At 50.7% G+C, this 70,855-nt stretch overlaps 3 protein-coding genes across 3 annotated transcripts in view; 1 reads left to right on the plus strand and 2 right to left on the minus strand.

Moving 5' to 3' along the window:
• The first annotated feature begins 1,107 nt into the window (after positions 1–1,107).
• LOC115081150 (toll-like receptor 13) lies at positions 1,108–3,996 on the plus strand. Its single transcript, XM_029585656.1, is given in 3 exon segments — positions 1,108–2,096; positions 2,098–3,585; positions 3,587–3,996. Coding segments are annotated over 3 exon segments (2,703 nt in total). The 5' UTR covers positions 1,108–1,226; the 3' UTR covers positions 3,932–3,996.
• A 20,919-nt stretch (positions 3,997–24,915) lies between these two features.
• On the minus strand, positions 24,916–56,392 carry CYTH2 (cytohesin 2). Its single transcript, XM_029585463.1, has 12 exons — positions 56,134–56,392; positions 43,726–43,873; positions 37,459–37,525; positions 37,008–37,126; positions 36,292–36,372; positions 32,231–32,343; positions 31,904–32,052; positions 31,501–31,613; positions 30,384–30,462; positions 28,889–28,960; positions 26,551–26,705; positions 24,916–25,495 (listed from the first exon to the last, which is right to left on the minus strand). The coding sequence occupies exons 1-11, from the start codon at positions 56,150–56,152 to the stop codon at positions 26,604–26,606; spliced, it is 1,062 nt and encodes a 353-aa protein (XP_029441323.1). The 5' UTR covers positions 56,153–56,392; the 3' UTR covers positions 24,916–25,495; positions 26,551–26,603.
• A 12,743-nt stretch (positions 56,393–69,135) lies between these two features.
• The window catches only part of KCNJ14 (potassium voltage-gated channel subfamily J member 14), a 7,069-nt gene continuing 5,349 nt past the window's right edge, over positions 69,136–70,855 (minus strand). The window contains exons 2-3 of the mRNA XM_029585511.1: positions 70,192–70,855; positions 69,136–69,718 (exon numbers count right to left, since the gene is read on the minus strand). The exon at positions 70,192–70,855 is cut by the window's right edge and continues 202 nt beyond it. Of these exons, the coding sequence (XP_029441371.1) occupies positions 69,218–69,718; positions 70,192–70,855 (1,165 nt within the window). The 3' untranslated portion in view covers positions 69,136–69,217. The remainder of the gene's footprint in view (positions 69,719–70,191) is intronic.

The raw sequence follows: 70,855 nt of genomic DNA on the forward strand, positions 1-70,855 counted from the left end.
CTTCCCAGATATTCCTCCCGGTGCTCTCGCTCATCTCTTTGGCCCTTACTTTGATTCAGGCACCTGCTTTGAAAACAATCATCAGTCTCCATGTCCTCTACACAACGCTATACTGCTCATTCTGTAGCTCTCTTTAGATTAGTCCACTGTTCTTCACCTTTATCACTTCCCATCCATAGAAATGAAACATAGAAATGAGGGCAGAAGAAGACCAAACGGCCCATCCAGTCTGCCCAGCAAGCTTTCGCACTTTTTTTTTCCCCTCTCATACTTATCTGTTACTCTTGGCCCTTAGTAACCTTTTGGTTCTATTTCCCTTCCACCCCCACCATTAATGTAGAGAGCAGTGTTGGACCTGCATCTAAGTGAAATAGCTTAATTAATTAGGGGTATTAACCACCGCAATAAGCAAGCTACACCCATGCTTATCTGTTTATCCAGACTATGCAATTCAGTCCTTGTTGGTTTCTTTCACACTCGGTGTTTTTTGAAATCCAGGACTTTGAGCTTTGTGTGACTCATCTACACCTTGGCTGTTACATCACAGCATGCAGTCCCCAGTGATTGCTAGGGATCAGGTGGGTGCCTGCTGGGCTATTAGAGAGGCTTTGTATAGGTAGGTGCTGTAGCCCGCTGGAGAGTTTAGGTGCTGCAGGTAAGGGAATGAGATGGAATTACCTCCCCTGTGCTGTTACCTAGCTGTGCACTTCCCGAGTGAAGGGACAGGGTCCAGGAGTCCAGAGGCGCGTCCCGGCCTGTAAGCGCTGGTTTTGTGCCGAGCAGACACAACGGATCCCCTTCTCCCCCCCCCCAGGGAGGCTTCATAATTTCGAGGGACAGTCTGGATCAGTTGCCATCCTGCCATGGGAAATGGAATAGATGCTTTTTTTTTTTTTTCCAATTTCACAAGATTGTCACCTTTCCCGGCGCTGGCTCTGGTTCTGGTTCGCTGCACTTGACGCCCTGGGCCAGATAAGCTCATCCTCCCGAGCTCTGCTGCTGCTTCAGGCAAGGCGCAAAAAAAAAAAACCAGACAAAACTGCAAACTAAATGTGTCTTTAGAAATCTCTTGTGCTTAACAGCATCTACGTCTTCTCTCTTTGCAGTCACCTGACCCCCCAGGAACAAGGCTCAGCAGGTTCCAGAAATTGCGCTTCCTGACATCTCTTCCCTAATCATGGATTGAATCTTGATTGGAGCTTCGGACTGAGAGGGCAGAGGACGGCATGAAGTGGTCCCACATCAGGTGCTACCTTGTCGCCCCCTGGGCTCTCCTAGTGACTCTCTGGGCCCCGCTTCTGGATGCCTATGGCTTCTCCAAGTGCCTGCTCGCTGACAAGAATCCGGATTATGCCGACTGCGCAGGACATGGGGTTGCCAACTTGACGACAGCCATCTGGAACCTCCCAAATGGGACCCGGTGGTTGAACGCGTCCCAGAACAGGGTGGCCTCTCTGGAAGCTGGGGTCTTTACCCACCTGCCAGATCTGCAGGAGCTGAAGCTCAGTAACAACTGGATCGAGAGTCTGACAGGTGGGGCATTCAGAGGCCTGGGAAACCTGAGCTTCCTGGACCTCAGCTTTAACCGCCTTTCGTCTCTGGCCCCATCTGCCTTTGTGGAGCTGAGCAGCCTACGTGTCCTGGATGTCAGCAACAACAAAATTGTCTACTTGCTGGCAGGGCCCTGGAGAACGTTTCTGTGGCTCAGGAAGATTGACCTTTCCTACAACGGCCTCTCAGATTTTGGAGTGGTGGCCCAGGCCTTCCGGGACTTGCCATCGCTCAGTGAGCTGGATCTGAGCTCCAACAGGATCTCCCACCTGTGTCCTGCAGAGCATCCAGTCTCCCTTCAGGCCCTTCAGAGCCTGAATCTGCGTGGTAATGTCCTCTCTGTGCTGGACTTGACCCATTGCTCCCTGCCTGGCCTACGGACTTTGAACCTCACCAGGAATAACATGTCAGAGGTGAATGTTACTTCCTTCCTGAGCACCCCCAGCCTGATGGACATAGCCTTTGATGAAAACTCGCTGAACATCTCCCAGCTACTTGGGAGCCCTCTCCCCAACCTCACCGCACTCCACTGGTCCAGCATGAGGCCCTGCCCTGCACAAGGATGCTTCTGTGGCCTGCCAACTTTTTCAGACTTTGCCCAGGCTGACGTTGCTGGACATCAAGCACTCCAAGTTCTCCGGCTCTGGCCTGGAAGCCATTGGCAATTGCACCAACCTGACCACCCTCTACCTCTCCACTAGCCCTCTGCAAAGGTTGACACAGAATGAATTTTGGTCCTTCAGATCCCTCCAGACCCTCTTTCTGAACAAGTGCAAACTGAAGGAGGTATACAACAGTACTTGGAGCAGGCTACGGTCCCTCCAGACCTTGGTCCTGGAAAGAAACAAGCTCTCCTACCTGAAGAATGACCTTTTCCGGCCCTTGAGAAGCCTACGCTATCTTGACCTCTCAAAGAACTATCTGACCTTCTTCAACCAGGATGCATTCCGTGGCCAGAGCAACCTACGTTATCTGCTGCTCAGGGGCTGCAAGATCGTCACTCTGAATAGGGACAGTTTTACATACATCAAGCACCTCCAGCTCCTGGACATACAGGACAATAGCTTGTCCTTCATCAAGACCAACACATTTCAAAAGCTAAAGCAACTGAAGACGCTCCTGCTGTCTGGGAACAGGATCTTGACCATCCAGAAGCATGGGTTCAAGGGTCTTTCGTCCCTCCGCCACCTCGCTCTCGCCAGAAATTGCATCTATAAATTAACCAATGACACATTCAGATATTTGAAATTACTTATGTTGCTGGACTTGAGCGGGAACCAGCTGATGACTCATAACAAGTTCCAGGCTCCCACCCCTTTCCTCCACCTCCAGTCCCTGAATGAGTTGGATATGAGCTCTCAGACACAGATGAATCCCATGAGTGCCCCCAGCAGACTATTTGAGGGTCTGGAGAACCTCAGCATGCTTCGCTTGAGTGACAATCCCAGCATATTCTTCTACAATCTCTCCTTGGATCCCCTCATCAACCTCTCAGAGCTGGACATGTCCAACATCTATCCCGTGAGAAAGAGTGCGCTGCATTTCATGCCAAAGATGTTCAAGGGTCTTCGCCAGCTCAGACGTCTCAAGCTGGACAGCAGCGAGGTGAAAGATCTCCTGGAAGACACTTTTGTTCACTTGACCTCCTTGGAGAGCCTGTCCCTGAGATACAATGAACTCAGGAACATCAGCAGGAAACTGGTGGAGAACTTGACCTCCCTGGTTTATTTTGACATCTACATGAACCCTCTACTCTGCTCCTGTGAAAACTATTGGTTCCAGAACTGGTCCACCTCTAGCCTTCAGGTCCAGATCCCCTTGCTACGAGCCTACAACTGTTTTGGCCAAGGGGTGACAGACATCAACTTTACGGAACTGGACATGACCTTCTGTGCCTTTGACATAGGCATGGTCCTCTTCATCAGCACATTCCTTGTCACCTCATTAACCCTGATAGCCTCGCTGCTGGCCGCTAAGCTGAGGTGGACTTTGAGATATGGCTACTACATGTTTAGAGCCTGGTGGTGGGGGAAACCTCAGCGAGGACAACAAGACCTATCAGTATGATGCCTTTGTGTCCTGCTGCTCAGGGGACGAGAGCTGGGTGGTGGAGAAGCTCCTGCCCCACCTGGAAAGGCAGAGCTCGCATAGGTACAGGCTCTGCTTCAGCCACAGGGATTTTGTACCTGGGCATTTCTACATCGACAGTGTCCAGAAGGCTATTGCCAACAGCCGCAAGACCCTGTGCGTGGTCAGCAGGATGTACCTGGAGAGCGAATGGTGCCAGATGGAGGTGGAGCTAGCCAGCTCCAGGATCTTCTACGAGCAGAACGATGTCCTCATCGTAGTCTTCCTGGAAGAAGTCCCGAACTATAGGTGAGCTTAATTGAGAGGCAGGAAGTGAAGGTGACCGTCTGACCTCTGTCTTTATGGACTTGCGTAACCCTGTGTTTGCGGGGAACGATGGCTCTCTCAGGCGGCCGCAGCCCCTCGACCAGGTCTCTTGTAGGCTGTGCCTGATGTCATTGCAGTTTAGCTGACTCGGGTTGCTGCTGTCTCCTGCCCTGAGCTCTTAGGTTCACATTTTAGCTATCTCAGGGTAGGGTCTGTGTTGGTGATCAGCACAGCAGCAACCCTGCTCTCTGCGCTGCATCACAGCGCGAGTCCCTTAGGAGGAGAAGTTCTCAAAAGCTATTTTAAGGCAAACTTCCCCCTCATATTTAATCATCTCTGGGGTAGAAATAAACAATTGGCAGCTTAAAAGATGTTTTGTTTCTCTGTTTAAGGAGAACCGCACGAAGGGTGGGAAAGGTAAAGCGGAAATGCTGAACGAATGCTTTTTCGCTCAGTATTCGCTGAAGAAGGCCCTGCTGATCACTGGGAGTGAGGTAGAAAGGAGAGGGTTTGCGGCAGAACTGGAAGTGGAGAAAACCTCGGGCCTGGGCAGGCTACGGCCTGGGATGCTAACAGGAGTCAGAGAGGGCCTGGCAGCTCCCCTGCATGACTTGCTCAAGAAATCTTTGGAGCCAGGTGTGCTCCCGCTGGACCAGCGAAGGGCGGAGAAGAGGTCCCCTCTTCCTGAAATTGGTACCCGAGAGGGCGGCTGCAGAGCCTTCGGCTCGGCGGTGGGGAAATGAACGGGGGCTCTGCTGAGGAAAGGAGAGTGAAGCCCATCTACAATCTGGGGGGGGGCTGCAGGGTCTGAGGCAGCACGAGGTATGGGGGGGGGGGGGGAGAGCCAAGTGGCTGATGGAGAGCAATGGTTGGTGGGTAAAGGGGGGAAGGAATGTGGAGGAATGGGGGGAAAGGAAGAATTATAGGGGTGAGGGAATGGTGTGGAGATGGTGGAAGAGGAGAAAAAGGTGTGGTGGTGGCCTGGAACATGGAGGTGAGAGAGCCGAATGATATGAGAAACTCTGGCGTGAGATGAGAAGAGAAATGAGAACGGAGGGAAGGACAGTACTGGAGGTGGAGGGAAAGGACTTATGGTGGAGAGGAGGAGGAGATAGGAGAGATGAGGGATGGCTGGGAGGGGGAGAGGACAGAGGATGGAGCAGAGGGAGAGGACTAGGGATGAGGGAGAGACAGAGAGAGGATCCTGGATTTGAAGGGGGGGGGGGGTAGGAATCCAGAGGAGAAGGACAACCGGAAAGAATGAGGAGGCCAGTGGTTGTACCGAGGTGGGGGGAGGGGAATGCCCCGGGCATAGGGCCATAGGGGGGTGATGGCGGCAGACATGGAGGCCCATGCGGCCCGCCATTGGATCTCATCCCACCGGCGGCTAAGCAGGGAACTACTCCTGTGCTGTGTGCCGGACGCACACAGCAGGAGCATCAGCGGGGGCCGTGGTGGAGCTGTCCCACCGTGGCCTGAAGAAAAAGGTTACGTGCAAACCTGCAGCTGCTCCTCCTTCTTCCTGCCTGCGTGAAGAGGAGGCCCAGAGGTGAGAGAGAGGCTGAGGGCCTGTAGAGAGTGTGTGTGTGCGTGTATGAGTGAGTTGAGAGACTGTGCGTAGGAGTGAGGACCTGAATGTTTGGAGAGACAGCATGTGAGAGCCTCTGTGTGTGTGTGAGAGAGACAGCATGTGACAGTGAGAGCCTGTGCTTGAGCAAGACAGTATGTGGGAGTGAGAGAGAGCCTGTGTGTGTGAGAGTCAGACAGCATGTGCCAGTGAGAGACTGTGTGTATGAATGAATGAATGTATGAGAGAGAGCATGTGACAGTGAGAGCCTGTGTGTATGAATGAATGTATGAAAGAGAGCATGTGAGAGTGATAGCCTGTGTGTATGAATGATTGTATGAGAGAGAACATGTGACAGTGAGAGCCTGTGCTTGAGCAAGAGAGCATGTGGGAGTGAGAGAGAGAGCCTGTGTGTGTGAGACTCAGACAGCGTGTGCCAGTGAGAGACTGTGTGTATGAATGATTGTATGAGAGAGAGCATGTGACAGTGAGAGCCTGTCCTTGAGCAAGACAGCATGTGGGAGTGAGACAGAGCCTGTGTGTGTGAGTGTGACAGTGTGTATGTATGTATGAGATAGAGCATGTGAGAGTGAGAGCTGTGGAGTGTGAGACAGCATGTGGGAATGAGAGCCTGTGTGTGTATGTGTGAGAGAGACAGCAAGTGAAAATAGAGTCTGAGTGTGTGAGAGAGAGAAAGCATGTGAGAATGAGAACTTGACTATGTGTTTGTTTGAGGGAAAAAGACAGATGGAGAGAAAAGAAATAGAAAAAAAGACCCTGTAAAAGGAATTGGAAAAAAAAAACCAAAAAAACCAAGAAAGGGAAGGTGGAAAAAAAAGCCTGTGGCCAACTGATTAGAAAATTAAGATCAGACAGCAAAGGTTAAAAAAAAAATGTTTAGTGATTGGCACATGTAATCTTTGGGAATGTGCAAGAGTAGCACTTTCTCTATGCGGATCTCACAATGTACGAGATCAGCATGGAGGAACTGGAAACCCACGGGGCCTGCACAGAGGAGGCAGCAGAATGGGCTTCAGTGCCAATAGCAGCAATCAGCGCTTCCCCAATAGCCACGCGGCAGCAGTAACAGCAGCAGCAGAGGAATGAGAGAGGCTCTGAGGTTGCTGGCAAAAGAAAGAGAGGTGTTCTGCCTTTAGTGTGTGCATGTGTATGAATGGGGAGTCTGCCTGGGGGTGCATGTGGTGTGAATGCATGGGTGCCTGCCTGAGGGTGTGTCTGTGTATGAGAATGAAATGGGTGTCTTCCTGGGGTCTGACTGTGTGAGAATAGGTGCCTCTGGTGTGTGTGGTGTGTGGTGTGTGTAAGAATTAATTGGTGCCTGCCTGGGGGTCTTTTGTATGTGTGAGATATGAATATGTGGCATGCCTAGGGGGGTGGAGAGGGAGCAGTGTGAGAAGGAATGAGCGCCTGCCCGGGCTCTATGTGTGTGTGTGTGTGTGTGAGCCTGCCTGGGGTCCATGTGTGTGTGTGTGTGAGAATTGACTGGGAGCCTGCCTGGGGGTCTGTTTATGTGTGAGAATGAATATGTGCATGCCTAGGGGGGTGGAGAGGGAGCAGTGTGAGAAGGAATGAGAGCCTGCCCGGGCTCTATGTGTGTGTGTGTGTGTGTGAGCCTGCCTGGGGTCCATGTGTGTGTGTGTGTGAGAATGACTGGGAGCCTGCCTGGGGGTCTGTTTATGTGTGAGAATGAATATGTGCATGCCTGGGGGGTGGGGAGGGAGCGGTGTGAGAATGACTGGGAGCCTGCCTGGGGGTCTGTGTGTGTGAGAGAGAGAGGGGAACAAGGACTTGATATGTGAACCTGGAACAGAAGTTGGGGGCTTCCTTTCTACCGCAGGTGGAAAGCACTGCATGTGTAGTAGGAAACGCTCAAACCTCTCCTAGGATAGTTCTCCTGCTCTGCAAACAAAGTGTTTCCCTTCAGCCACTTTCTCTGTGTTTCTCTGTCCTGGCATTTTTCTGAACAAGATTGCATCTGCACCACTCTGTGCCCTTTCCTGCTTCACACACCCCATCCCGTCTTCCCCTCAGGCTCTCGGCCCCTACCACCGGCTGCGGAAACTCATGCGAAAGAACACCTACCTGAGCTGGCCCGAGGACCCCACCGGGCAGCCTCTCTTCTGGGAGAAGCTGAGGAACGTGCTGGACGTGGCGCAAAGCAACGAAGACACTGTACAGCTCTGCATCACTGGCTCCTGATGCGCCCCGCAGACAGATCATTGGTCTCAAAGCGCAGGGAGGGTGTGTGTGTGTGTGTGTGTGTGGTGTGACAGGGTGAGAGTGTGCGTCTGGGCTTATGAAGCTTGCACCGGCCGCTGCCCGTGCCGGACCTGTGCTGAAGCCTCAGTAAAATTATTCAGCACCCACAAAGCCTGCGCGTTTGCAGTGGTCGCCTTCCCTGTGCGGTAGCCGGACTCTCGTTCAGTTCTGTGGCCGCAGCCAAGTCCTGCGCTTGCTTAGAGAGTTTTGAACGCCGCAGCTCGCTTCGTTTCTGCCACTGGCAAGCTGCGTCTCTTGAGGGGCCTCCGTCCGACATGAATATCATGGCACCGGGGTCCGCTTGCTGGTGCATCCAGATCGGAGGTGGCTGCACACTGTTGGGGGGCCTAAAAAGCCACCATCTCCCCCCTCCCCTCTATCAGCATTGTTAAGGGTGAGGTTTCCTTCTCAATGGTTGACCTTGATGGCCCATGAGGCACCTGGCTTTGTGCCCCCTCCCTCTACTGAGTTAAATGCTGAAGCCTTTCATCTCCCTGGTCTTCCCCTTTTATCTTGCCTGGGAGATCAGAAGAGGAATGAATCTCTAATGGGCCGATACAGTAAAAATCGCGGGAGAGCTGGGGCGAGCGCCCGCTCTCCTGTGCGCGCAATGCAGTAAGTAATTTATTTAAATGAGTGTCCTGCGGTAAAAGAGGCGCTAGGGACACTAGCGCGTCCCTAGCGCCTCTTTTCGGACAGGAGCGGCGGCTGTCAGCGGGTTTGACAGCCGACGCTCAATTTTGCCGGCGTCGGTTCTCAGCCCGCTGACAGCCACGGGTTCAGAAACCGGACGCCGGCAAATTGAGCGTCGGGTTTCACCCTCGAGCCGCGGGCCTATTTCACTTTTTTTTTTTTTTTTTACTCTTCGGGACCTCCGACTTACTATCCGCCATGATATTAAGTCGGAGGGTGCACAGAAAAGCAGTTTTTACTGCTTTTCTGTGCACTTTCCCGGTGCCGGAGAAATTAGCGCCTGCCTTTGGGCAGGCGCTAATTTCTGAAAGTAAAATGTGCGGCTTGGCTGCACATTTTACTTACTGAATCGTGCGGGAATAACTAATAGGGCCATCAACAGGCATTTTCATGTTGTGGGCGCTATTAGGTTTGGGGGGGGGGGGGGGGGTTTGGATGCGCGTTTTCGACGCACTATTACCCCTTACTTAATAAGGGGTAAAGCTAGCGCGTCCAATCGCGGGTTAACAGTGCGCTCCGCCGGGAGCGCACTGTACTGTATCGGCCTGATAAGTGACTACGGATATTAGGTACCAGCTGGGCAGCGGGTGGGAGGGAGGACAGAGTGCTGACTGATGGGGCTTTGGGTGGCATTGCATCAGAAGGGGATTCGAAAGGGCCTTGGGTTAGGGTGGGAGGGCAGATGGACCCTCTCTGCCGCCAGGATATGGTTTCCTCCATCCCTTTGATCCTGCTCCTCCTCATCCTGGTTGCCCACGGGCGTCTTTACTCACTAAATTTGCCTGGACCCCCCCCATCCCGCTGGACTTGGATGCCATCTGCTAGATACCAGGGCAAGCGCCATGATGGGCACAGCGGGGCACGGGGTGGGCGTACAGGAGGCGGCGCAGGCGAGCATCCTGCGGCTGAGGGAGTTGGTGGCGCGTCAGATTATCCTGCAGCAGCGGGAGAGAGCATCTGGGAACTGACAGGCAAACTCTCCCACTGGGAGGAGAGCCAGAGGCAAGAAAGGGACTCTGACCAAGACCACAGGCACGATGGGGACTGGGAGGATGAGGAAGGACTTGGAGGCAAATCCTGCAGAATGGGGCTCACAGTGCCAAGACCCCGGGTAAGACTGGCCCCAGGGTGCTGCCTGTGTCTCTCCCGACTTCTCTCCGTCTCAGTTTACTGCACAGAAGCACTTCCCATTACAGCAGGACAGCACTGGAAGACAAAGCTCACCGTTCTGTCCCTGGCCCATGCCCGGGTGACGACAGGCCAGGCTGCACTCAGTCCCTTGCTACTTTCTCATGGCTGAGGTGTGAGGGCACAGAACCGGGCAGGAAAGTTGAAGGCCCAGCCCCTCACAGAATAAGAGACTCAAGACACAGGGCCCTCGGTAAAACTACAAGTAGGTCGGCCACCCACACGGGGACCAGGTTTCCTGACGGGGGTTGCTGGCTGACCTTTGACAAGCTGCAATGTTAATTTGCATGCCCCAGATTCTCTGCTGCCTGCTTCAGGGCCAGTACTACTACTCATTCTATAGCACTGAATTTATTGAGAATCCCTGCTACGTAGAGCTTATAATCTGGGCTCTCCTGCTCCCACTCCAAGATCTTCTTGATTTATTACAGAACATATGGTGAGAGTCTCCCTGCCTCTCCCCCTGCAGTCTCCCATGAGAAAATCAGCACATGCCACCCCTTGCATGGTAGGAGAAGGGAGTGGGGCCCGCTGCGGGGACCTGGGAGTGCGAGCGCCAGCTTGCGGACCCCCGTGCGCCATCGCTCCCGTGACCGCGCCACTGGCTAGGGAAAGCTTGGGCTGGCGCCGTGGCAGGGTCCCGCCATCAGGAAAGTGAAAATGGTGGAGGGAACCCGGGAAGGAAGCAGGGAACCTGAGAGAGGGGGGGGGCGGCTGCTGGCCAAGGAATGATGGGGGGGGGGGGGGGGGGGTAGAGAGAGAAATGAGGGAGCTGATGCTGCTAAGGAGTGGTGGGAGTGGAGACAGAAGGGGCTGGGTATGACTGGGGGGGGGAGCGGAGAGAGATGTTGCAGCTGCTGCCACCACCACAGGGAGAGCTGTATCAGAGTTGCTATTGGAAAGCTGATTTTTTTTTTTGGGGGGGGGATTGTAATTCTAATATATCTGCTCCAATAGTAAAGTCAATTGCAAACAGCACTAATGAGCATGCTGGAAGCTAATGTGGTTTCCAGCTTAAGCTTATACTCATCAAGGATGGAAAAGTGTGATAAACAGGTTCCTTAAGCTCTTGCTATTTGCAGAGTCAACGTTAACAGCTTCAGATCTCCAATAGATGGGGGACGGCCCCACTTCCAGTAAGGTTATTCGCTGTTTAAAGCCAAGACCATTGCTGGAGTATTGTCATGTGGTTGTTACACTGCACCTATAAACATCCAGGTAGCGGTTTGGAGGTAGGCGGGATGGTCCGTAATTCATGATGAATCCCAGACTCTCAGAAGCAAACTGCCACTCACGAGCCCTCCCGTTGCGGGACCCTTGGAGTTTGTGTCCATGAGACAAGTCCTCTTGGACAGAGAAATGAATGCTCCATGCCTTCTGAGGTGCGCATGTAAAGTGGTAGCAGGGGTACGGCTGATAGGTCAAAAAAGAAGGATTTTGTATTGGAAGTGACGCTCCCCCCTAAGAAAACCCAGGACGTGTCTTTAATGTAGACGAATCGGAATGTGCTCTAGACCAGTGGTTCGCAACCTTTTTTCTACTGAGACCACACCTGACGATATAAAGCTACATGCATGACACACTAAAACACTTGAGCAGTATGGGGCTAAATGCTTAACATACTACTCTGCAGCCACAGGAAACCCGGCTCCCTTTCTCCCAGGTCCCTAAACAATGGAAGCAGAGGAGATTTACCCCTACAACTCGCCACAGAAAAAGAATTCTGATTCTGGTGCTATCTCAGTAACAGAAAACACAAAACTCCCTTACCACAAGGCGCATTGTAAACATAACAAAAGCTGAGAAAAGAAAAAAATACCACGCAGCACACGCGTAGCAAACCTGCCATCTCCTAGCAATACTAGCGCCAAGTACTCAGGCAGCAATAGTGCACCATCAGTGCATGTCCTATTGAGAATGCAACAAAGATTGATAGCGGATCCCTATCTACCAGGAAACATCTCACTTAACTCACACATAGAGATCCAGCCTTCACCAAATCCCGAACAGAAGGCCACGAATCACAAATGGGGGGACAAAAAACTGGAATGGAAACCTCAAAAAGTCCATTCTGCATGCAGTGCAAACCTGAAGAACTAGAAACAGAAATACATTTCCTCCTCCACTAATCAAAGTACAAAGAGAGAAGAACTGCGCCTTCCCAGACTGACATATTATGGCTCTAGCACCCCCGTCACTCCCCCTCCGTGTCTCCATCATACCGTCACTTCTCCCAGTTACTCCTTTTATTCATCTCACACTCACCTCCTTGCCCTAGCATTCCCGACCCCCCCCTCTCTCCCCTGCTTGACTCTCCCTACGTCCTGTTCCTTCATCCCATCCCCCTCCCGGCCCACGCTATCCTGACCCTTGTTTCCCCACTCCTCCCACCTCTATCTGCGCAGATTCCTCAGCTTCCTCCCCCCCCCCTGCACTTCACAGGGTGCAGAGATCAGCAGGAGCAGCAGCATCCCTCCCAGACTCAGCAGGGGCAGATAAAGTTTGGGTCCCATCAGGCCCAGACTCAGCAGGGAGCTGGCACTGTCTTGCTCTGATCTGGGTAAGGAGGAACAGCCTCTCCAGTGGGCCAGAAGAAAGAGAAGGAAGTGAGAGGAGCCTCCATCAGGCCCAATGTAAGAGAACGTCAACCAACTCCCACCCGGGCTGATAAGGAGACCGCAGCCTCCTGCTGGCCCTGCACAACCTCCCAGGACCTCGCGACACCCCTGTTGAGAACCATTTGTCTAGAGAATCTTTTCTGCTGAATACAGCAGAGATTTCCACTATCAAGCCCTCGTGGGCCTGCTAGACCCACCTCCTTGGAGGTCTGTTTGAAATCTTTATCTATACCTCTCTTTTCTATGCAAAGACCCACGAGTCCAACATTATCTGGGCCCACTGGGCCCTTCCTTGAGACTGCAGTCTCTGTAGGGAGACAAAAGAAAGATTTTAGGCTGCATATTCAAGTCTGCTGTTTGGCTTGTGATCCCATGGCTTTGCTTTTCATTGCTGGTTTTGTTGATTGAAAAGGCGCTGTATAGCACCTCTGTTGGTGATAAAATCATCCTCCTACATAGGACGCTGAAACTAGCTTCCCAGGCTGCTGTTGCTCCTTTGTGTGGCAGTTCGGAAGGTTTACAATGGTCCTCTATTATAAGGTCCACTTTCTCCTTGACCTTAGTCCCCTGACAGATTGTCCACCCAAGCAGGGATCATAGTCAAGCTATCATGCCCATCTTCTTGGAGCCTCAGGGCTTTCCTGTGCTCCCATGCTGCCTTGATGACCGATACTGGATGTTGTTTGGACAAGGTGTTGCAGCATTACTTGAACCTCAGCGAGTAGGGTAAGGAATTCATGCGTTTCTTTCATGTCTGAGAGAAGCTCTGAAACCTCCTGGAGTTTCTCCTATGTCTTATTTATTATACAAACTTGAGTTCCCCTTACCTATCCAACAATCCCAGGGCAGGTTACAATAAAAACACAATTCATCAATATAAAGAAACACCCCCCCCCCTCATTTCCAACCCTTTTCAATGACTCACCAACTCCTATAGCCCCCTTTCTCCCAACCAACCATTCCCCCACCATAATCAACGCCCATTCTTTATCTCTCCTCCCCCACAGACCATACTCAGCCATCAACCCTACCCTCTCACTGCTCTGATCCTTATATAAACACTTGCTGGAATAACCATGTTTTAACATTTTTGGGGGGTGAAGGCCAGATAGTTTCATCTCTAACCAAGTCACCGGAGAACCCGCATTCCACAGCAGTGAGCGTAACAAGAAAATGCTGTTTTTCTGGGTCCAAATGGGGAATCAATATGTTTTTAGCCCAACTATGATGTCTGGTACCCCGCTTCTGCGGGTGATAACCACTCCTCGGTTATGACTCAGAGGGTAAACAAGTACTGTTTTGCTCTATATACAGCTACTGGATTTTTCCATTAAGTAATTTTGTCTGGTTAAGTGTTTCAAACCGCTTATAAAGTATTATAAAAACCTGTGCAACTCTCCCAGTGTGAATACACTCAACTTGTGAAAGTACTAAGACTCATAAAACTTATCTTGCTTGACGTTCGCTGGCTGCTGTGGATTATAAAACTGTTTTAGTCAGAGCATATCTCTTTCAAAGTTGAAACTCATTGCCCGCCCTGAGAGTTGTTGCAGCGGCTTTGCTCCTTTAATGGCCACCTGTACTGTCGGATTCATCATGGAAGCTTGGGTTTAATTATAATTTTCTTGGTACCAACCAAATGTGCCACAGGAAATGCAGGCACCATCAACGGAGCTTGCCGCGAAGACCACCATGTGATCTCTGTGGCTCACAGGAAGATAATAACCAAGCTAAATAAAACATAGTTTTAACACAACGGAGATATTTTCAAATGAATGCCAAGATCTCAGAGTGAACGCTCTATTAGACTGGGAGCCAATATAGTGCCTGAAAATAATAGAGGGGGGGGGGGGGTGTCACATGATCTCCATTCCAGATTAGTGAATAAAATAGTGCAGCATTAATAGATGATAGGAAGATGTATGTGATGACACCATGCTGCAATGGAATCATTGCTTGAGAAAGGAAGCCAGCAGCTGCTGGTCCTTGCTTAGCGGAAATGAAGCACAGTTTTTCGTATTTCTTTGTCCTTTTCAAGATGGCATACACCACCCTCTACTTTGAGATAGCAGAGTATAGTTGAACCCCATTATAGATGTGACCGTATGCTCTGCAGCCACCTTCTTTGATCCTGGTTGGGGTCTGGTCCAGGTTGCAGAATTGCTACAGTGAATATGCATGAGATGGAGCTGGGTAGGAAGAGAGTCTTGCATGCATGCCAATCTGGCTCATGCATATTCATTATGGAAATCCTGACTACTCGACCAGTTACGCATTGCTCCAAACGAGGATTGGTAAATACTTCCTTTTAGCCTAACTCACTTTCTCTCCTAATTTCGGGTCATAATTCTAGACTTGGGCTAAGAGAACCACCCTGCAGATGTGACGTTCATCAGACTGCATGGCACCTGCCTGCAAGCCGTAGGATTTAATATTAGCTTCCCTTTCATAAACGGCAGTGGATGGTGGTGAGAGGGGGAAGATATGCACTGCTGCCTTGTGGCCGAGCAGCTGGTGAGTTTTTCAGGTTTCTCCACTGCTTTCATAACGTAACGCACGCATGGGCAGGGAGACCAAAACCCTCAAAAGGTGCCGATGGATTCAGCTCCGCTGGCCAAACAGGCCACACCAGGTTAGAAACAGCACACTCCAGGCCCTGTTTTCCAGTGGGGATGCGAATGACTTGTGTCATGCACGGGGGGGGGGGGGGAGATCCCATGTGGCCCCCGTGCTACAGCTCAGCACCGCTCCACATAGAGAACGACCACCAATTCTCTGCTCACCCAGGAGGGTGCGGGCAGAAGAGAGCCTCAGCACCCAGAGTACAAACAACAGCCTGCTCGTCTCTTCCATGTCAGTTCATATTTATTAAGTCAAAGTACGCATGTTTATTTTAAATAATACCTTTAGAAAAAAAAACAAAACAGATAATTATAATAATGCAATCTGACGACACAATTTTGAAATCAGCACATACACACACACCTGCCGTCCTCTCCAAGCCGGGTGGGGGGAAGGGAGGGGACACTCTTCCCCACCCCCCTTTTGGCACAGGTGGGTCCCATCTTCAGTGGAAACTCCTCAGCTCTTAGGAGGCAAGTGGTAAGTTGAAAGACTGGACCAATTTTGGACTTGGCGTTGTAAATAGACAGTTTCTTCTACTCTAACAAAACCTTGGCTATTGCCTTCTTTTGCTGTATTAATAAATGCTACAAAAAACCCCCCCAAAAAAAAACTGCCTTACAAGCAAGCTTCCAACCCCACTCAGGCCCAGAAAGAGAATGCTATGTAAACAACATTTGTAAAACTTTTCAAACCAGGACACTGTTTAGCACTTTTGTTACATATGCAACTGTTTTGCCATTCAGTGTATTGCTGTCTTTAATTTGAGCACTGGGCACCTCTTTATTAAGGACATGGTTTTCTGGCAACCATGCTCAGCTCTCTGTTAAAGGGCACCTGTGCATTCTATAAAACATTTGGTCCACCAGCGCTGGTCTCTCTGCACAGGTTCCAGCCAGTTTTAAAAGGGGGCTGGTGGTGGTTCTCATTAAGAGCTTGGGACCATTCTTTCTGCTGAGAGAGGAGGGAAAAAAAGGTGGGGTGTAGTGCAGAGAGCTGTGAAGGGGCAGGAGAGCTGCTGGGAAGAGTTAAAAGTCTGGTCTCGCCGTTCTTCATTATGAGCGTGCCGGGGGGGGGGGGGGGGGGGGGGGAGACTTATCTCCCCGTGCCTCAGTTTACCAGCATTGATTAAAACATATTATAGTATAAAGAAAAAGTCGAGATCCCTGCTCAGAAGGCAATCTTGCCGAGCTATGCTATCGTAATGACAATGACTGGGGCTGAGTTTATGTACCTATCCACCTTCGGGACGCCCACTGCTTCTGAGCAAAAAAGCCTCTTCAAAGGGGTGGCTGGTGGCTCTCGTGATACCCAACCAAGAAACAACTCCGGTCCAACCCGGCCAGCAGCAACCTGCTTACCTGGTCCGGGTGTTCTCCATGGACCGCAGTACATACCGCCACCCAACTGAGTGCTGGCACCTGAAGGCACCGAGTTGGGGACTGCTCTAGCTCAAATGCTTGAACATGCATGGACCTTCTGCATGAACGCTGCCCCCACCCTGCCTCACTTCAATACCAAGCTGAAGTGAACTGTCTGGGGAGGAGGGTGGGTCTGTGTGGCTGCATGTCCTGCTGTCCACAGAGAACACCCGTTACAGGTAGGCAAAACTCTGCTTTCGCTGTGGAGAATACAGCCACTCAAACTGGGACTCCCAGCTGAAAGGCTATAGGTGAAGTATTGGTGTCCGTTTTAGCCATACAGTGAGTACTCGACGGAAAGGGGGGGGTGGCTCTAATTGGCAGACTTATTTTCCAGGTCATTGACAGAAAGGGAAAGGAGGCTCCAATTGGGTCAGAGTTCCCTAAGCAACCAGAGCCGCTGTGCCACGGCGAGACGTGTGCAGATGTTCAGCGGCCTGCCCGCTGGACGAGACGAGCGAGGGGAATCTTGGCAACAAACGGATCAACGGCTGTGGAAGCGAGAGCACTAGAAGCTGACAACGTGGGCCAGTAATAACGGCACACAAGAACAGGCGGTGGGGAAAACTGGGTTTCCTCGAGAGGTGGTGTTGTGACATTGACAGAGCAACTCAAATGAAGTGCGATGGGACTGGAAACCTTGCCAGCGGGATACGGATTCGACAGTGCTAGTGTGAAGGCATTGCAGTTGGGTTTTTCAGACCAATAGCATGAACCTGATATGAATTAGAATAGAGTTTTCTCTTTCCTTTTGTTGGAAAGTGATAAGCGCGCCAGCTCTCAGGGCCATCACACACTCTTCTGAAAGCCATAGGCCCCCAGAGATGTCATTCTCCTTTCTAAAGTAAATGGAATATGAAAACATTGATTTGACTGAAACAATAAACTACCTTCGACAGCGCAAGGCATGACGAGCCTGGTTCAAACAAGGCTCTATGCGGCTGAGGTTAAAACACTGTAACAACAAGAAGGTGACCGAAATGGGAGTCCCGCATGGGTAATGCAGGAGAACTGTGCAAAGAAAGACCTGGGCGGACAGTGAATATGTTAATAATGCGTGTAATTCACATGCCCTTTGGTGAAGGGAAACAATCTCAGGAAGCTGCACCCTGAAGCGCCCATGGTTCGACAAGCCACAGAACTAAGCTCTAGAGCTGGTTGCCAGAGAAGGAGAGATTGTTCGTGCAGTGGGGTACAAAAAAGGTTTGGAACAAGTCATAAACCATCTGAAAGTGGATGCAGGGGGGGAAATCCCCTTCGCAGCCTGGGATAAGCAGCATGGAATCCATGTATCTCTTGGGATCTTGCCAGGTCCTTGCGACCTGGATTGGCCACTGTTGGGAACAGCCCTACTGCGCTGGATGCACCACTGATCTGACCCCAGCATGGCAATTTTTATGCGTGTACACATGAAGAATGCTGTTGAAAAGTTTAGCTGCTCAGCAGCTCCACTGAGGAAAATCAGGCCTTAAGTCTTTGCACGCTTAGAAGATTGGTTAATTTGGAGCAAAGCACATGAAGAAGCAAGGTAAAATACAGGAAAAAAAATGGCAAAGGAGGGGGCTGAAGCCTCGGCATTATTTGAAAAGCACTCTGATGGACTGCAGTTGAGCTCGGCATTGACATGTGTCTGAGCCAGTTCTCTACACTTGGCTACGATTCCTTTTCCAGCACTGAACACGATACTCAGGCGTTTGGAACATAAGAACATGCCATACCGAGTCAGACCAAGGGTCCATCAAGCCCAGCATCCTGTTTCCAACAGTGGCCAATCCAGGCCACAAGAACCTGGAAAATACCCAAAAACTAAGTCTATCCCATGCTACTGATGCATGTAAAATGCCAACATCAGCGTTGCCCCTTGCATGCAATCCACTGCAGGTGAAGATTTTATCCAATCTGAAACGAAAAGCTAAAAAAAGAAATAAAGCTAATTTTCACGGCAATGTGGAGGAAAGCACCAATGACCCAATTGCTCGCAGATAAAAACGAACTGAGGCAGGGCACGCGGCGGAGTTTGTGGGAGAAGGTTCCGCATGTGTTCCAGAATTTGAGCTAGGTGAGAGAAGTACCCGATTTGGCGCCATTGGATGATGTCACCCAGTTATGCGGCTGTATTGTGCGGCTTGTCCACAGAGAATGATTCTTGCCACAAGATTCCACAGAAATGATTCACTAAAATTGCCTCTTAGTATCTCTCTCTTATTCTGCTACATCTTTTATTGTGCAGGCAGAGCCCACCCACCCAGAAGCTATGAAGCTTCTGTGCTTGTTGCATTCATAATGGAGAAAAATACTTACCTGATAATTTGTTTTCCTTAGTGTAGACAGATGGACTTGGGACCAGTGGGTTAAGCTCCCCTGCCAGCAGATGGGAGATGGAGCAAGCTGACATCACAGTATATGCAACCCTTGCAGTGACCACAGGCTGCCAGTATTCTCTTCAAAAGCAACTGTGGTTAGACTAGTAAAAAACTTGTTAAAAACAGTCAACCATAACTGTACTCATTGAACTCAGTAGGAACCCCAAGCTAGGGACTGGATGAACACTTACCAGTAATCCTTTGGGATCCGTAATCTCCACAGGAGAACTATTGATACAATCATTTGGCAGTCGAGGGCGGGAAGCTGAGTCCATCTGTCTACACTAGGAAAACAAAATAATAAGGTAAGTAATTTCTCCATTTCCTGGCGTGTAGACACATGGACTCAGGACCAGTGGGATGTACCAAAGCTACTCCCTAACAGGGCGGGAGGCTGCCCACAGTCCAGTCCACACCACACGTGCAAAGGTTGCGTCTTCCCAAGCTTGCACATCCAGATAATAAAACCTGAAAAGGTGTGTAAGGAGGATCACGTCGCAGCTCAGCAAATGTCGATGGGAGACAGCAACCCAACCTACGCCCATGACACTGCCTGAACTCTAGTGGAATGAGCCCTAACCTGAGTAGGCAATGGCTTTTTAGCATCCACATATGTGGCTGTGACCAGCTCCTTAATCCAGTGAGCTATCATAGCCTGCAAAGTTGGTTCACCCTACTACCTTCCACCATGAAGGACAAACAGACGATCCGACTTTCGGAAAGGTTCAGAAACTTCCAGATACTGCACGACAAGTCTCTTGCTATCCAAGGAACGCAGGAGGCGATACTCCTCCGCATCCCTTACCTTATCCAGAGATGGCAAAGAAATGGACTGATTCAAATGAAAACTCCAAAACCATCTTAGGCAAAAAGAATAGAACAGTATGCAACTTCAACATTCCTAGAGTCACCCAAAGGAATGGCTACCGGCAAGAGAAGGCCTGCAACTTGAAAATGTGATACGCAGAACATATAGCCACCAGGAACACTATCTTCAGGGTCAATAACCGCAAGGAAAGGCCACACAGCAGTCGAAACGTAGGTTAAGACTCTACAAAGGAACCGGCAACCGCAAGGGAGGCCGAAGGTGCTTCACTCCCTTCAAGAAAAAGGCTACATCAGGATGGGATGATAAAGAGACAACCACTTAACCGTGCCTCTGAAACATGTAGAGCCACAACCTGAACCTTCAAGGAATTCAGGGTCAATCCTTTATTCAACCCATCCTGCAAAAAATCCAGAATAAGCGGGATCTTAACCGACCGAGGAAGAACACTGTGCTCCTCGCACCAGGCCTCAAACAATCTCCAAATCCACACATATGCTAGAGAAGTGGAGAACTTCTGAGTGTGGAGTAAGGTAGCAATCACTCTGCCGAAGAATATCCATGCTTCAAAAGACGAGCCCTCTCAAGGGCCAAACCATAAGACAGAACACCGGCCCCTGCTGCAACAGATCCATGTGCGGCAGAAGACGAAGGGGATCCTCCACCAGGAGTCTCCACAAATCTGCATACCACGGACACCTGGGCCAATCCGGAGCCATCAGGAATACTAGCCCCCTGTAGATTTTGATTCTGCAAATGACCCTGTCCAGCAAGGGCCACAGAGGAAAGGCATAAAGCAACTCGTCTTCCAGCCAGACCTGTACGAGAGCACTGATGCCCAGGGACCATGGACCTCTCCTGCGACTGAAGAATCAAGGAACCTTTGCATTGTGAGAAGTCGCCAGCAGGTCTAGGGACCGAAGGCCCCAGCGATCCATTATCAGCTTAAATGCCTCGGCGGACAACACCCATTCTCTGAGGTCCAGACTCTCCCTGCTGAGAAAGTCTGCTCATACATTGTCTTTTCCTGTGATGTGAGAGGCCGAGATCATCTGAAGATGCCCTTCCGTCCATTCCATAAGTTGGTCTATTTCCTGCGATACTTGCTGGCTTTGTTTCCTCCCTGACTTTTGATATAAGCCACCGTCAATGCGTTGTCTGACATCACATGGACTGCGTTGACCCAGTAGTCTGTAGCTGAACTGCAAGCACGCCAAACTGACTGCCCTGGCTTCCAGGTGACTGATGTTCCAGACAGCCTCTTTGGTCGTCTGTTCCTGACAGTGAACTCCCCAACCCTGGAGACTTGCATCTGTTGTGAGCACCAACCAGTTCAGGGAGGACAAGGAAACTCCCTTTCTCAGACGAGCCTCCTGCAACCACCACTGGAGGCGAGAGTAGATATCCATCAGCAAGTGGAGCAGAACAGATAGTCCTGAGACTGCGGGTTCCAATGAGACAGCAGTGAGTTCTGAAGAGGATGCATATGTGCCTCGCCCACAACACCATTTCCAGGGTTGCTGCCATCAAACCAAGCACCTGTAGACAGCTCCACGCCGTTGGGCAGATAGTGTTCACCAACTGACGCACCTGAGACATCAACTTTTGGATCTGTGTGTGTGGTAGAAAAACCTTGCCCAGCCTTGTGTCAAAGTGAACTCCCAGATACTCCAATGACTGAGAAGGCCGGAGACTGCTCTTGGCCATGTTCACCACCAAACCACGCTCCTGAAACAAAGGAATTACCTTGTTGGTCACCAGATTGCTCTCTGCCAAAGACTTGGATGGAATCAGCCAGCTGTCCAAGTATGGGTGTAACAGGATCCCATCGTTTCTCAACGCCGCCGCCACAACCACCATAACCATGGAAAATGTTCTGGGGGCAGTGGCCAGACCAAAGGGCAGCGCCAAAAAACTGATAATGGCAACCCAACACCGCAAAGTGTAGAAAACGGTGCTCCAAACAGATGGGAATATGAAGGTAAGCCTTGGACAGATCCAGGGAGGTCAGAAACTCCAATTATACGGCCATTATCACAGATTGTAAGGTTTCCATGCAAAAATGAGTCACCCACAGATGACTATTGACACTCTTGAAGTCCAGGATGGGATGAAAACAAACCTTCCTTCTTGGGCATAACAAAATAAATGGAATAGTGCCACGTATTTTCCTGAGACGTAGGCACAGGAACCACAGCCCTCAGCCGGAAGAGCCTCAGAAGTGTAGACTCCACTGCCTGCTTCTTCTGTGGGGAGTGGCAAGGGGACACCATGAACACAGTCCCGAGGAATGCTGTGAAATTCCAGTGCATAGCCTTCCTGTATCACTTCCAAGACCCATTGATCCGATGTGATCTCGACCCACCTCTGATAAAAAAAAAAAAAAAAATTAAATTAAATTAAAAATAAAAAAAAAGAGAGAGATAGGGGATGCCTATCTCCTCCTTCCGAAGGTGGGTCAGAAAACTTTCATTGGGAAGCTCGGGACGGTCCGCCACCCGAGCCTGTTCCTCTCTTGGATTGTCGGGGGACGAAAGGACTGAGGACCTACCAAAAAGCTGAGTCCTCTGAAAGGTCGGGCTGCTGTAGGGATGAAAATGCTTGGAACCCCTGAGATGACCCCTCATAGAAAAGGGGCGCTGCAATTGCTTATTATCCTCTGGTAAACAGGGAACTGGAGATTCGCCCCACTTATTGGCCAGCTTTTCCAACTTGCTCCGAAACAAGAGTGAGCCTTACAAAAATGCCCTTTAAAGATTAGCCTTGGACGCTGAGTCAGCTGACCAATTCTGCAACCATAGCTGACGTCTGGCTGCTACTACTGAAGCCACTCCTCTGGCCGAGGTACGGACCAAATCACAGCCTGCGTCTGTCAAAAAGGCAGCAGCGGGTCCCATAATTGCTCTGGAATTCACCCCCAAACATCCACCTCCTGAGAGAGAAGCAGACAAGAACGTACCACAAGAGCGCAAAAGGAAGCAATCTGCAAGGTCATCGCCACTGCGTCAAAGGCCTGCTTATGGATATATTCAATCCGCCTATCATGCACATCCTTTAAGGCAGCTTCTCCCTCCATGGGGATAGTCGTCCGTTTAGATATGGCGCAGACAAACGAGTCCACTTTGGGAAAATGCAAACGCCCTCTCTCAGCTGGATCCAGAGGGTATAGGCGTCCCATTCAAGATCAATCATTTCTTCAATGGCGTCCATAACAGGAAAAAAGCAAGAGGCTTTTTTGCAAGGAGACCAAAATGGGATTCTTCCTCAGCTTTGACATAGAATCCACCCCAGGCACTCCCAACATCTTCAATGTTTGGGAAATCAGGGTCAGTAGTTCACCTCTATGAAAGAGCCGTAACATGGTGAAATACGGCTCCAAACCAGGAGGAATTTCCCCATCTTCTAAGGAATCAGGATCCGCCTCATCATCTGTGCCATCCAGATCCCTACCAGGAATACCTGTGGCGAACTGAGATATTCCATGGTGCTTAGCCGTAGGATTGGAAGAGGGAAGGGCCACCGGCTGAGGGTCCGACCTGACTGGAGTGGGTAAAGTGGAGGGCTGCGCCTGAACAAAGGCTTGTAAACCTTGGGGGAAAAAAAAAAAAACTCCACCCAAACAAAAGCAGCCAGATCCAGCCCAAGCCCAGAAGGTACTGGAGTGGGCCCAACTGACCTGCCCCCTCCTGAGGAGGAGCCAATCAAGGGAGTACCAAGATCTGGCGCACTTCCAGCCAAAACCGTAACCAGCCCATCATCAGAATGAGAGGATCCAGGTTTAGCAAAAAACCGAGGAAGACAACTCTATCTGAGCATCCAAAGAGTGCTGACACATGTCGGAAGACAGGTCAGGCTGAGAAGCCCTATTATGCCAGGCAACACAAAGAGAAAGGCGCTTAGGCTTTGTTTACCGGCGCCATGAGCGGCGGTAACTGTGCATTCAAATGGCCTGCGCTTAAAAAAGTTGCCCGCCCAAATTATGGGCGCCCCCAGCATAAATGTGGCAAGGCGCACGCACTATTAGTGCGCCCCGCTGGAGCGTCTCACCATGCTCAAAAAGGTTATGCGTGCAAAAGTCGCGCCTAACACGGTGCGCACACCGACGTCCTGTAGAGGGCAGTAAAGCATGCACCAGAGCGCGCAAAAACGCCGTGGCGTACCACATGGTGCGCAGAAAAAAAAAGCCTACCGTGGGGGGCCTAGCCCACCTGGGCCGCTCAACCCGCCAGGCTGCCCAGTTCCCCTAACCCCATGGAGACCGAAGAAAGTTAGGGGGTTTTTTTTGGGGCCTGTCTCTGTAGGTAAAACTTCTTCTCTTTTCTTTTTTTTTTAAAAACCTACCTGAGCTCAGCGCTTACCGGCTGAGCACAGAGACGATCTCCGGCTGCGGGGGTGAGGCCATCTGCCGTCACCTCTGCGTTCGGCCTTCTGCACCCGCTGCCTTCTCAGCTGCACAAGCAGCTAAGTCCACGCTGGGAACCGGCTACCGGACCAAGGCCCACCTCTGGAGGGATCTCGGAAATCACCTCAGGAATTCTCAACTGGGGGAGGGACCTTTAGGTATCACCACAGGAGAGCGGGGCTTTCGATTCGCAATATAAAATTCTTTCAGAATCACAGCAATCCCCACAGGGAGATGCAAGGCCACCATATGCTGGAGACGAGGGAATACTGGCAGGTTGATGTCACTGCAGGGTTATGTATACTGTGATGTCAGCTTGCTCAGTCTCCATCTGCTGGCAGGGGAGCATAACCCACTGGGTCCTGGGTCCATCTGTTTACACGCTAGGAAATGGTGCGTTAAGTGTCAGATTTGGACCGCTGGCTGCTCTGCCACTTTCCTACATACAACTAAGTTTCCTGTCCTGCAGAAAGGATATTTCACGGTATAGAAAAGAGCTATGCAAGGGTGGGGGGGTCTCCCTATGAATGTCTCTGTGGCTTCACTCCCCCTTCCCGGTAATAGGAGCAGCTGATGTGTGGCTCACAGAGGGTGTAGGGAAGGGAATGTGGAAATAAACCTGCCGGGTAATGCCTCTGCATGCGTGCTTGCTTGGGAACTCCCAGCCGATGGCCCGGGCTCAGCTTTTTCTTACGCTCCTCTCGGACTGCCAGGCCCATGTTTTGCTTTTCTCTCCACTTGGCAGAAAACATTGAGACCATTTTTTTCCTCTTCCTCCAGGTAAGCCGAGGCAGGCAGGAGCCTCGACGAATGTCCTTGCCCTGGACTCTTGGGACAAGGTAAGCAAGCAGGTTCGCCTCTCCAGACAGTGCATCGCTGTCCAGAATGAACCACGGCTTGGGGTGTATTGGGGGGGGGGGGGGGGGGGGGGGTAGTATTTCTCTAGGACGAAATTGCACAAAAACCTTAAAAAAAAAAAAAAATAATAATAGTAATTCTAAAAATACCCCCCTTTCACAAACTGAACAGATATTGAAACTGAACGTGGAGCTGGAGCCCAGCAAACAGGAGCTGAAGCCAATGGGTCAGGCCAAGAGGTGTCCAGCAGAATGGGGAAGACACTGTGTTGGTAGTGAGCGAGTGTGGGTCAGTAAGGCTCGGGGGGTAGATACAGTTACTAAACAGTAGCCTGATAAATATATATATTTATCTCTAGGAATCTACCAGGTCTGTGCAGAGCAGGAGAAAGGCCATGCTCTCTCTCCAAGGCCTGCTGGTCACATGGCCTCCTTTGACTGGTAGGCTCTGTTCAGGGATCACTGGGGGGGGGGGGTAAAAGGTGTCTGAGGAGCCCGATGAGGTGAGGCTGGTGCCCCCTACCTCTCCACACACAAACTCCCCATGGAAGTTCGGTCCCGGTTTCCTGTGCCTGGTGCCCACTGGCACAGTGAACGCTCACGCCTGCTCCTGCTGCTGCTGCTGCTGCTGCTGCTCCAGCTTCTTCTTCACAGATATCCTCTTCTTTCGAGCGGCCAGCATCTCGTAGAAGGGGTCCACGCTCACAGCTGCCCTGCAGTGGGGGGGGGGGGGGGGGGGGGGGGAGAGAGAAAATCAGAGCCAAACTGTGCCCGATGGACTTATGGAGCCAACCCTTCCTCAGGCTGGGGTCAGGGGATGCAGTGTGTAAAGGAGATGGGCCTCTTCCTCTGGCCATAGGACACTCAGTCCTTTAAAACCCACTTATATAAGCTCTCCTTAATAACCACAGGCCTTAAAAATGTTTCTGATCGGCTAAATAGGTCGTTCTTTTTCAAAATATTTGTGAAGCCGCCCATTGCCGGGACGGCTAGTTTCGCCGACTTAGCTTATTTTAAGCGTTGCTGCTAAATTTCTCTAGGCGGACCGTTTAAAATAAGCTAAGCCGGCGAAACTAGTACACTAACGGCCGGATTTTTAAAGGGTTACGCGCATAAGTTATGCGCGTAACCCTTTTAAAACCCCCCCTACGCGCCGCCGAGCCTATTTTGCATAGGCTCGGCGGCGCGCGCAACCCCCGGGACGCGCGTAAGTCCCGGGGCTTCGCAAGGGGGCGTGTCGGGGGCATGCCGGGTGGGCGGTGTGATATTCGGGGGCGTGGTTGAGGCCTCTGGACCAGCCCCCGGGTTGGGTGATGGTGCAGCCAGCGTAACTTTGCCAACAAAGGTAGGGGGAAGGGTTAGATAGGGCCGGGGGGTGGGGGGGTGGGGAGACGGGCAGCGCACGCAGTGCTCGGCGCACGCAAGTTGCACAAACGTGCACTCCCTTGCACGCGCCGACCCCGGATTTTATAAGATACGCACGGCTACACGCGTATCTTATAAAATCCGGCGTGCGTAGATTTAGAAAATCTACCCCTATGATTGTATTCACAATAAAACAGAAACCCTAGCACTAAGCTCACACAGAAAATTAAAAGCAAAAATCGGTATACACTAATATTGCGGTACTTCCTTTTGCTTGTTACCCAGAAGGATACCGGACATTAGACTTGTATTTTTTCCCCCGTGCTTTGCTTGTTTACGTGTAAGGGAGGCGTGCCTCTTCGGCCTAGGGGCAGGGTTACAGCACCTCTGTAATCCTCCTTACGTGATGGACTTGATCCATTCGTCTTTCTCCTCTTGCGTGGGTGCTGAGATGCGCTACACGTTGTGGTTCCCTTCCACCACACGTCCATCTGCCTCTGTCTTGCAGGCTTTGATTAGCTGCCCCTTGTTATTGGGGATGTACAGCTCAAAGCAGTTCTGAAAGAAAGGAAAATTGGTTCTTACCTGCTCATTTTTGCTCCTGTAATACAGCAGATCATTTCCAGACCAGTGGGTTGTGCATCCCTACCAGCAGATGGAGGCGGAGAACAAAAACTTTGGACGAGTCGGGGGGAGGAGGCCTCTTGGGAGGGGGCCACTCAGTTAGGTTAGGCCTCCGTTCAGCCGGGCCCTCCTGCCTCTGCCTTGGAAGTCGAGGCTTCTGACTTCTTCGTGGTGCCGGGGGGGGGGGGGGGGGGGGGGGGGGGGGAATCCCCCTTTCCCCTATGGAGCTGGTTTGCGCACCTCCGGACAACGCTGTACAGCCCGAGCCCCCACAGGGGGTGGGGGAGCAGCCTATGGACTTCTCTCCGGAATTAAAAGGGTAGCAGAGCGGTCAGCGGACCCGTCCAGCAGGGGATCCAAACGTTCTCCTCAGGATCCCCTGGGGCTCCATCAGGCGCGGGGTGACCCGGCCTCTGGGGAGGTGGCTCCAGACACGCAGGGGATGGATCCGGGATCTGATCCCTCCCCAGACCTGGGAGGGATCAGATCGGTTTGGTTTTTCAGTCGAAGGGGGGGAACTCAGATCAGTGGGGCTCGATGCTCTGCTGTGTCCATGGCTCACGGGATCTCTTCTCTGTCTTCCCCCCACCATGGCCTCTCATAGGCCGCGTTCTCAGGTGGATAGAGTCGCATCGCAGGTCCGTGATGCTTGTGGCTCCAGAGTGGCCCAGGCGTCGCTGGTTCGCGGATCTGGTACGACTGGCAGAGGACGGCCCTCTGCGTCTGGCTCATCTTCTGCGTCAGGGGCCTAAATTCTCGGATCGGGTCGATCACTTCTGTCTTGTGGCTTGGCTTTTGCGAGGCGGGGGTTACGTCTGAAAGGGTATTCTGAGTCGGTAATTTCCACTCTTCTTCAAGCTAGGAGCCACGCTACATCGATGGCGTATGCCAGGGTTTGGCAGGTGTTTGAAGGTTGGTGCTTGCAGAGGAACCTGAGCCCTGTGGCTGTGGGGGTGTCCCACATTTGGGATTTTCCTGCAGCAGGAACTTTGAGTTCAGGTAGCTGCTTTGGGAGCCCTCCAAGATGTTGCTCAGGGTCAGAAACTGACGATGCATTCGGACATCATCAGGTTTCTTAGAGGAGCGAAGCATTTGTGTCCGCCAGTGCGCAAAGTATGCCCGGCGTGGAGCTTAAATTTGGTACTCCTCTGAGTATTCGGGAAGTTAACTGCAACACAGAGGGAGCGCGAATTCAATCTGCCCCCTGCTGCGGCAGGCGGCCATCTTGGATTTCGGTTCCATGCGGCAAACCGCAGGAGAGCTCCGATGAAAACGGCACCCACCGAAAAGGAGCCGCACCCGCCAGTGGAAGAAAGCGCCTGCAGACCAAGGCACCGGGGGCCCGCAGCTGCCTGCCCCAAAAGTGTCACTCACACTGCGGGACGTCAGAAAGAACCAGCGCGCACCCTGAAAGAGCAGAGGGAGCCCCCCTCCCTTCAGAAAGCGATTGTGTCTGATGTCGCACCCGCCCGGAGCCCCGGGCTGCCGACCCTCACGCCCCAGACACTGACCGGTCTCCTTCTTGGGCTGCAGTACCCACTGTCCCGGCCAGGCCCCGACCAAGTCCAGAAGCCTACATGAGGAACTTCTTAGGTTCTGATGAAATCACTTTTCTTTTTTTAAATAAAAACTTTAGCCAACCTTAGCAGGACCAGAGGAAACTGGTAACAGCTTCGGAGGCCGAGGGAACAGAAGCCTCTGGTTATCAGGCCTTCCGGCTCCACTGGAGGGATGGCCCGCAACGGTGCCTAACTCTTCAGGGAGAAAAATCACAGCTCAGCTAATCTAAACTAACTACACTTTTTTTTGCTTGTTTTTTTAACTAAACCCTAGACTGCAGGTTTGCATCTCTGCCATCTGCTGGCGTCAGATACTGAGGGACTGCAGGTGGCACTCTCTCTCTTATGTAGCGGTGTCCAAAGTTTTTGTTCTCTGACTCCCATCTGCTGGTAGGGATACACAACCCACTGGTCTGGACTGATCTGAGTATGTACAGGAAATAGAAATAGCCTTGTATTTACTTGCACATAGCTGAACAGAGCAGGGAACAGGAGAGGGCCCACTCCCCCCCGCCCAGTAACTCTCTTCCTGGAAGAGAGCTGCAGCAGGATTCTCACCGGCTTCCTGGGGTCCTCTACTTCCCGAATACTCAGATTCTCCAGGGGGATGATCCCTCGGGGCTCCTTGTCCTGCAGAGAGAGATTGACAAAGGAGGAAAAAAAAGTTACGATTAAACAAAGGATTTTGGCTTGAAAAAAATGGGACTGCAGCTTTTCCGCCTTCACCCCCACCCCAACCTGAAGCCAAAGGCCTCATCCCTATCTAAGCCACAGACTCCCCCAATCGTCGGTCTTCCACCGGCACAAGTAGATAATGTGGGGGCAATGGACGGACAGGACCACCAACCAAGCAACTCGGAAGCTCAGGAGAGAGACAGGCAGAGAGCATACAATGCACCCTGCTGGATCAGGTCCATCAAGCCCAGCATCCATCCCTTTCCTATTGATCCCTCCCAAAAGTAAAACGATGGTGAACCCCCCCCCACTTGCTTGGCTAATAATTGCTTATGGACCTGAGCTCTAGAAACTTGTCCAAACTGTTTGTAAACCCAGCTAGACTACTAGCCATGGCCACATCCTCCAGCAGCAAGTTCCACCGCTTAACTGTGCATCCACTGACCAAATACTCTTTCAAATTTGTTTTTAAATCGGTTACCAGGACTAAGGGGCACGCCATGAAACTATTTGAAAGGGTAAATAACTGTTCCTTGTTCACCTGTTCCAGCCCACTCCTGATCTTATAAACCTCTCTCATGTCCCCTCTCAGCCGTCTCTTTTCCCGGCTGCAGAGCCCTCCCCTGCGCAGCCTCTCATCATAGGAGAGATGTTCCGTCCCCTTTATCATTTGTCGCCCTCCTCTGCACCTTTTCTAGTGCCGCTCTGTCTTCCTTGAGATGGGGGCGGCCAGAACTGCACACAATACTCAAAGTGCAGTCACACCATGGCTCAATACAAAGGCTTTATGATATCCTCTGTTTTATTCTCCGTTCCTTTTCCGATCATTGTTTTTCGACCTCTGCCCAGGATTTCAACATATTGTCCCCAAGGAGTCCAAGGTCCTTTTCCTGGGTAGTAATTGCCAATACAGAGCCCAGCACTGTGTCCGTGTAAACCGGGACTATTTTTCCCTGCGTGCATCACTTTGCACTTGTCCACATTAAAATTTCATCTGCCATTCAGATGCCCAGTCTGAAAGGTCCTTCTGTAACTCCTCAACCTCTTAAGCAGTCACCGGGCCAGAATAGGACACTGCCTCCTATCCCATGCCTTTTAAAGTCTCTCATAGGGAACTTTGTCAAATGCTTTCTGAAAATCCAGATACACTGTATTGATCAACTGGGCCTTATCCATAGACTTAATTACACCTTCAGAGACGTCTAAGAGATTAGCAAGGCATGGCTTCCCGCTGCTAAATCCATGCTGGCTCTTCCCCATTAAGCCAGATTTATCCGTTTGCTCCGTAATTCTGTTCTTAACAAGAGCTGGGGGATTAGATCCGAGGCTGAAGGGCCAGAAAAATAAAGTGTGATAAAACCTCGTTCCAGAAACTCACCGTCGTGTATTCAAAATAATAGAGGCAGTTGTCAGTCAGGATAAACCAGCGTCTCTTCCAGGTCTTCACGCGTCCGCCTGCAGGGAGAGGAGACGGGAACCGAAGGGTCAAGCAAGGGAGGTCAAGAAACACCCTTCCCCACCAGAAGGCAGCAGTGGGACAGGGCCATCTGTGTGTCCGGGGGAGATTCAGTCCCACAGATTACTGCAGGGAGGAAAGCTGCCTCAGAGGTTTTTGGTGAGGAAGAGGGAAGGTTTTCAGGATGGACAGCAGCAGACTCGACATCAGGGGCCCTACACAAAACCTGCTCGCATTCAGTTCAATTTCTTTTATCGTTAAAACGTACCCCGCCCCCACCATTACATGAGAAAAACTCCTGAACATTTAGGCTGGCCCATCATGGCCCATCTACCGTCGACTGCCATTGTCTCACTGGCCCGGCAGTGGGATTAACTAGGCCAAGCCCCATGGAAGTTCTTGAGGAGAGTTTGGGAAGAGGAAGAGTGTGTGGGGGGGGGGGGGGGGGAAGAGTTTGAAAGTCCAGGCACTACCTACCTCCTTGGGGAGTTTATTGTGAGCAGACAGGAGAGCGGGTGTCGTCAGCAGTGAAGCACAGGAGGGGGATTAGGGAGAGAGAGGAACAGGGGAGAATTGGAGACAGAGGAGTGTGGGGAGACAGGGGACGGAGAGAGAAAGAAAAGAAGGAAAACAGAGTTACATTAAGGTAAGCTGGAAAAACAAGGCACATATATAAACTTTGTGGCAGGGTGTGGTGGGGCAGGGGTAGTTGTAATCTCCTGAAGTCCTCACTTTTACACAATGTGTTGCAATCCCCCGCCCCTCCACTCACAGCAAAGGGGTCCCTGCTGACCTCTTAACAGCTCTCTCGCCACCTAAGATCATTACTGCATTCAATACCTCCCTCACCAGCCCACGCCTTGGGGCATCTACTGCGGAGCTCCCCCTTCCCTTGTCAGGTATTGGGGAGGGGGGCGGCTGCAGACTTCAGGCTCTTCCAATGTAGGGAAGGTTTTAGGATCCCCTTCCTATTCAGGCGAGATCAGAAAATGCACTGTGGCTGGAGAGTTTGGATGGAGGGGGAGGGCGGCAGTCCTCACCTAGTTTGAGCAGCCAGCCCTCGCGGTCAGGGTTAAAGAAGGTGTGGGTCAGGTCATTGCCGTCGTCCTCGGGGATCTTGAAGGGTTCGTTCCGGATACTGTCATACAGGTTCTAGGAGCAAGGCAGGAGACGGTGAGTGTTGCCAAGCCCTGCCTTCCCCAATCGCTCTCCTGTGTCCTGCCACTTCCCTACGGTCATTGCAACACCACGCCCCCCCCACCCCCAGCCCTGCTGACATACACAGACAGGACCCCTTTCCTTTCTCCCCCCTACACGTGCCCTCATCAAAGTCCCTCGCACAAGCACACGTTATGTAAACTCAGCCTCTCCCGACCCAAGGGCGCCAGGGAACTAGAACGATGCTAGTGGAAGAAAGACGACGTCCGTCCGTCCTCTCTCACCCGCAGCAGCTCCTCCGGCAGGTCCCCTCCGTCGTTAATGCCGCGGTTCATGGAGATGAAGCGCTCCACCCCGGGCTTGTCCCGTACATTGGGGTTGTGCAGGCTGGTGTTCAGCATGATGACGGCAAAGGACAGAACGTAGCAGGTGTCTGCCAGAGACAAAAAAAAAAAAAGAGGGGCCCGGCCCCCCCAATGGGGATGGAGGGCATGCGTCAGGACTGAGTGCGCTGCACCTTCCCCCCATGCTGTGTTATCTCACGCAATTTAAGACTACGATTTAACAGCAGAGAGAATGTTCCCCTCCGACCTTCAAATGCCCTTCCGTACCTGTAGACTGAAACACTCCTGGGTTGCACAGGCAGTATCTCTGTGCAAAGGCCTCCATCATCCGGTCAATTTTTTGGGCCTCCCCAGGCAGCCGGAAGCTCCACAAGAACTGTCTGCAGCGGAGAGGAGGAAAACAACAGAACGCAAGTGTGAGGGAGGAGAGGGACCGTACAGCATGGAAGAGACAGAGAGCGGCAGCCATGTGCCCCCGTTAAAAGCAAAGGCTCTATTCACAAAACCATAGCCTTCCACCTGCACAGCCTACCTCAACCTGCCCTTTTATCATCAACTAATCCATTGTAAATCCATGCTAAAGAGGAGGGACAGCTGTGTGTAAGCAAGGAGAATTATAGAGAAGTGAAAGGAAAGTTTGTTTTTTACCTGCTAATTTTCATGTGGTACCATGGATCAGTCCAGACTCCCGGGTTCTGCCTCCCCTCCAGCAGGTGGCAACAAAGAAAGTTTTACAGACACTGTAACATAACCTGGGGCGTCACCTGCAGTCCCTCAGTATTTACCTGTACCAAAGCCAAGATGGGAAATAATACCAAAACTCAACTTAATCTACACACCATCCCCCGTCAAATGAGCAGGAGGAGAAAAAACACCAAATCTGAACAAGCCTTACAACCAACGGAACGAGCATGTACAGCCATCACCTGCGCCAGAAATCCAATTGAAAATACTTCCGAATATATGTCATTAGCACAGATCAAGTGGACTCTCCAAACCCTGGGCGGGACTCTGGACTGATCCGTGGTACTACAGAAACGAACATTAGCAGGTAAGAACCAATTTTCCTTTCCCTGTACAAACCCAGAACAGTCCAGACTCCTGGGATGTACCAAAGCTTCCCTAAACCGGGTGGGACTGCAAGAGTCCCGCTCGAAGTACTCTTTCCCCAAAACTGCTAGACTCTGGTGCCTGGACATCCAGGCGATAATGCCGGGAGAAAGTGTGCAAAGATTCCCAAATAGCTGCCCTACAAATCTCTTGTGGCGACACTAACTGACATTCGGCCCAAGATGCTGCTTGTGACCGTGTCGCGTGAGCTCTCAGACCCGAACGGCCCATACAAATGTATGCCGAAGCTATGGCCTCTTTCAGCATAGTGCTATGGTCGCTTTTGAAGCTTTCTGCCCCTTCTTCACACCTCTCCAAACAAAGAAAAGATGATCGGAAACTCAAACTGTTGGTGACTTCTAGATACCGTAACAGTGCCCACCTCACATCCAGACACCTTAACTCCTTATTCAATGCAACCGTCCTATCCAAATTCGGGAAGACTGGCAATTCCACTGTCGGGTTCAAGTGAAGAGAGGAAACAAACTTTGGAAGGAAAGAAGGCACCGTATGCAAAGACACCAGAATCCGAAAACCCGAGGAAAGGTTCTCTACATGACAGGGCCTGTAGCTCAGAACTCGGCCTAGCCGAACAAATTGCTACCAGAAAAATGACTTTTAACGTAAGGTCCTTCAACGTCACTCTGCGCAGCAGTTCGAACAGTGCCCCACACAAAGCTTTAAGAACCAAGTTTAGGCGCCATGGAGGACAAGCTTTCTGCGTCAGGGAACGCAAAATGTTTGACCCCTCGTAAAAAACGTACCACATCTGGTTGTGCAGCCAGAGACAAACCGTGCCTCTTGCCCCTAAGGCACCCCAAAGCAGCCACCTGGACTCTTAATGAGTTGAAAGCCAAACCCTTCGCCAATCCTTGCTGCAAAAAGGACAAAATGTGAGCCACCGAAATCCGAAAGGGATCTACACTATGCTCCCTCCACCAAATCTCAAACACCTTCCACACCTGCCCATTAAGCTAGGGAGGTGGACTTCTTTCTTGCTTGTAACAGAGTGGTAACAATGTCCTCCGGATAACCCTTCTCTCTTATGCGCCTCCTTCTCAAAAGCCAAGCCGCAAGAAAGAAGCAAGCCGCCAGATCCAAAAATATAGAACCCTGGTGGAGCAGATTGGGAAGGTGAGCCAGATGGAGCGGGCTGTCCACTGTGAGATTCACTAGATCTGCGAACCACGGCCGGTGAGACCATTCTGATGCCACCAGAATCACCTGTCCCGGATGACGTTCTATCCTTCGCAAGACTTTGCCCACCAACAGCCACGGCAGAAACACATTCAGGAGAATTCCTTGTGGCCACGGGAGGACCAAGGCATCGACCTCTTCTGCTCCTTGCTCTCTCCTTTGGCTGAAGAATATCAGAGCCTTGGCTTTGCTGCACTTTGCCATGAGGTCCATGCACGGTACTCCCCACCTGCGATGAATCAGGAGCATGGCCTCCTCTGACAACTCCCACTCCCCGGGATCCAACTGTTGGCGACTGAGGAAACCCGCCTGGACATTGTCTAGCCCTGCTATGTGGGAAGTTGCCAGCATCTCCAGGTGGAGCTCTGCCCAGTGGACTAACTCCTGTGCCACTGCTTGACTCTTGGTACCATCCTGTTGGCTGATGTAAGCCACCGTCGTCACACTGTCTGATAATACTCTCACTGGCTTGCCCTGAACAAGAGGAAAGAAGAAGGACTGTAACGCCAGACACTGCTCTTGTCTCCAGACGGTTGATGGACCAAGACGTCTCCACCGGAGACCAGAGTCCCTGCACCACTTGAGCCTGACACACAGCCCCCCCAACCGAAGAGGCAGACGTCGATTGTGACCAGTATCCAATTCGGAACCTCCAAGGGCATCCCACGGTTCAAACTGTCCCGACTCAGCCACCAATCCAGACTCGCCCTGGCATGCTCCGCAAGAGGCAGTGGTAGATGAAATTGCTCCGACTGAAGAGGCCGCATATGAGCAAAGGCCCAAGGGACCAGTTCCAAAGTGGAAGCCGTAGACCCAAGAACCTGCAGATAATCCCAGACTCTGGGACTCGGATTGCTTAGCAATCTTCCAATCTGTCCCTAGATCTTGACAAGCCGCTCCTCGGTGAGAGAAACTTTCCCAAGCCTGGTGTCAAATTGTGCCCCCAGGAACTCGAAAACTTGAGATGGCACCAGCTGGATCTTGGGGAAATTCACAACCCAGCCAAGGGACTGTAAGCGCTGCAGAACTACTGCCACTGACTGATGACAGAGGTCCTCAGACTTCGCTCAAATCAACTAGTCGTCCAAATACAGGTGGACCAGGACACCCTCCTGCCGAAGAACTGCAGCTACCACCACCATCACCTTTGTAAAGATCCTCGGTGCTGTTTCCATTCTGAACAGCAGGGCGCAAAACTGAAAATGATTTCAGAAGATCATAAACCTGAGAAACCTTTGATGGTCCAGACGAATTGGAATGTGAAGATAGGCCTCGGTCAAATCTAAAGAAGCCAAAAACTCCCCCTTGCACACTGCAGCAATCACTGACCTCAGCATTTCCATCCGAAAACAGGGTACGTTCACCTTCTTTAAATCCAGAATTGGACAAAAGGTGCCGTCCTTCTTTGGGACCACAAAATGAATGGAATACCTTCCTAAACCTCTTTCCTCAACTGGCACTATGGCCCTCCAACAGACATAGGCAACTGATGGATTCTACTCGTAAAACTTTATATTTGCTGCTTCAGGCTCCCACTGTCCACTTGAGGCACGGGGGAGAGGGAACTAGTCCCCCTTCAGCAGATAAAGGCACCGGGCATACCCAGGGGTATCCAACCCCTCCCACACGGGAGCTCCTCCACCTGAAGGGATGGCCCCACCAGGACCTACTGACCTTCAGGGAGAGCTAACAAGCCACCTCTATTTTTTTTTTAATTCTCTTTAGACAGCAGGATTTGCACCACCTTCCATCTGCTGGAGACAGAAATACTGAGGGACTGCAGGTGGCACACCAGGTTATGTACAGTGTCAGTAAAACTCTGTCTCCATCTGCTGGAGGGGAGGCAAAACCCAGGAGTCTGGACTGATCTGGGTACTTATGGGGAATGGAATATTTCATGAACAAGGGTCTGGCCACCCTTTCTGTTGGGACAGACTGCCCAATTCCTTCCTTCCTCTCCGCTTTGTTTATGTCACCACAGAGCAAAGAAACGCTCCCCCAACCCCATGCACACTACTCACCGCAGGGCCTGCACCAGGTTGAGGTCCGTGAATTCGTGCAGGTCTACAAAGGCGTGCAGGACAGAGATGTTAAAGTCCTCCCTGGGAGAGGAGATAGGACTCGTTTACAACAGGATCATTTTGCAGCAAAAGGCGGGAAGGGGGAAGGGCAGCACGATACGACCTGAGAAAAAGCACCAAGGGATGTCTCGCTCCCACCGGGCTGGCCACGGAGCACGCTGCAGCCGGACTGGGTAAATGTTTGACACGAGACAACTGGGGTAGGAGAGGTGGCGGCGGCAGCAGCTGTCCAAGAAGGGCGCAACGCACTGTCGGATGAATCCAGCTACACTGGGAGCATCTCCTTCCCCCACGAGCTGGTCTTTGCCGCTTGCTCTCTTTTCCTCCCACCTCCCTCCAAAATGTAAAATGCAGCCCGTGTCCGCCTATTCCTTTGTTCTGGCTCTTATTGTGCTCCTGCTCCTTTGTGGAGAAACAGGCACCATAGTATTAGAGTTACTTATTAATATCAACCTTGCTGTCTCTACACTGAATGCTGGGAGTAAACCAGCCTAGAGAGGAGGACAGTGTGATGCTGTGCAAGTGTCTGAAGCACTAGAACTGCCAAAACACACAGAATTTTAACTACAGTGCCAGATTTTGCCACTAGCAGAATCAGGGAGCCCAGGACAGGAGCATCTCAGCTGGGTGCAGGGTTCTTCTTTTCCCCTCATTACCTCTCTCCCAGATAGTCCCCAATGGCGGTCTTGTTCAGCCCCTCGCCCTTGTAGAGGAAGCGAGCAATCTCCTCTGGCGTGAACCTCACCAGCTCATTCTCCACCAGGAAGAGAATCCCCTGCCAGAACAAGAACAAAAGCGATCAGCTGTTGGGTGGGTGGGGGGAGGGGCATGATGAGAAAGAAACGCCGCTCACATGTGGATCGTGCGCAGAAACCCCCCCCCCCCCCCAAAAAAAACAAAAAACCAAGCAGCAGCGCAAAACCCATTCGAAAATCAGAGAGCACGTGCAGAGCTAGCAGAGGCAATGTGTGAAAGGACACTCCGGGCTTCTCCTGCCCACGCAGGGGAGGAAGTGATGGGCCCTGTTTCGCTGGCTGGACAAACACGTCAGCACGGGCACAGGCCCTTACAAAACCCAGAGAGAGATTTAGGGAGAACTCGGCCTACCTTCTTTGGGTCCATATTGAATTTCTTCCTCCCCATGCCAATTTTCCGGTTTCTCTGCAAGGTTTTGCTATAGGTGAGGGAAAAGAAACAAAAAGGTGAGAAAACATTAAGCCGCACCACCCACCCCAACATCACAACTGGAGAAATTACTTACCTGATAATTTTGTTTTCCTTAGTGTAGACAGATGGACTCGGGACCAATGGGAAATGCTCCCCTGCCAGCAGATGGAGACGGAGTCAGGTTTCAAAGTTGACGTCACCCTACATACATCCCTGCAGTGATCTCAGCCCTTCAGTATTCTCTTCAAACGCCACCGTGGGCATACTATTGAAAAAAAAATGGATAACCGTAACTGTACTCAACCAAACAAACACTGAACCCCAGTAAGATTACAGATGCCCTGATCTAGGGACTGGATGAAGGCTTACCAGTCATCTCTTGGAATCGATATTCATTTCACGGGCAATTCCTTGGCATTGTTCTTGGGCAGCCGTGGGAGGGATGCTAAGTCCATCTGTCTACACTAAGGAAAATGAAATTATCAGGTAAGTAATTTCTCCATTTCCTAGTGTGTAGCCAGATGGACTCAGGACCAATGGGATGTACAAAAGCTGCTCCCTATCGTGGTGGGAGGCTGCCCATGGTCCGGTTAACACCGCCCTTGCAAAGGCTGCGTTCTCCCGGGCCTGAACATCCAGGTGATAGAAACTGGAGAAGGTGTGCGAGGAGGATCACGTCGCCGCCCGGCAGATAGCGACAGGAGACAGCAGTCCAACTTCCGCCCATGAGACCGCCTAGTGGAATGAGCTTTAACCTGAAAAGGTAATGGCTTTCCTGCCTCCACACAGGCTCCCATGATCACCTCCTTAATCCAGCGAGCTATGGTAGCCCACGAAGCTGGTTCACCCTGCTTCCTTCCACCGTGGAGGACAAACAGGCGATCTTGTCTTTCGGACCACTTCTGAAACTTCCAGATATCGCACCAAAAGTCTACTGACATTCAAATGGTGTCCTTGTGCTTATCTAGGGATGGCAAAGAAATGGACAGATTCAAATGAAACTCCGAGACTACCTTGGGTAAGAAGGATGGAACGGTACAAAGCTGCAACGCTCCTGGAGTCATCCTGAGGAACGGTTCCAGACACGACAATGCCTGCAGTTCAGAGAAGAGACGTGCCGAGCATAGAGCCACCAGGAACACCGTTTTCAAGGTTAATAAATGCAAGGAAAGACTGCACATTGGCCGAAAGGAGGACCCTGCCAAAAATTTTAATACTAGATTAAGCTCCCATAAGGGAACCGGCCACCTTAAGGGTGGCCAGAGGTGCTTCACTCCTTTCAGAAAACAGGCCACGTTCGGCAGAGCAGACAGGCGGGTTCCGTTCACCTCGCCCCTGAAACAAGAGACAGCTGCTACCTGGACCTTCAGGGAGTTAAGAGTCAAACCTTTATTCAAGCCGTCCTGCAAAAATCCCAGAATTAGTGGGATTTTGACTGCCTGAGGGGGGACACTGCGTTCCTCGCACCAGGCCTCAAATACTCTTCAGACCTGCACACAAGCTAGGGACGTAGAGAACTTCCACGGTGGAGCAAGGTGGCAATTACTGCTGCCGAATATCCTCGCTTCATCAGGCGAGCCCTTTCAAGGGCCAGACTGTAAGACAGAATAGAGTTGAATCCTTGTGAAGGACCGGCCCCTGCTGTAGCAGGTCTCTGTGCGGTGGGAGGCACGGGGGGGGGGGTCTCCACCAGGAGTCTCCGTATGTCCACATACCATGGACACCTGGGCCAATCTGGAGCTACTAGTAGGAATAATCTCCTGTGGTGCTCGATGCTGTGAATGACCCTGCCCAGCAGGGGCCACGGAGAGAAGCCGAATAGCAATTTTTCTTCTGGCCAGGTCTGAATGACAGCATAGATCCCTATAGACCACTGATCTCTTCTGCAACTGAATAATCGGGGAACCTTCGCATTGCGAGATGCAGCCAGCAGGTCAATGGATGGGAGACCCCAGCGATCTACTATCAGCTGAAAGGCTTTGACTGATAATGCCCACTCTCCTGGATCCAGACTCTCCCTGCTTAGAAAGTCTGCTCTGATATTGTCTTTTCCTGCGATGTGGGAGACTGAGATCATCTGTAGATGTATTTCCACCCATTCCATAAGGAGATCTATCTCCTGCGACACTTGCTGACTCTTGGTTCACCTGGCCATTGATGTAGGCTACCATTGTTGCATTGTCCGACATTACACAGACCACTTGACCCTGGAGTTTGTGGGTGAATTGTAGACATGCCAATCTGACTGCCCAGGCTTCCAGGTGGTTGATGTTCCACAGGGCCTCTTCCCCGGTCCAATGTCCCTGAGCCATCACTTTCTGACAGTGAGCTCCATTGCCCTGGAGGCTCGCGTCTGTTGCGAGGACCAGCCAGTTCAGAGAGGACAGGGGTACACCCCTGCTCAGATGAGCTTCCTGCAGCCACCACTGGAGCCGAGAGCATACTCCCATCGGTAAGTGGAGGCAAATCGAATAGTCTTGAGACTGCGGGTTCCAAAATGACAGTAGAGAGCGTTGAAGTGGTTGCATGTGTGCCCTCGCCGCCATCAAACCGAGAACCTGGAGATAGCTCCACACAGTCGGGCGTATTGTGCTGATCAACTGACACACTTGGGACATCCACTTCCTTATCCGCGTGGTCGGAAGGAAGATCTTGCCCTGCTTGCTGTCGAACCGGACTCCCAGATAGTCCAAGGACTGGGAGGGCTTGAGATTGCTTTTGTCCAGGTTTACAACCCAACTGAGTTCCTGAAGCAAGAAAGTCACTCTGTTGGTCACCCGGAGATTCTCTTCCACAGACTTGGCCTGGATCAACCAGACGTCCAAGTACGGGTGCACCAGGATTCCCTTTTTTCTCAATGCTGTCGCTATGACCACCATAATCTTGGAGAATGTTCTGGGGGCGGTGGCTAGGCCAAAGGGCAGTGCCTGGAACTGATAATGGCGACCCAGTACCGCAAAGCGTAGGAAACATTGGTGTTCTTGACGATTGGAATATGTAGGTAGGCCTCGGATAGGTCCAGGGAGGTTAAGAACTCTCCCGATTGTATGGCCATTATCACGGAGTGTAGGGTTTCCATGTGGAAATGATTCACTCGTAGATGTCTGTTGACGCTCTTGAGGTCCAGGATGGAGCGAAAAGAACCTTCCTTCTTGAGTACAATGAAATAGATGGAATAATGCCCCATATTTTCCTGGGGCGCAGTTACTGGGATTATAGCCCTCATCCTGAGGAGCCTTAAAAGAGTAGTTTCCACTGCCTGCTTCTTATGCTGGGAGTGGCAAGGAGACATCATTAATATGTCCTGAGGAGTGCTGTGAAATTCCAGCGCATATCTTTCTCATATGACCTCCAGTACCTATTTGTCCGAAGTGATCGACCCACCTCTGATAGAAGAGGGACAGTCGACTTCCTATCTCCTCGTTCCGACAGTGGGTTTGCAAAATTTCATTGGGAGGTTTGGGACAAACCTGAACCTGCCCCTCTCTTGGGCTGTCGATTACAAAAGGACTGAGACTACCCAAAGGGCCACCTCTGAAATGTCGAGTTTCTGTAGGGGCGAAAGCATTGGGAGCCTCTAGATCGACCCCTCATAGGCGAGGAGCACTGTAACTGCTTTCTCTTATCTTCTGGTAGCCGGGGAACTGGAGATTCACCCCATTTACCAGCCAGCTTTTCCGAGTCGCTTCTGAAAAGGAGTGATCCTTTAAAGATTTGCCATGGAGGTTGCATCTGCTAACCAATTCCGCAGCCATAGCTGTCTTCTGGCCACTACTACTGAGGCCATTCCTCTGGCCGAAATACGGACTAGATCCGAGCTCACGTCAGCTAAAAAGGCGACAGCGGGTTCCATAACCGCTCTGGAATTCACCCGAGTCATCCACCTCCTGAGAGAGGAGTAGGCACAAACGAGCTATCAGGGCATAACAAGAAGCAATCTGTAAGGTCATCGCTACTGCATCAAAGGCCTGTTTAAGGACGGATTCCATCTGTCTATCGTGCTCATCCTTTAAGGTCGCTCCTCCCTCCACTGGGATAGTTGTTCGCTTAGAAACGGCACAGAACATGGCATCCACTTAAGGGAAACGCAAACGTTCTCTCACTGCTGGATTGAGTGGGTATAGAGCTCCTAACGCCCGTCCCCCTTTAAAACTTGCTTCTGGGGCATCTCATTCCAGATCAATCAACTCCTGGATGGCTTCCAATACTGGAAAGTAGCAAGAGACTTTCCGTAGGGAAATCAGAATGGGATTCTTCTTTGGTTCTGTCATAGAGTCCACCCCAGGAACTCCCAGCATCTTCAGGGTCTGGGAAACCAGGGCCAGCAATTCTTCGCTATGGATAAACCGTAACATGGTCCGATACGGTTCTAAACCAAGAGGAATTTCCCCATCTTTCAAGGAATCTGTATCCTCCTCTTTGTCGTGCCATCCAGGTCCCTGCCAGGGATACCTTTGGTGAGGAGAGGCATGCCTCGCCTCTGCCGATAAGACTGGGAGAGGGAGGGCTTACCGGCTGAGGTTCTGTCCGGACAGGGGCAAGTGAGGTAGCAGACTGCGTCTGTACGAAGGTTTGAAGGCCTTGAAAGAATTCCAACCAAGAGAAGGCAGCCGGGTCCATGCCTAACCCAGGAATAACTGGGGTAGGTGCTGCTGAATTTCCTTCTCCCATGGATGATCCAGTCACAAGGGTACTCAGATCCCAGGCCAACTCTCCCTGGACTTCCTCACAGTTTTGACATAAGTTAGAATCCAGGTCAGACTGTGACGCCCTAATATGACAAGCAGCGCAGAGAGAAAGGTGCTTATGTTTCTTGGCTGCCGGAGCCATTGATGGCGGTAACTGTGTGCTGTCGGCTCGCGCTTAAAATGTTATGCGCACAGATTTCAGGCACCTAGGTGGGACGTGGCGAGGCGCACGCACAGCACGTGCGCCTGGCTTTACCTGTAATCAGCGCTTAGTAGGTTGTGCGCGTATGTACGCACGCGATGTTATGCACATTGCGCATACCGACGTTCTATGGAGGGCAATACGGCACACACAAAGAAGTATGCAAGATGGCGCCACCGCGACCTACCATGGGGTGTGCAGACCAAGCCTAAAGCAGGACCTAGCCCACTGGGGGGGGGGGGGGGGGCACTCAACCCATTCAGAAGCCCACTTCTCCTTACCCCAACGGGATCAGGAATAACTCCTTGCACGCTGAGCAAGGAGACTGGATGAAGTCTTACCGAAACCCCTCCAAATGTCTCTGAATCAGGAGATAAATCTCTCTCTCTTTTTTTTTTAAACTTACCTAGGCTTAGCGCTTACCGGCTGAGTACAGAGACTGTGTCCAGCTGCGGGGAGGAGAGGGCTTTGGCTGTCGCCGCTGTGCTCAGCTTCCTGCACCCGCTACCTTTCAGCTGCTTAAGCAGCAAAGTCCAGGCTGGGAACCGGCTATGGGACCAAGGCACACCTCTGAGGGATCTCGGAAATCGCCTCAGGAATTCTCAACTAGGGGAGGGACCTTTTAGGTATCACTGCAGGAGAGCGGGGCTCAATCTTATTCTCCAATTTAAATGTAGAATTTCTCCTTCCAAAAAGTACAGCAATCCCCACAGGGAGAGGTACATCCACCATCTGCTGAAGATGGAGAAATACTGAAGGGCTGAGGTAACTAAATGGGGTGTATCTAGGGTGACTTCAGCTTTGAAATCTGACTCCGTCTCCATCTGCAGGCAGGGGAGCACAACCCATTGGTCCTGAGTCCATCTGGCTACACGCTAGGAAATTCCTGGCATTTTCAGCAACCTTCTCCACCCTTCCCATTTCAGCCCTCTGTGCTGTAGCGTCAAATCCTCTCTTCTTTCTCCTGCTAAATGGAATACCAGCATCCTACTCCTCCCTTTTTGTTTTTTTTTTTATGCCAGGCCTTTTCAACACCCACTGCTCCCCAGGGTCTCCTCGGATTCCCCCTTGCTGCCTTTGCTCATCTCCGCCAGGTGATCTCCAATCACAGAAGGTGGTGTACATCAGCCCCATCAAAGGAGTGGCCCCAGACAGCAAAGCTCAGGAGCTCAGCGGAGATTTATATACTGGTGCCCTGCCCTCCCATTTTTTTTTTGCTGTGACACAGCCAGGTTTAGCCTGAAGGAAGATTGGAGACAGAGTGCCTAAGGGGAAAAAGCACTTCCTTCCCTCCCCATTGGAAAAAGGCACCCTCACCTGCCCTCATTGGCCTCCAGCCCCTCCACCTCGCTCATGGCATCGCTCAGCTCATCCCGCAGCCTCTGAATCTCCACCAGCAGCTCTTGCTTCCTGCGCCGAATGTTCTCCAGCTCGATGCGCTCCTCTGGGGTGAGGTCCGGGGGCACTGAGACATGGCAGGGGGGAAAGGAAGAGTTGGAAAAGGGGAGCTGGGAAAAGTACAGCCACCTGGTCAGACTACCTGGGAAACCCATCCAACTAGTGGCGCACTTCCTCACGTTCCACAGTCAGGTGCACAGATTAAGAAGTCAATATTTCCCCTATGTGAGGTTACCCCATAATTAAAACTCTTCCTCGCCATCTCCTTTCTGGGACCTCAGAGTGGCCTAGCCATTCCCAGAATTACACAGTCTGTGTGACAGAAGATGTACACTGCCAAAAGGAAAATGGGTTCTTACCTGCTAATGTTCGTTCCTTTAATACCACAGATCAGTCCAGACTCCTGGGTTTTTGCCTCCCCGCCAGCAGATGGAGACATAGGAAGTTTCACGGACACTGTACATAACCCAGGTGTCACCTGCAATCCCTCAGTATGACCTGTACCCAAGCCGAGATGACTATAACATTAAGAACCTTAAATACAAACTCTCCCAGAAAGCATGAGGAAGAGAGGTTGCAACAAAATTAAAAACTCGCTCCCCCCAAAAATTAGCGCAAGTAAACAGCATTGAAAACCTCCAACAACTCTACATTATACATTAAATACCAGTACGAGTGGACTCCTCCAGTGGGTAATGGGTAGGGCTCTGAACTGATCTGTGGTACTACAGGAACTAAAATTAGCAGGTAAGAACCAATTTTCCTTTCCAATACAGACTCCTGGGATGCACCTAAGCTCCCCTTAACAGACTGGGACTTGGAGAGTCCCACTCGCAGAACACTCACCCAAGCACATGGAAGCCGGAGCCCCAACATCCAAATGAAAATGTCTGGTGAAAGTGTGCAGCGACTTCCAAGTCACTGCCTCCAAATCTCCTGCAGACACACCTGTTGTGATTTGGCTTTAGAGATTGCCTGAGGACGCATCAAGTCAGCTCTTAAGCTCTCAGGCACAGGATGACCCTTAGTTATATCAGTCAATCCAAACGGCTCCTTAAGCCACCAAGCAAATGTAGCCCTAGAAGACTTACACCCCTTCTTTGGATCCCTCCACAGAACAAAAAGATGATCCGATCTACGAAAATCATTAGTGATTTACAGATACCTCTTCAAAGCACGCACTACATCCAAGAGCCTAAGTTCTCTCGCTTGACATGTGGAGGAATCAAAATCCAGAAAGGCCGGGAGATCCACTGTCTGACTAAGATGGAACGCCGAATCCATCTTTGGCAGAAAGGAAGGCACAGTGCGTAACAATACCACCTAATCCGAAATCAGCAGAACGAGATCTCGACACGACAAAGTCTGGAGCTCTGAAAATCTCCTATCTGAACAAATAGCCATCAATAAATAAACACCTTGAGAGTCAAGACTTTAAAGTTGTCCTCCTTAGAAGTTCAAATAGAGCCGCACATATCCCTCTCTGCACCAGATTAAGATGCTACGATGGACAAAACTTTTGCCCTGAAGGTCGCAAATTCTTAGCCCCTCAAAAAAACCATATGACATCTGGATGTGTGGACAGAACATATCCCTGCATCTTAACCCAGAGAAAACCCAAGGCCAGTCCCTGGACTCTCAGAGAGTTAAAAGGCCAGACCCTTGATGAAACTCTCCTGAAGAATAGCCAAAATATGAGATACCATAGCCCGAATAGGCTGCACTCCGTTCACTACACCCCAGGCCTCGAAGACCAAACTCTCACATACACCAAGGATGTGGAAGGCCACCTGGCCCACAAAGACATGGAAGGTTGCCTGGCCTGCAATAAGGGAGTAAAAACTGCTTTGGAATACCCCTTCCGCCTCAGCAGGCTCCTCTCAAAAGCCCGGCCGCAAGACAGAAGTGAGCCGCCTGATCTGAAGTTACAGGGCCCTGGCGGAGAAGATTCGGCAGATGGCCGAACCTCAACGGGCCCTATTGACCATATCTGCGATCCATCGTTAATGTGGTCATCACCAGAATGATGTAAGCCTGGATGCATCTCTATCTGCCGCAACACCTTTCTCACCAGTGGCCATGGAGGAAAGACACAAAGAAGACTGCCTCGAGGCCATGGTAGAACAAAAGCATCAATTCCTTCTGCCCCGTGTTCTCTGCCTTGGCGTTTCACTTGGTCGCCATTAAGTCCATATGGGGATACCTCATGTCTTATGGATGAGACTCGTAACTGCCTCCGACAGCTCCCACTCCCCGGGGGTCTAATTTTGACTGAGAAAAATCCACCCAAACATTGTCCACTCCAGTCATGTGAGACGCTGCTATTCTCTCAAAGTGCTGTTGTGCCCAGATAATCAACTCTTGGGCCTCCTGAGCCACCACCCGACTCTTGGTTCTTCCCTGCCAGGAGTAGCCTAGTGGTTAAAGCAGCGGGCTATAAGCCAGGACACCAGGGTTCTAGTCCCACTGTCGCTCCGTGTGACCTTGGGCAAGTGATTTTACCCTCCATTGCCAGCCCTCTGGGGATAGGAAAATATCTACAGTACCTGAATGTAATCTGCTTTGAAGTGCTGAAAAAAAAGTGTGAAAAGTGGAATATTAAAAAAAAAAAAAAAGTCTAATAGGCCCCCGTAACCAAGGCAGAAAGACCAAGAAACCTCTTTCTTTGACCATTAGCCCTACTCCAACTGTTTTTGGGTACTTGCCAGGTTCTTGTGGCCTGGATTGGCCTCTGTTGGAAACAGGATGCTGGGCTTGATGGACCCTTGGTCTGACCCAGTATGGCATTTTCTTATGTTCTTATCCCAATATACTATTCCCCAACCGGAAATGCTAGCAGTAGTGGTATCACCCTTTCTGGAACCTCTAATTCCACACCAGGCTCCAGATTGGTCCGAATAAGGAACCACAAAAAACTATCTCTGCCTTCCCCCTCGAGCAGAAGGGGGGAGATGGAACTCCTCTAATAACAGATTCCAGCGGGACAGAAGAGCCCTCTGAAAAGGCCAAATATGCAATGTTGATGCCATTGAACCTAGGACCTGTACCTAGGATCTGAAAATAGTTCCAGACCTTAGGTATTGAAAGTTTGACCCTGGAACTTCAGCAACCTCTCTTCCGTGAGAACACTCTTCCCTCCAATGTGCTGATACTCTAGTGCCTGAGAGGGAATGAGATGGCTCTTCGTTGGATTCACCCCCAACCAAAAGACTTCAAGAGCAACCAACTGCCAACAGAGGACTTCTGATTTCACACGAATGAACCAGCCGTCCAGATATGGATGCACCAACACCCCCTTCCTTTCGTAAGACTGCTGCCATCACTACCATGGTACTTGCCAGGTTCTCCTAAACCCTAGAATCTCCAGGTACCCTGCAGAGATTTCCGCAGGGTTCTCAGGCTCCAGGGGAAAAGGACCACCAGATATCTCTACTCCCACACTATCTGGGTATGAGCTTAAGAAGGGACACCAACCCCCTAACTCACCCGCCTCAACCAGGATGGATGGCCCCTCCAGGACCTAACAATCTCCTGGGAGGACTCTCTTCTTCTTCCTTTTTCTTTTAAATCTACTCTAGACTGAAGGTTTTACACCTTTACATCTGCTGGAGACAGAGGAATACTGAGGGACTGCAGGCGATACACTGGGTTATGTACAGTGTCAGTGAAGCTTTCTCTGTCTCCATCTGCTGGCAGGAATGCAAAACCCAGGAGTCTGAATTGAACTGGGTATGTACAGGAATATCAGCTTTTTGGCATTACAGAGGTGGAGATAATTTATTTGTAATGATGAGACCGAGTAAGCAAAAGGACCTTTGACTCTTAGACTGCACATAAAGAGATATCTTTAGATCACGTGCTTGGCAATATTGTACCATAAATTCACACACAGAGAGACCATAGGGTGTGTAAACTTCCCATGCACACAGATTTTGTCCCACCACAGGAGGGCGGGAACAATAATTACAAGACTGGAGACAAGCAGATATGGTTCCTCTTCACAAAAAGAGAAGGCTGGGAATTACGGCTGGTTAGTCTGACTTCTGTGGTTAGTGAATGAATGGAATCGCTGCTAAACAAAAAAAAAAAAAAGAGGACAGTGAATTACAAGATCTGAGGCAGCATGGTTTTACCAGAGGTAGGTCTTAACAGACAAATCTGATTAATTTCTGTGACTGGGTGACCAAAGAATTGGATTGGGGAGAGGGCTAGATGTAGTGTACTTGGATTTCAGCAAAAATTCCGACACAGTAACGCATAGGCAACTTATAAAGAAGTTGGACCAAGTTCCTGGAGGAGACGTCAATAAACTATTATTAACCAAGCAGACCTAAGAAATAGCCACTACGTCTCACTGCGCGATATTAGCATGGGAACTATTTTCTGAATAAGATCTTACCAGGTACTTGTGACCTAGATTGGCCACTGTTGGGTACTGGGCTCGATGGGCCCTTGGTCTGATCCAGTATGGCAAATTCTTAGGTTCTGAAACTGGGCACTCTTGGCATGGGCCCTACAGTGACCGACTGGGTTAGAAACCGGTTGACCGGAAGGCGACAAGAGATAGTAGAAAATGGAGTTCCCCATTACTAGCCGTGTGCCACAGGGATTAGTCCTGGGACTGATTCTTTTCAACATTTTTGTAAGCGACATTCCAGAGAGACTATCAGGAAAGGTTTGTCTTTTTGCAGATAATACCAAATTCTGCACCAGGGTAGACACCCAGGAAAGTATGGAAAATATGAGGAGGGATGTAGCGAAATTTGAGGAATGGTCCAGAGACTAGTAGCTAAGATTTAAAGCTAAGAAATGCAGAACCATGCATTTGGGCTGCAAAAAAAAAAAAAAAAAACCCCCAAAAAAAACCAAAGGAGAGGTACAGTATAGGGATAAAATCTTAAGGCGTGTGGAAAAAGCAATGACAAAAGCCAGGAAGATGCTTGGGTGCACAGGGAAATGAATGGTTAGCAGAAAAAAAAAAGGAGGTAATATTGCTCTTACATAATTAGACTTCACTTGGAATACTGTGTACAGTTCTAGAGTATAAACAGGATGGAGCCGGTCCAGAGGGGGGCTACTAAAATGATCAGTGGTCTTCATTATAAAACATGGGGAGAAACTTAAAGATGTAATCATGCATACCCTAGAGCAGAGCTTTCCAAACTTTTCATGTTGGTGACACACTTTTTAGACAAACATAATTTCACGACACGGTAATTCAGTCTACTAGTAAACCAGAGGTTAAAGGTTAAACGAACGAAACATATTTTGACAATTTATGTATGTTTCCTTAAATATATACATAAATAAAATGTTTCACGACACAACCTATCTCATGAAAACCTTAAATTTATATTAAAAATATATATTCCAAGATTCATGTTATTGTTATAATTTATGAGAAACAATAATAAAACAAATTGTCGGTCTCCCACACACTCATCTCTCTCCTCCCCCCAGCACATGTCTGGCCCCCACACACTCATATCTCTCCCCCTCAAGCACATGTCTGTCCCCCCAGCACGTTTGCCCCCCACTCACTCATCTCTCTCCCCCCAGCACATGTCTGGCCCCCACACTCATGTACCTCGTCTTTTTGATTGTTGCCAGTTAAGTGCTTCACTCCCTTCCATGATCACCAGACACTGCTGCTTGCAGTCAGCACTCCTCATGGCCAGGCCTCATCGGCAGCAGCAGCCAATGCAAGGATGGCTGGGCTCGTTCCACCCACCAAGCCCCCCAAAAAAATGCGATTGACAGCAAAAATCACCCAATAATAAGCAACCCATAAACCGAAAAAAAAAAGTGAATCTCTAGAAAAAAAAAAGCCCAAACTCACATCAGAGTTGACCGGGCATGCGCGACACACCTGCACACTGCAGGCAACACACTAACGTGTCCCGACACACAGTTTGGAAAGCTCTGCCCTAGAGAAAAGGTGGGATAGGGAGATATAACGGAGAAGCCATGAATGCTATCAATAGAAAGGAGGCTCTGCAACGAGGGGTCATGGGATGAGGATGAAAGGGGGTATTCTTTTACAGAGAGGGGGGTGGATGCATGGAACGGGCCTCTCAGCGGAGATGGTGGAGACAAGGACAGCATCCAAATTCAAGAAAGCAGAAAGCCTTGGAAGGCTGAAGTGGTCTCACAAAATCTGTGACTTTTCGGTCTCTCTTGTATTATGTCAGTTTCCAGCTGCCTTTTTTAAGGAGATGTTTGAATTAGGTATGTTTTGTTGTACATCACCCAGGGTTTTGGAATGGGTGGTTTATAAATGAAAATAAATACAAATATAGGAAAAAGCACAAAGGGATTGTCGAGATGGGTAGATTGGACAGGCCGTATGAGCATCTGCCGTCGTGCTTCTAAATGCAGACTTTCTAGTTTTCTCCGGCTCCTGAAGGCAGAGATTACACAGCTGTCCTAGCAGGAGCCACCGTGACAGGGGCCCCTTGTCACTAGCGATGCAACGCGACTCGGGGCCATGGGGAAAACTCGCTCCCTCTTCTTCATACAAGCATAAAATGCAACACACACACACACACACACACAACCCCGCCACACCCCCACGCTGCCCTTGCGGGTGCAGGAATATGAATCTGGGCTTGTGGGATGGGGTAGGGGTACCTACAAATTCATCATCCTTGCCACATCCTGCAAAAAAGTGAGCCAATCACAAAGGACCCGTCAATTTCTGAAGTCTGTTGTCACATTAGCCTCATGAGCACTGTAGCTTACACAAAAGCATGGCCTTGATGGGGCATCAGTACGACTCGGTCTCATGAAAACTAGTCACTTGGTTCCTTCCCAGCCCTGTGCAGAGCACAAAGGAAAGGAAATATTTATCCTGCCTGGCAGGATTGGGAGTGCTAACGTCAGGGGAGAGGTGGCCCTATCAGATGGGATTTTTTTTTTTTAAACAAGGAGCACCCAATGACTTGATTTAACTCATGGCAGCTGGGGGGCTTCCTGCCCTCGAGCCCAGGCTCACTGGGCTATGGCAACGGCCATCTGTACTTTGTGGGAGCCAAGTCAGTCTGTTCTGTATATCAGAAGGGGAGAAGCAGTGAACTGGTTTTGCTGAAATTCTCCACGCTGCATCTCTACTAAAAAGGTTGCCAGGGAATTCTGAGTTCAGTTCAGGTTGGCCTGCAAGGGCAGTGCATCGGGTGAGTATCTATGCTTCATCAGGAAAGGCATGAAGGCCCTTCTATCTGGTTAAGTGGGCTCTTACACGGGCCTTCGACATAGCCTAAAAACATAAGAACATTATTTATTATTATTTTTGGTTTTTTATATACCGATCTTCTTGCATTGGATGCAAATCAAACCGGTTTACAGTGAAACAATAAACTTGCCTAAGAGCATTACATGGAACGAAGAACATAGTACAAATAAGAGAGCTTGTGAGCATTACATAGAACGAAGAATATGGGTCAGACCAAGGGTCCATCAAGCACAGCATCCTGTTTCCAACAGTGGCCACTCCAGGCTACAAGAACCTGGCAAGTACCCAAAAACTAACAGGCCGATACAGTACAGTGAGCTCCGGCGGAGCGCACTGTTAACCTGCGTTTGGACGCGCTAGCTTTACCCCTTATTCAGTAAGGGGTAATAGCGCATCGAAAACGCGCATCCAACCCCCCCCCCCCCCGAAGCTAATAGCGCCCGCAACATGCAAATGCATGTTGCGGGCGCTATTAGTTATTCCCGCACGATTCACTAAGTGAAAAGTGCAGCCAAGCCGCACATTTTACTTTCAGAAATTAGCAACTACACAAAGGTAGGCATTAATTTCTGCCGGCACCGGGAAAGTGCACAGAAAAGCAGTAAAAACTGCTTTTCTGTGCGCTTTTCTGTACACCCTCCGACTTAATATCATGGCGATATTAAGTCGGAGGTCACAAAGTAAAAAATAATTAAAAAAAATTTTTTTTTAAATCGGCCGTGGCTCAAAAACCGGACGCTCAATTTTGCCGGCGTCCGGTTTCCGAACCTGTGGCTGTCAGCGGGTTTAAGAACCAACGCCGGCAAAATTGAGCGTCGGCTGTCAAACTCGCTGACAGTCGCCGCTCCTGTCAAAATAAGGCGCTAGGGACGCGCTAGTGTCCCTAGCGCCTCTTTTTACTGCAGGCCCTCATTTAAATACTGAATCGCGTGCACAGGAGAGTGGCCTGTGCGCTCGCCCGCGACTTTTACTGAATCGGCCCGTAAGTCTATTCCATGCTACTGTTGCTAGTAATAGCAGTGGCTATTTAAGTCAACTTAATTATTAGCAGGTAATGGACTTCTCCTCCAAGAACTTATCCAATCCTTTTTTAAACACAGCTACACTAACTGCACTAACCACATCCTCTGCTGACAACAGTTCACATAACTTTTGTTTTATTTCTGTATTATTTACTGTATATTATAACTAGTTGCTTTATTGTGATGTTGCCTCTTATTTGATGCTGCTACCACACTAAGCAACTCAGAAGAGCACTCAAGTTTGGGTTTTGGATCCAGTTTAGAGACCAAAGGAAGCCAAAAAGCACTCAGATGTTATGCAAAGCAAGAATTTCTATTGTCCAGCCCCCAAAATACAGCCTGGTTCATTTCCACCTCACAGAACCACCCAACAGCAAAACCAAAGAACGATCAACAACTTCCAGAGGAACCTGGAAAGGAGAGCAGCAGCCTAAGTCTCACACATGAAGACCGCTGGCAGCCAAACGCCACATATTCATGGTACTGTCCTTCATCTCACACCTTTGCTACACCTCTTCTTCCCCTCTTCTCAATATAATAATGGCAGTGCCCCCCTTCTCTCCATGTAATAATCGCATTATCCCCCACTTCCTCCCCAATCCCTCATGTAATAATGGTACTGCCTCTCTACTTCTCCCCATCCCTCATGTAATAATGGTACTGCCTCTCTACTTCTCCCCATCCCTCATGTAATAATGTACTGCCTCTCTACTTCTCCCCATCCCTCATGTAATAATGGTACTGCCTCTCTACTTCTCCCCATCCCTCATGTAATAAGGTACTGACTCTCTACTTCTCCCCATCCCTCATGTAATAATGGTACTGCCTCTACTTCTCCCCATCCCTCATGTAATAATGGTACTGCCTCTCTACTTCTCCCCATCCCTCATGTAATAATGTACTGCCTCTCTACTTCTCCCCATCCCTCATGTAATAATGGTACTGCCTCTCTACTTCTCCCCATCCCTCATGTAATAAGGTACTGCCTCTCTACTTCTCCCCATCCCTCATGTAATAATGGTACTGCCTCTCTACTTCTCCCCATCCCTCATGTAATAATGGTACTGCCTCTCTACTTCTCCCCATCCCTCATGTAATAATGGTACTGCCCTCTCTACTTCTCCCCATCCCTCATGTAATAATGTATTGCCTCTCTACTTCTCCCCATCCCTCATGTAATAATGGTACTGCCTCTCTACTTCTCCCCATCCCTCATGTAATAATGGTACTGCCTCTCTACTTCTCCCCATCCCTCATGTAATAATGGTACTGCCTCTCTACTTCTCCCCATCCCTCATGTAATACTGGTACTGCCTCTCTACTTCCCCCCATCCCTCATGTAATACTGGTACTGCCTCTCTACTTCTCCCCATCCCTCATGTAATACTGGTACTGCCTCTCTACTTCTCCCCATCCCTCATGTAATAATGGTACTGCCTCTCTACTTCTCCCCATCCCTCATGTAATAATGTACTGCCTCTCTACTTCCCCATCCCTCATGTAATGATGGTACTGCCTCTCTACTTCTCCCCATCCCTCATGTAATGATGGTACTGCCTCTCTACTTCTCCCCATCCCTCATGTAATGATGGTACTGCCTCTCTACTTCTCCCCATCCCTCATGTAATAAGGTACTGCCTCTCTACTTCTCCCCATCCCTCATGTAATAAGGTACTGCCTCTCTACTTCTCCCCATCCCTCATGTAATAATGGTACTGCCTCTCTACTTCTCCCCATCCCTCATGTAATAATGGTACTGCCTCTCTACTTCTCCCCATCCCTCATGTAATACTGGTACTGCCTCTCTACTTCCCCCCATCCCTCATGTAATACTGGTACTGCCTCTCTACTTCCCCATCCCTCATGTAATGATGGTACTGCCTCTCTTCTTCCCCATCCCTCATGTAATGATGGTACTGCCTCTCTTCTTCTCCCCATCCCTCATGTAATGATGGTACTGCCTCTCTTCTTCTCCCCATCCCTCATGTAATGATGGTACTGCCTCTCTGCTTCCCCATTCCTCACTGGGAGCCAGTGAAGGTGTTGTAGAACCGGGGTGATGTGGTCGCGCTTGTGGGTGTTGGTTAAGATCCGGGCAGCAGCGTTTTGGAGAAGTTGGAGTGGTTGCAGCGTGTTTTTGGGTAGTCCAAGGAGAAGCGCATTGCAGTAGTCAATTTTGGATAGAATGAAGGCTTGTAGAATAGTGCGGAAGTCATTGAGGTGTAATAGGGGTTTCAGTTTTTTAAGTAGATTAAGCTTGAAATAACAGGCTTTGATTGTATTATTGATTAATTTTTTGAGGGTGAAATGGTTGTCAATGGTAATGCCGAGGCTGCGTACCTGTTGGTTATAGGCTGTGGAGGAGAGGGGGGTGTTTGATAGAAGGGGTGGGGTAATGTTTTGAGGAGCAATGTGGAGAAGCTCTGTTTTGGCTGTGTTAAGAGCAAGGGAATTGTTTGTCAGGAGAGTGTTAATGAGAGGTAAGGTGGATTTCCAAGTTTCAGTGGCTTTGAGGAGTGTGTTGTGCATAGGTATGAGAATTTGCACATCATCTGCATAGATGAAGTGTGGAAGGCCGAGGTTGGATAGTAGGTTACATAGGGGAAGGAAATAGATGTTGAACAAGGTGGAGGAGAGGGAGGAGCCTTGTGGAACACCTTGGGATAGAGGGATAGGTTTGGATGTGTGGTTGCCTATTTGAACGCTGTATTGTCGGTCCTGTAGGTAAGATTGGAACCATTGGAGGGCTGTATGAGTGATGCCAATGTCAGTAAGGCGTTTTATTAGTATTTTGTGGTTGACCGTATCAGATGCGGAGGAAATGTCAAGGAGGATCAGGATGTGTGAAAGACCTTTGTCGAGGCTTTTAAGGATGTAGTCAGACAGTGAGACAAGTAGGGTCTCGGTACTGTGATGTCTACGGAATCCATATTGTGATTGCGATAGTATGTTGTTTTCGTCAAGGAAATTGGTTAGTTGACGATTGACTGACTTTTCTAATATTTTTGTTAGAAGAGGAAGGTTTGAGATAGGACGGTAGTTGGCAGGGTCTGAGGGATCAAGTGTGGGTTTGATGGTACTGCCTCTCTTCTTCTCCCATCCCTCACGTAATGATGGTACTGCCGCTCTTCTTCTCCCATTCCTCACGTAATGATGGTACTGCCGCTCTTCTTCTCCCATCCCTCACGTAATGATGGTACTGCCGCTCGTCTTCTCCCATCCCTCACGTAATGATGGTACTGCCGCTCGTCTTCTCCCATTCCTCACGAAATGATGGTACTGCCGCTCGTCTTCTCCCATTCCTCACGAAATGATGGTACTGCCGCTCTTCTTCTCCCATCCCTCACGTAATGATGGTACTGCCGCTCTTCTTCTCCCATCCCTCACGTAATGATGGTACTGCCGCTCTTCTTCCCATTCCTCACGTAATGATGGTACTGCCGCTCTTCTTCTCCCATTCCTCACGAAATGATGGTACTGCCGCTCTTCTCCCATTCCTCACGAAATGATGGTACTGCCGCTCTTCTTCCCCCACCCCTCATGTAATAATGCAGGGGTGGCAACTCCAGTCTTCCAGAGCCACAAACAGACCAGGTTTTCAGGATATCCAAAATGAACATGCGTGAGATAGATCTGCATGCACTACCTCCATTGTATGCAAACCTCTCTCACACATATTCATTGTGGATAGCCTGAAAACCAGTCTATTGTGGCTCTTGAGGACCAGCCCTATAATAATGGTAATGTACCTCTTCTACCTCCATCCCCTATATAATAATGATACTGCCCCCACCCCATGTAATGTAATGTAATAAAATACTGGCCCCACTTCCTCCCCCATATAATGATACTGCCCACTTTCTCCCCATGATAATTCTACCCTCCTACTTCCTCCTTCACCTTCTCTCTACCGCCCCCCAATATTTATGGTACAGCCCCGCCCACCTGCACCCTCTCTTTCCCCCTTCCACCTGAATTTATGGTACAGCCCTCTCTCTCCTCCTGTCCCGCCCCCGCCTTGAATTCATGGTATTGCCCCCCCCCTTCCCTCTCCCCCTCCCTGCTCCCTCTTACCATACATGGTATCCTCCATGGCCACGAGCCCGGGGTGCGGTTCCAGAATCTGCTCTGCCTCGCGCAAACACCGTTGCAGCCCCCCCAAGACCGGAACGAGCTAGTGGAGGGGGAACTCCCCCCTATCCTCCCTCCGCCAATCAGCGTGGGCGGGCCGGCGCGAGCGCAGCTCTCCCCGCGGCGTCAGGGCCCGCGCGCGCCCTCGCGTCCCGTCGGCTTGCTTTCCCTGGCCGGCCGCACCGCAGCCAATCGGGAGCCTGGACGGGCGGGGTCTCTGAAGCGGGTCACGCTCTGCGTCACCTATGTGGAGGCGGCCGCGGACGAAAGGGGGCGTGGCGTTGGAGATGACTCCTGGGGATGGAATGTTGGGAGACAATGGGACTGAGGGGAGCCAATGGTGGAGAGGCAGCGTATGGTGAAAGCCAATGGCGGAGGGAGGGAGGTGGGTCCGACGGCGGAGAGTTTCATCTTCCCTAGGGCGTCTGGAGTCTGGACGTCGTCTGGGAGACGGGCCCAAAGTGGGAAGTGTTCTTTTCCCTGGGATTTGCACGCTGCTGCTCGCTTTCTTTCAAGTGATTACGGTGTCCTTTGCCCTGGAGAGCTAACAGGAGCCAGCAGTGCGCAGGGCCTTCATGCAAAAGAACTGAGTTTACAGGGGAGTTGGACAATATGGGGAAAGGCCGCCTCTACATACAGAGTGCAAGGGCTGAAAATAGCGGGAGAATCACGCAAAACACAGTGTAGGGACTAAAAATACCAGAGAGAGATTCCGGCAAAATGCAGAGAGCGCCGGGACTGAAAATACCAGAGGGAGATTACGGCAAAACGCAGAGAGCGCGGGGGCTGGAAATACCAGAGGGAGATTCCGGCAAAACGCAGAGAGCGTGGGGACTAAAAATACCAGCGGGAGATTCCGGTTAAACGCAGAGAGCGCCGGGGCTCGAAATACCAGAGGGAGATTCCTCCAAAACGCAGAGAGCGGGAGAGCTGAAAATACCAGAGGGAGATTCCGGCAAAACTCAGAGAGCGCGGGAGCTGAAAATACCAGAGGGAGATTCCTCCAAAACGCAGAGAGCGCGAGAGCTGAAAATACCAGAGGGAGATTCCGGCAAAAACGCAGAGAGCGCGGGAGCTGAAAATACCAGAGGGGAGATTCCGGCAAAACGCAGAGAGCGCGGGGACTCGAAATACCAGAGGAGATTCCTCCAAAACGCAGAGAGCGCGAGAGCTGGAAATACCAGAGGGAGATTCCGGCAAAACGCAGAGAGCGCGGAGGCTGGAATACCGGAGGGAGATGCCGGCAAAACGCAGAGAGCATGGGAGCTGGAAATCCCGGAGGGAGACTCCGGCAAAACGCAGAGAGCGCGGAGCCTGGAAATACCGGAGGGAGATTCCTGCAAAACGTAGAGAGCGCGGAGGCTGGAAACACCGGAGGGAGATTCCGGCAAAACTCAGAGAGTGCGGGAGCTGGAAATGCCGGCGGGAGACTCCGGCAAAACGCAGAGAGCGCGGAGGTGGAAACGCCGGAGGGAGATTCCGGCAAAACGCAGAGAGGGGCGGAGGCTGGAAACGCCGGCGGGAGATTCCGGCAAAACGCAGAGAGCGCGGGGGCTGGAAATGCCGGAGGGAGACTCCGGCAAAACTCAGAGAGTGCGGGAGCTGGAAACGCCGGAGGGAGACTCCGGCAAAACGCAGAGAGCGCGGAGGTGGAACGCCGGAGGGAGATTCCGGCAAAACGCAGAGAGCGCGGAGGTGGAAACGCCGGAGGGAGATTCCGGAAAAACGCAGAGAGCGCGGGGGCTGGAAACGCCAGAGGGAGACTCCGGCAAAACGCAGAGAGCGCGGGGGGCTGGAAATGCCGGAGGGAGACTGGTGGAAATTCAGAGATGCTGGTTTCTCAGTAAATATCACTTGTGTCTATCATCTCAGGCTCTCTGGATGAGCAGGGTCTTAATGAAGCTTTGCACAGATTTGCTTGACTCTTTTCCAAGTTGGATTGGGTTTTGTAGTCTCAGTCACTAAAGCTGTCCCTGTGGATGTGGCTAGCATAGGTCATTTGCTGATGTTTCTCGAGCAATGGGCCACCACATGTCAGTGTCTCCTCTCAGTGGTTAGATAGGCAGTGGGGAGCATGTGCTGAGAACCCAGGCAGAGGCTGTTCTTGGCTATCATTTACTTTTGCCATTTTTCCACTAAAAGACATGTACATCCCTGAGATTATAGGAGCTCAACATTACCTAGTGTTTTGGAGCATGTGTAGGAGGTCTCTGCTGGAATAGCAGGGGGTGCTGCAGGGCAGGAGTGAGGTGCATTGGCAGAGCTGTGTGTGGGGGTCTCAGTACTGGAATAGCAGGAGGTGCTGCAGGGCAGGAGTGAGGTGCATTGGCAGAGCTGTGTGTGGGGGTCTCAGTACTGGAGTAGCAGGAGGTGCTGCAGGGCAGGAGTGAGGTGCACTGGTAGAGCTGTGTGTGAGGATCTCAGTACTGGAGTAGCAGGAGGTGCTGCAGGGCAGGAGTGAGGTGCACTGGTAGAGCTGTGTGTGAGGGTCTCAGTACTGGAGTAGCAGGAGGTGCTGCAGGGCAGGAGTGAGGTGCATTGGCAGAGCTGTGTGTGAGGATCTCAGTACTGGAGTAGCAGGAGGTGCTGCAGGGCAGGAGTGAGGTGCACTGGTAGAGCTGTGTGTTTGGGCAGATCTCAGTTCTGGAATAGCAGGGGGTGCTGCAGGGCAGGAGTGAGGTGCATTGGCAGAGCTGTGTGTGGGGGTCTCAGTACTGGAGTAGCAGGAGGTGCTGCAGGGCAGGAGTGAGGTGCATTGGCAGAGGTGAGTCTGAGGGTCTCAGTACTGGAATAGCAGGTAATTCTCATTTATTTATAAAACAAACAACATACTTAGATTATTTACAAGAACACATATAAAGCAGTCTGAAATCATCATTACATGGCATGTGTTCCTTTAAGATCTAGGTAATGCTCTCCAGATTCGGGGGCTGTACCGCTCTTTTTCTCTGTCCCTGATTTCCCAGACTGAGGACACCACTTCTTTAACCAGGGTGTGAATTTTCCTTAATACCTAATGCACACCGAGCCAGCCCTATTTTGCCCTTTATAACTGTGGTGATCAGCCACCAGAGTGTGAGCTCATTGATGCCATGGATCCTATCCGGATACCCAGTACATGAGGGGATACCTAAATGTTTTATGGCCTCTGCCCACCCTGCATTACTGAAAGGGCAGCTCACAACCAGGTGCCCACTGATTGCTTCTGTGTGGCACAGGTAGAATTAACCCTCAGCCTCATGTTAAGCACGGACCGCCGCGTCGCCATAGGAAGTCCCACACAGGCGGTGGTATCCTTAGGAGAATTTCATTGTAATACTCTCAAGGGCACTGTGGCAAGGCAAAGGTCATCGTAGATCACACAGCTCTCTCCTAAACAGGGAGGTCACTTCATCTACTAAGATATGCCGGGCTGCTATGTATCTTATGAGAGCTTGAACGTGGGGCGGGCGGTGGCCTTGTCCTCTTGATGGGCGCTATCCTATAGCCTTCTGCTCATGGCGTGACCCATCTAGATAGGATGCGCTGCCACGGACAGAGCCCAAAACGCAGACAGTGTTTCAAGCTGAATAAAACGTACATAATGGCACAAACAGCACAGGGTTTATCATGTTTAAGCCCCCCTCGGTTTTTTTGCAAGCAGACGAGGCTCGTCTGCCACCCTTTGGGATATTGCACCCCCCAAAATACACAATTTCCAGTACAATGCTAAAGCCCTATTTTCATATGTAGCTGATCTCACAAAAACATCATCCCCCACCAATCCCAGATGAGGATTCCAAGTCAAATGTGACGAACTCGCCCACGTCTTCAATGATAAATTTGCTAAAATCCTTCTACGCTTCCCCTCATCCTCCCCCACACGTACTCCCTCCCTAAAAACCCAAACGCTATCTTCGACTCTCTTGACCTCACCCTCCTCATCTGAATTGAAACCATCCTAGAGAAACGAAACCCTTCTTCTCACCCTTCCGACACAATTCCCACTAAATTAACCTCGTATCAATCCCGAACACAATTGCCAAACCCCTCGCCAAGATAATCAACTGCTCACTCTCTCTAGGTAAAGTCCTGGACTCCCTGAAACAGGCCATAGTCAAACCAACCCTAAAAAAAACCTAACCTCGAGCCATCTGATCCATCTAACTATCGGCCCATCTCTAACCGCCCTTTCCTCACAAAAGTCATGGAAAAAATCGTTCAGCACCCAACTCTCAGACCACTTAGAAAACCACAGTATTCTTTTCCCCTCCCAATTTGGTTTCCGTAAGTTCTTCAGTACGGAAACCCTCCTAATCTCCCTCACAGACACCCTTCTCAAAGGACTCGACCATGGCCAATCCTACATTCTCACCTTGCTTGACATATCGTCCGCCTTCGATACCATAAGCCATGACATCCTAATTAACCGACTCATAGAAAATCGGCATTACAGGAACAGCCCCTGCACTGGTTTAAATCCCTACCTCGAGAACCGACACTATAAAGTCAGAATTGGTAACACGGAATCCACCCCCATCCATCTAACTCAAGGTGCCCCCAAGGCTCTTCCCTATTTTCCACCCTATTCAACATATACCTACTGCCCCTTTGACATCCTCCTCTCTGATCTTGGCCTCCCTCACTTCATTTATGCTGACGATGTTCAAATCCTCATCTGCATACAAGAATCACTATCCAAGTCCCTTAAGACCTGGGGAAAAATGCCTCACCTCAATAAACCACCTCCTCACAAACCTGCACCTTGCCCTAAACTCATCAAAAACTGAGCTCCTCCTCATCTCTCCCCACCACAATTTAATGCCTTTCCCCCGACATCAACCACCTCCACTCCTCTACCTCCTTCCCCCCAACATGTACGAGACCTTTGGCGTCACCATTGACAACCAACTGAACCTGAAAAACGTCATCAGCTCAACCACAAAAGAATATTTCTTTAAACTCTATGTCCTCAAAAAACTTAAACCCAACTCCTCCACTTAATGATTTCCGCACAGTTTTGCAGACCACAATTTCTCTAAATTTGACTATTGTAACTCCTTACGCCTAGGCCTTCCCACCGCAACCATTAAACCTCTCCAGATGCTGCAAAATGCCTCCGCCAGAATTCAAACTAACACACGCAAATCTGACCATATTAATCCCATCCTCAAAGATCTCCACTGGCTCCCAATCTCATTCCGAATTCTCTTCAAGAACCTCTCAATTATACACAAAACCCTACACAACTGCAATAGACACTGGTTAGGACGACTCCCTTCGCTTCCACACTTCCAACCGACCCACTAGATTAGCTTACCAAGGAACCCTATAACACCCTCCCCCAAGGCCACCCACCTCTCCTCCACAAAAGCTCGGGCGCTATCGATTGCAGGTCCCACCCTTTGGAACTCCAGTGCCGCCCCGACCTCCGTCTAGAACTATGCACCCAGAAATTCAAGAAAAAAGCTAAAGACCTGGCTCTTTAAACAGGCCTTTCCTGAATAGCCTCTATCTCTTTAACGCTCTTTCAACACTACCTACTTTCAAAACAGATCCCTCCCTCCCCCCCCTTGCCTCTTCTGTCTCCTTGAAACCTTCACCTAGCATACTTGATCCTTGTATTGTACAATACAGACTTTTTGCCTTATAACAACCTCCCCTTCCATTCTATTTTGCTCTCCACCATTTCATATAACTACCCCCTCCCCCCCAAATCGGATATCCTCTCCCCTTCTACCATTGTATATCTGTAGTGCTGTAAAATATGGTATTTGGCATTTAGTATGGAGTAGTGGTATATTGTATATAGAACTACCGTTACCCCCTTATCATACCTTTATGTTATGCTTTTTCTTCAAGTTACCACTCCCTACATTCCTTGTATTAAGTTAAGTTCCCTGTAAACAGATATTACGTTTAGAGGAGAGTATTCAGTCTTTTAAGAAGCAACTAAAAACATGGCTGTACACTCAAGCTTTCACCACGACAGTATGATTCCAATAGACTCTCCCTGGGAAACTAAAATATGGCTACGAGATTTTTATTTTATTAACCCTATTGTTAGTTTGATATTGAATGATTTGTATGTATTTTATTATTTTTTAACTGATTACTGTATAATTTATGTTATTATTTATAGGGTTTTTTTTTAGCTGAGTTTATTTTATTTTTACGATATTTTATTTGTTTTTAGGACATGTCGTTAAAGACAGTCTGTTGTTTTATTGTAAACAGACGAAGTGTACACAATATGTTTGGTATATAAAAATGTTTAAATAAATAAATAAATAAATGATGTTCCTACGAATACCGGTGTACAAAAGCTTCTAAATAAATAAAATATAAAAGCAGTTTGTAGAACAGGCCTGCAGCCCGACCCCAAGGTTCTGAGGCAGTGGAAATGTGAAACTTAAATCCAGAAACAAAGGTGAAAGAAGAGTCTTAGTAATGCGGACTTTAGTTCACTTTGGAGTTTGAACCTTTTCTGACTTTTCTATGTTGATTCTTGGTTTTCTTCTATTCTATTGGCTTCCTTTACTTTTCTGGTAATGTGCAATCCCTGCTTGCCATTTTAATGAATATTATCCTGGGTAGTTGTTCACAATAATAGTACTCCTTGAAAAGACTTGCCCAGTATACCTAGTATTATATGAGAAACATAGTACTTTCATACTGGTCTCTCTTTGTTCTTATCTTTACATGTTATACCACTATTATGTAATTACTTGACTCTGAAAGATAACATATGTGATCTTGCTATTATGAAGTAGGTCCTTCTTATAACGCAGGTATCTGTATAGCTCCATTATAGAGCTAATAGCTACCTAGTGAAAATTAGTTAGGATGTTTTATTTGTCAATTCATGAGTGCATGACGAGTCTCATTTACTTTAAGGGGGAATCTAGAGGGATAACACATACACAAGGTTAGTTGTTAGCTTACATATTTAGCTCATTTGCTATAGTCACTTTTCATCTACCGTCTCCCACCGGGCGGGCGCTCTCAGACCTGGAGTTTGGAACAAAGCACATGCTGTCACCTTAATGTTACCTGCAGACGTCTTCCCTCCAGGGATCCCTTGCATGGCCTTATGGGATCTATAATGAAGACATGTGACAGGACACCGAATGGACCGTCTTGCCTGACTCCTGACTGGACCTTAAAGCCTTCTCCCAGCCACCCATTCACGATAGGGACACCATGCGCAGAGTGATCAAGACAGGACACCCATTTAACAGAGGTCCCAGGAATACCACAATGTCTCAGAGCTGAGACCCCCTGCTCTGGCTGGGGGTCCCAGCTGAGTTTCTTGCCTCTCATCAGGGGCTTCCTCCTGGGGGTCATTCAGCGTGAGGGGGGCTGAGGACAGACAGTGCCCATCCACGTGGCCGTGCACTCAGCACTGGTGTAGCCAGTCTGTTCACATCTCCCACCCTTTACATATTTGCAGGTTGAGCGGAAATGCTCTGTAGAGCCCCATTTAAGACATTTTTTTAAATCTGCCTCTCTCCCTTCTGGTCATGAAGCTGTTAGGCAGGGGCTGCATGCAGCCATCAGCCAGTGGGAGGCGAAACCACTGCTCTCCAGCCTGCAGGGCAGAACCCCCGAGTCCAGCACAGGCCATGGCTCTCCCAGCACCGTGCAGTATCTCCACAGCCAGGTGCGCACCTCGCTGGGCTCGATGGCCTCAGTTTTAAAGTGCACCTTCACCGTTCTCACAGCGCTCGGGAAATGCTTCCACTCTGGGGGTGTCCCTTCACCTTTTCATACCGGTTCCAGGAGGCCAGTAAGTGATTCCAGCTCTGAATGCCACATCGACCCGGGAGCTTCCTGGGGTATGGATTGAAGCCTTCACACGCTGGAGGGGGACTTTAAGCTTTTCTGTAATAAAACTTTCCCGACACAATCTCAGCCCAGAGGAGCAGCAGTGAGTCCCACGGTGAAATCTCACCACCTATCTTGCTCTGTTTTGCTGTTTTCCAGGCTGATCCTGTTGCTTAAACAGGTCAGAAAATAAAGGTTTACTTGCTGTTTGCTGCCCTGGGTTTTGTCCTTCCGCTTCCTCCTGAATATTTGCTCTGGTTACCAGCACCGTCTCTTGTCTTTGGCTTCCTGCTTTTCTATCTTTCAAGGTGTTTTCTCCAGTTCCAGGCACAATTTCTGGACTTTAACTTACATTTTTCAAGGTATTTTCACCATTTTCATGCAAACTTTCTTCCAGCTGCATGCACTCAGCTGCAGCCATGCCTGTGACCTCTGTGCACTGAGCTGCCATTCCTCACACCACCAGAGCAGTAGGGGTGCTGCAGGGCAGGAGTGAGGTGCATTGGCAGAGCTGTGTGTGAGGGTCTCAGTACTGGAATAGCAGAGGATGCTGCAGGGCAGGAGTAAGGTGCATTGGCAGAGCTGTGTGTGAGGGTCTCAGTACTGGAATAGCAGAGGTGCTGCAGGGCAGGAGTGAGGTGCATTGGCAGAGCTGTGTGTGAGGGTCTCAGTACTGGAATAGCAGGATGCTGCAGGGCAGGAGTAAGGTGCATTGGCAGAGCTGTGTGTGAGGGTCTCAGTACTGGAATAGCAGAGCTGCAGGGCAGGAGTGAGGTGCATTGGCAGAGCTGTGTGGGGTCTCAGTACTGGAATAGCAGGAGGTGCTGCAGGGCAGGATGAGGTGCATTGGCAGAGCTGTGTGTGGGGTCTCAGTACTGGAATAGCAGAGGTGCTGCAGGGCAGGAGTGAGGTGCATTGGCAGAGCTGTGTGTGAGGGTCTCATGGATTGAATAGCAGGGGGTGCTGCAGGGCAGTGAGGTGCATTGGCAGAGCTGTGTGTGAGGGTCTCAGTACTGGAATAGCAGGGGTGCTGGGCAGGCAGGAGTGAGGTGCATTGGCAGAGCTGTGTGTGAGGGTCTCAGTACTGGAATAGCAGGAGGTGCTGCAGGGCAGGAGTGAGGTGCATTGGCAGAGCTGTGTGTGAGGGTCTCTACTGGAATAGCAGGGGGTGCTGCAGGGCAGGAGTGAGGAGCATTGGCAGAGCTATGTGTGAGGGACTCAGTACTGGAATAGCAGGGGGTGCTGCAGGGCAGGAGTGAGATGCATTGGCAGAGCTGTGTGTGTGTGGTGGGGGTTTCTCAGTGCTAGAAGAGCAGGGGGGTGTTTTTTTCTATTAATTGTCATTAAGTTTCTGCATGACCTTTTCCTCCTTGGTTTGCAGGGTGGGGGGGTTATTGTACAGTCTGTACCCGCGAAGGTGGTGAAGCTATTCACCTTTCAGCACCCCTTGGGATGAGAAATGCAAGGGGTAAGCATGACGTCCAGGGCCCTGTCAGGAAACACCTCTCTCTGGGCCTGGAGTGTCTCACATGCTCTCGCTTGGCCTCGCTTCTTCTTCCTATTATAGACCTGATCTGCACTCTTGCCATGATAAACATCTTGGCGGCCCTCGCTGAGTGACACTTCTGACCAGTGGTGGCGGAGGGCGGCATGCTGAGCCGCCGGACCACATCCCGGCATCTCAGCGCCCTGGCTGTGCTGCTGAAGTGGCTGCCGACGTGTTTTTCACACCCTGAGCGCCCCGTGTCACGATGACCTGGGCGCCCTTCTGAAGGCTGGGTTTCCAAAGCGTCCCTTGGGCTCTTCCCCTCTCGGCTGTCGTCTAAACGGGCCCTGAGCGGGCCTCCAGACCTTGGCCTTTGGCCTGTCCTCTTCACCTGCCGGACACTGGCCCCAAGTAGAATGTCGTTCCCCCCCCCCCCGATCTCCTCGCCCGGTACATCGCCTTCTCCCTCCGACTTCCTGGATCGCTCGGGCCTTCCAGGCTGGTTCATTCTGTACCGGACCTGGGTGCTCCCTCGCCCCCGCCGTCCTTAATGTCTTCACCAGGACGCCTTGGCCCTTTTTACTCCGGAAGATTCTTGTCTTCCCCAACTCTTACGATGGCTCTTCAATCTTCACGCCACACAACCGTGGCTCAGCCAGCGGGCCCGGCGACCCGAACGTACTTTGCGCAGTCAATTTAATTAGATGACAGTGCAGCCGTGGAGTTTGATCGTGTCTCACTTTGCTTCCTACCTCCTTGTAAAGATTCCCCTTGTGGCCCTTGGAGGTTGATGAGAAGTTTTTTTGCTTGGGACATAGGTTCACAGGCTCTGTGGACAGGTGGATTTGTGGTACTCTGTTGGGGGGGGAGGGGCCCACACTCAGCCATTCATGCATGCAGCCGGCACCTGAGAAGTCTGACCGATGACCCTAGCCCACCCCTCTCCCGGACAGCAGCGTTCGGGCTCCGAGGCTGTAACGCTGCTCTGCAAACTGGTGCAATGCTTTGAGGTGAAGTGGTTCTTAGAGGAACAAGTGCACGATGGGCAGTAAAAGGGTTCGCTCAGCCTGCCCATGCCTGCTGTCACAGGTCTTCCCTCATCTGTGCTCTTCTCCTTCCCGAGGTCCCTCTCTGTCCATCCCATGCAGGTTTGAATTCTCACTGTTCTGGCTCCCAGAACCTCAGCTGGACGTCTGGTCCAGGTGTCCACCATCTCTGTCAGTGAAAGGGGTTTCACACCTTCCCTTTTTGCTTTCCTGCCCTCAGTTTCTTACAGTGATCCCTTGTGCTTGAGCTTCTTCTACGGAATATGCTTCCTGCTGGTCCCTTCCTGTGCCCTGCTAGATACACAAATGTTTGCATGTTATCTCAGAGAGGTCATCTTTAGCCCCCTCACTCTCTCTATGTATGGCTTATGATGCAGGCCGTGCACTATTTTGTGTATATAAGATGCTGCGGGACTCACCTTATCTCCCTGTGCCTCAGCTCTAATCCCCAGCTCTGTCACTGACTCTGTGTGTGACCCTGGGGGAGTCACTTTATCTCCCTGTGACTCAGCTCTAATCCCCGGCTCTGTCACTGACTCTCTGTGTGTGACCCTGGGGAGTCACTTTCTCTCCTGTGACTCAGCTCTAATCCCCGGCTCTGTCCTGACTCTCTGTGTGTGACCCTGGGGGAGTCACTTTATCTCCCTGTGCCTCAGCTCTAATCCCAGGCTCTGTCACTGACTCTCTGTGTGTGACCCTGGGGGAGTCGCTTTATCTCCCTGTGCCTCAGCTCTAATCCCCGGCTCTGTCACTGACTCTCTGTGTGTGACCCTGGGGGGAGTCGCTTTATCTCCCTGTGCCTCAGCTCTAATCCCCGGCTCTGTCACTGAGTCTCTACGTGTGACCCTGGGGAAGTTACTTTATCTCCCTGTGCCTCAGCTCTAATCCCTGGCTCTGTCACTGACTCTCTGTGTGTGACCCTGGGGGAGTCACTTTATCTCCCTGTGCCTCAGCTCTAATCCCTGGCTCTGTCACTGACTCTCTGTGTGTGACCCTGGGGGAGTCACTTTATCTCCCTGTGCCTCAGCTCTAATCCCCGGCTCTGTCACTGACTCTCTGTGTGTGACCCTGGGGGTGAAGTCACTTTATCTCCCTGTGCCTCAGTTCTAATCCCCGGCTCTGTCACTGACTCTCTGTATGACCCTGAGGGAGTCACTTTATCTCCCTGTGCCTCAGCTCCAATCCCCGGCTCTGTCACTGACTCTCTGTGTGTGACCCTGGGGGTGAAGTCACTTTATCTCCCTGTGCCTCAGCTCCAATCCCTGCCTCTGTCACTGACTCTCTGTATGTGACCCTGGGGGAGTCACTTTATCTCCCTATGCCTCGGCTCTAATCTTCAGCTCTTCCCTTGCTTCAAATCTGGTTTTGCATGCTTATTCACCCGCAGTAGCAAGAGACAGGCCAGAGTCAAGGCACGGGGAGGACTTGAGTGCATACTTTGGATTAGTAGGTATAACTTCGGTGCGTGTAGGTTGGCGTCCCTATTGTCCCTAGTGCCTCCTTATTAGCACTATCCCTCATTTAAAAATAGAATCACGCGCCCAGGAGAGGTGGCTGAGCGGGCGCTCAACACGGAGCGCCCGCTCTCGCTACTGCAGTTCTTACTGTATCGGCCTGCTTGTGTGTCAGGGGATGCGGGTTGAGGTGCAGGAGGGAAGAGTTGGATTTCAAGACCAAAAAAGGACTTTACAACCACACAGTGACCTAAAGATTTAATTTTATGTTTTTATTAAATCACATTTGCATGAAGCGGATGAATCTTTCAAGTTTTAGCTTCATCAAAAAAAAAAAAAGAAAGGCTCCAAAGTCTAGTTAATGAATAATCAATTGTAAAATACTGCCCTTTCTCCAAGATGCAAGGGTTGTTTTCATCTTTGGCAAAGCTTTAAAACCGATTGAAAAATAATCACCCCAGATCAGGTTTTCCTGTTATTACTGATTTCCCCCCTCCCTCCCCCGGGCCAAGATGGCACACCACGGAAGCCCCCTTAACTGGGAGGGTTCAGCTGGCTGGCGTGAGGCCTCCTTCCTCTTCCTTACTTGGCTTTCCTCGTTCCTCAGGAGAGTAAGAAGAGGAAAGCCAAGTAAGGAAGAGGAAAGAGCCTCCGGGCTCTTCTCATGCCCTCTCTCCCTTGCTTAGATCACCTGTTTCCATTCCCACACGGCAGGAGAGGGCTTCCTATACCTTCAAGCCAACGTGTCTCTCTCTCTCTTTCTTCCCTTCTCCCTCCCTCCCCCCCCCCCCAGCTTTAAGATATTCCACGAAAAGTTGCTGACCCAGGGGGAGGGTGTTCCTGCCCCCTCCTCATTAACCAGATGTGTTCACTGTGGAGCTCCTTTGTGTAGGGACCTTCACGGCAGCAGCTGCACCGAGGACTGGCCTGCTGATGAGATCTTCCCGTTTTGTGCAAGCAAGACACCTTTTTCATTGGGGAGGCCAGGAATGGGGGGGGGGGGGGGGGCGGTTAACTCCTCCATGGATTTAATTTATTCCTTGTTTTAAAAGAGGAGAGAAGCTGGGGGTGTGGGGTGGGAAACACTAGACAGGTGGTTGCTTTTTCTGAGGGGCAGTGTGCAATCTAGTCGTCTGCTTTCTGTAAGTCCCAGAGGTGTGGATGAGGCAAGGGGTAGGTCCATAGTTATGACGCCAAGCCAGTGGCCAAGTCACATGCTGGTGTCTCCTGTCACATCAGGAGCTTCGCCCATAAGTGGTCAGCGGCTCCTCCTCCACCTGGCAGCAGCTGAGGGTCACCTCGTTCTCGTAGCAGAAGGAGCTGGGAGCCTCCAGGGGGTACTTGTGTGCCAAGAGCTCCTTGGCGCTGCAGGCAGGCGTGCTTGGCACTTCATAGGTGCGGTGGAAGTGTCGGTAGTCCACCTCATAGTGGCTGTGCTTCTTGAAGAGCACGGGTTCAAAGCGGTGGCCCCAGAGGATCTCGCTGGGCAAATAGGAGCTCCGGCACTGAGTGGTCATGGCCGTGGCCTCCACCATCCCTTCCAGGATCACCACCAGCTCAAAGTCTGCCACCTCCAGCTCAGCACGGCCGAGCTCGTACAAGGGGCTCTCCTCATCGATCTCATGAACGATGGTGATGGGGGACACCAGGAAGATCCGGTCTGTGCCACTGTCGAACCCTACATTGATGTCTGTGTGATCCAGGGGGATATACTCCCCCTCCGGAGTGACCCGTGGCTGAAAGAGAAGGACACAGTCAATAAGAAGAGGCCACTGGCCTCACTCATTGCTTTCAGCTTGGAAATCAAACTAGTTCTGTATGACTTTTCAAGGGTTGAAATGTTCTTTAGCTAGGGTGATCGCCTGATTCTGGGTTTATAAGCAACAGTTGAGCTAATCTGGGTTTCCCAGTTCATTTCAGATGAAAGAGAAAGTCCCAGAAGGTTCTGAAGCCACCCTTGAGACAAATAGGCCAGCTGCTGCTACCAAATTTGACCCATGTTTTCTGTACGTTGCATACATCCGAACAGTATGCATCTTGAGGTTACACAGTACATGCTTCTGTGCCCACAGCCACTAGACCACGATTACCTGACTTCTTGGAGAGTTGCACACATGGGGAAAGGAGGGTGAGGAGCACTGGGTGATCTTGCTGGTGAATTGGAAGGAGGGAGCCTAGAGTTGGGCAAGAGCTAGGAATGGATCCTTACCTGCAACAGCTGTGCCCGGACGTGCGCCTCCACCAGGTGGCTCCTCCTCAGGTTCCCCACCCGCCACATGAGGCAGAGTTTCCCATCCCGCATGGTGACCACGGCACTCTCACTGAAGACCAATGTTTCATTGCGCTTCTTGGGCTTGGCTATCTTGGCCATGATGGCGCCGATGATGAAAGCGTCAATGATGCAGCCCACGATGCACTGGAGCACCACGGCCAGCACAGCCAGTGGGCATTCCTCCGTCACACCCCGGAAGCCATAACCAATGGAGGTCTGAGTCTCTAGCGAGAAGAGGAAGGCCGCCATGAAACTGGTGACCTGGAAGAAGCAAGGGGAGGGCAAGGTGTTATCCGAGGCCCCCTCTGGGGCAGGGGCCAGATCCCCATGCAAGGAGGCGATGAGCCAGAAGGAAAAGCCGAAGACTAACCAGGAGACCACAAAGGAGAGGGAGAACAGCAGGAACATCCACCGCCAACGGATATCCACACAGGTGGTGAAGAGGTCGGTCAAGTACCGTTGACTCTTCTCGCTCAGGTTGACGAAATGCACGTTGCAGTGGCCATCTTTCTGGACGAAGCGGCTGCGCTGGTGGCCCAACTTGATGTGGCTCGTGCTGTTGCGGTAGGCAGGCAGCGGCAGCCCCTGACGCAGCCCAGGG

The sequence above is a fragment of the Rhinatrema bivittatum genome, chromosome 19 (assembly GCF_901001135.1).
Source record: "Rhinatrema bivittatum chromosome 19, aRhiBiv1.1, whole genome shotgun sequence".
NCBI lineage: Eukaryota > Metazoa > Chordata > Amphibia > Gymnophiona > Rhinatrematidae > Rhinatrema > Rhinatrema bivittatum.

Excerpts from the sequence above, each read along its gene's own strand:
- CYTH2 (XM_029585463.1), bottom strand. Across the intron at positions 37,127-37,458 it reads TCAATATGGACCCAAAGAAG|GGGATTCTCTTCCTGGTGGA; the intron begins GTAGGCCGAGTT and ends TTGTTCTGGCAG. Across the intron at positions 30,463-31,500 it reads GGCTGGCTGCTCAAACTAGG|AGGCGGACGCGTGAAGACCT; the intron begins TGAGGACTGCCG and ends TCCTCTCCCTGC.